The sequence below is a fragment of the Cupressus sempervirens genome, chromosome 4 (assembly GCF_028749045.1).
Source record: "Cupressus sempervirens isolate cs-2001-9-10 chromosome 4, ASM2874904v1, whole genome shotgun sequence".
Lineage (NCBI taxonomy): Eukaryota > Viridiplantae > Streptophyta > Pinopsida > Cupressales > Cupressaceae > Cupressus > Cupressus sempervirens.
The window spans coordinates 719,963,416-720,035,504 of NC_143121.1; the positions used below are offsets into that span (position 1 = coordinate 719,963,416).

A 72,089-nucleotide genomic window follows, 5' to 3' on the forward strand; every position below is an offset into this window, starting at 1 on the left:
AATTTATGCATGAACAAAGGGAATTATTCAAGGAAATCATCGTGGATAGATCTTTTAAGATAATCAATAAGACTAGAGAATTCTGTTCATGGAGGCATTTTGAAAATTCAACTTTACATAGCTCTAACTTCTTGATTTTCAATAGTTACAGACACTTACCTACTGAATTGTGCTTCATTTCTCCATAAATTGTTCTGTAATTCACTGAAAAATTTGTAGAATTTTGATGCCCTAGCTTTGGAAACCCTTGCACTTTGAGAATTCTTTGTGATTGTGTTGTTTGATAATGATAGATTTTCAAATTATACCAGGGCATTAAGATCACACGAAGGAGTTTTGAGCCGTATTAATTTTCTTTAGCCATTAACTTTATATCATGTTTCAAATTTGAATTTCATCCGTCAATCTCATAGTATCAGATGACTTTTAAAAAAAAGAAAAACTATTTGAAAGCTTTGAATATCTTAGCCATGTGTTAAGAAGGAACTTCCTTACTTTTCTTAAAGTTTGAGCATTTTGAAAATGAGGGTAAGCGCTAGTCGTTGATCCCCTCAAGATCGATGGTCATGAAGATTCACAGTATCACGAAAAATAAGCTTTTAATATTGCGACCCAACTGGCATTCCACTTCCATACCTTTTTCCAACCTAGCATAAATCAACAAATGTCCATCACAAATGGTCCCACCTTGCCACATGAAAAATTGGCACTTCTCCGCAGTACTAAAATGTCATGAAACTTCAAATTGTGGGTAAGTGCTAATCATCGATTACAAAAAATTGCACCTTTATAACATCTAGTTAGCTAAATTGACCAATAGAATATCTCCTTTCAAACCAACATGTTTTGACAATTTCCATGACAAAGACTTCATTATGGTGTGTGACAAGGGTGGGTCCATGACATCATCATCTACTATGTGTCCTGTTGGCACTTCCCCACTTTGTATAAATATCGATCACTTTCTCAAAGTGGTAAAGTTAAAGCCATTGATCTTGAAAAGATCAATGGTGGAAAAATCTATATCTTTTAAATAGCTTGAGACACCAATGATTATGTCATCATGGACATGTGTCATTGAGGTGCTTGCCCACATTGTTTATTTATCTTGCAACTTAGGATAGTGGGAAAGTGTTGTCCATTGATCTGCCAAAGATCAACGGTGGAACAAAGTTACACTTGGTAGTACTAAGTCAAATACTTTGGCTAGTGAATGTATTACACTTGTTGTACTAGTATATGACACCTATTAGTAGCAGTAATTCCTTTCAAAGAATGCTGTGCTGATATCACCATGTGCCAGATGTCAACAAGGCGCTTGCCGACTTTGTTTAAAAACCTTTCATCTTCATCTTGTAGTGTGCCAACTGTTGGTCATGAAAAGATCAATGGTGGAAAAGAAGCATACCTAAGAGCTATGTGTGACATCTCTCCTATCATCATTCTAGACAAGTTTCAACACAACACTTCCCCACTTTGGTTAAAGCTCGAGAAACTCCATCTTGCAGTAAAGTGCCCACTATTGATCTTGGAAAGATGAATGGTGCATCACAACTAAAAGTAGAACAACCCACTAGGAATGAGCCCAACAATAAGATCATAGGAAAATGGATCTTGTCAGAGTGTTATAGCACAAACAAGATCTGTCATTAGCAAATGCTATTTGGCTCAAGGGCGTTTCCCTGCTTTATCTAAAAACATTGCAACTTCTAATTGTGGGTAAGTGCCATCCATCAATCTTATTGAGATTGACAGCTGACCAAAATCACTCATCTAAAGCTTAAAAGTTTCACATTAATGCTTAGAAGACATGACCGTGGTTAAGGTAAGCTTGGAAATTAAGAGGTCTAATCATGCAAAATAAAGTAATCTTTACAAAATAAAACTTAGGGTAAAGTTGCCCCATGCTATTTTGAAATTAAATATCTCTTTGAAAGCTAGAGCACACAGTGAGGGTTTTGTTTTACCTTTCCAAGAATTTTGAACTAGGGTTTTGACTAAGAACTACCAAATTTTCAAATGTGACCCTAGGTTTCTTTTACTGTGTGGTACAACATATGGTAAGAGTAAAAAACTATGCCAACAAGAAGCATTACATTCCTACTACAAGATGTGAAAGGTGTCACCCTCTCTATCTCTCTTTGATTTTGTAGGCACATATGGAATTCTCCTCATAGGCTAAGGCATTGTAACGAATGACTGTTCAGTCAATCCTATTTTTAGATACATGTCTATTCAAAGATGCTCTATATCATAATCATGAAATGTAACTGGAAAGTTCCAAAGGGCCTATAAATGTAACGTCTAAAGTAAGTGAATAAAGATCGACAAATTTTGGTGTGAATAAACCCTTGTAGCTTTGACTACTGAGTGAGACTTTGCATTTGCACTATTATTTGTTGTTCATTGTGTTGCATGTTAGTGATAGATGAGTTGTGTAGTGCTTGGGAGTGATTTTTTTTGTGAATGGAAGCTATGGGGCTATGCATAAACTTTGTATTATTTCTTTCTTATAGTGGTTATATGATATATGACTGTCATTTATAGTTTGAGTTCATTTTCTATGTTCTATGCAAAGTAGTTTTCATATGCATTCTCATCTTTGTGTAAAGATCTTGAGTTTAGTTGAAGAAATTGAGTTGAAAGAAAGCTTTGTATTGTGAGATTATTGGTAACTTGGGCAATCTATATGTTGTCTAGTCATCTATATTTTCTTCTTTATGCAATGTGCATCTATAGTCTAGCACTGCATTATAGCATATTGTATTCAGTAGTTAGAAGAATTACCTCTTAGAAGTTAGAAACTTCAAATCTTCCTAGGTTACTTGTGGCTACTAGCCTCTTGGTTTACCTTTAGTGTTGTCTAGTAAAGAGCATAACCCTAGGAAAATAATTGATCTCTTAAAAACAAAATTCATTGCAAATCTTTGCACATAAGGGAACTGTACCTTTGAATTCAGGAGTGCTTGATAGAAGATCTATATTGATCCATAAGTACTAGTAATAACATTTGTTCCTATACATTGGGTAGTTAAAGAGTCAAGGTATTAGCCAAAACCAAAGGGAAAAATTGCTAACCAACAACTAGAGAATCATCCAAGCATATACGAACATATCAACCCTCTAAGAGAGACTGATGAGCATCATGCGATTGTGAAGAATCAACCAACCACTATAGATTTAGTGTACACAACAATTCGTTAGACATGTACATGTATATATGTATGAAAATTAAATTAATTTAAATTTCTAAATTTAAATTTCACCCAAGCACTAGTGGGTGTCACATCCATCATATGTGTACTCCCACCAGTAGTAGGTGTCATATCGACAATGTCTCTCCTCTCTCCATGATCACATCCCACACTAGAATAAGTAGGCTCTGCTACTTGTGCCTAGAAAAATATTATTCATTGACAAATATTAGTCCATGTATATGTACACTTCTGTATAGAATTGAACTATTGTACAAAAACAAAATAAAAAAAGAGGCAACTAGGTCTCATGAGCAAGAGAGTCATCCATGAGATGTGATGTAGTGTCATCAACAAAATGTCATCTCTAATCATGCCAATCCTCTATATTAATGAAGAGTTTAATGGGGCGATCAACTGAGATGGAAGTGGTGTAGAGTCACTAGTATTATGACCAAATATCATCTCTATATATGATCCCACCCTAGTGCCAACCTCAATTTGACTCAACTCTCATAGCTACTCGTTAAGAATGTCTAGTCCATTAGTAGTAATAGTAACATATGCAACTTGTATCCCCTCAACTAGATCTGTAGTAGACTGTTGTGCATTTGAGTGTTGTGATGGTTTCTGAGCTGACATATGTGTCAGGTGCTATGCTAAGTTTTGATCACCAAAGTCCTGTGCATCCTTCTGTGTATCTCTAATCCTATATGCAACCTCCTATAAAGATATCCTCTAAATATCAACAATGTATGAATATGAATGTAATAGATCAACTAAAAAAGATGTAATACCATATCCATATGTTTGTGCTCCCCACTAAGGCCGTGTATATCTCCTGGAGTAGGAAGATGTGTAACTCTGTAAATGTCATCACTCAACATGATAGTTGCCATACTAGATGATGCTTATAAAGATGATCTAGGTTGATTAGGCATTCTCATAATACATTTATCTAGAGTGTCGTATGTAATTCTACTAGAAACAATCACAATGTGTCCTGTCCTATCAATTGCTTCCCTCTAGGAAGCAATAATAGATCTATCTGTAGTAGAGGCCATCACTGGAGTCATAGTCGGAGTCCTCTGACTGACTAACTATTGAGGATCATGTCAAGGTTGACAAGCCAAATGAGACTCATTATGATTTGTAACTCTACCATGTCCCCGACCATAATATATTGGAAGATATAAATAATTGATGTTGTACCCTAAACGAAACTCCACATACAACTGTTGTACAAAATATAACGATATTTAGTCATTATTGGGATAACAACCATGTGCTGTGAGAAATTGAGGGTATATCATGCATGCGATCTATGGCACAATACATCTCATAACCTGATAGACCTTCACTTGGGCCCGACCCTCATAAAATGGGAAAAACTCTCATTTGATAATCTCCTTAGGGACTAAGGTCTAAACCTTGGCTAAGGAAATATCACCCAAGAGCTTTTCTCCGAGCTCTATAAAAATCCTATCAATAGATTGTGTTGTGAATGTAGTATATGATCTAAGTCTATGAGTAAGATCTTCGAAGACTTGTATATATTTGCTCACAAATACCTCTATATAAATGATCAACAGATCTATCAATTGACTATCTAAGTTGAACCATCTTTGTAGCTACAAAATGGAATATACTATCCATATTAGGAGTGCAAGGCTAAACACGTGGTCCCTATCCCTATCCCTACCCCTATCCTAGTCCCTAACCCTAAGGCTTCCCATGATCCTGAGGCTTCCCATGTCCTAGACCCTGATCCCGATGCTGTCCACAATCTAGTCCCTGACCCTCATCTCTAGCATGTGATGCCATCTACATGGGTAACATGAAAATTAAATGTTAAGTAGGTCATATTAAATGCTAATACCTATCCTACATTGCAAAACTCTGAAAGTGGACAATAGGTGTTAATAGGTTATATTAGACATGTTAATATGTTATTTAAATTAAGATGTCCTATTAGGCTCTAAGATGTCTATCCTATTAAGAGACAATAAATATATTACATCTTAAACTATGTCTTATTATAGGATAATAGGTCAAATTAGGTGCGAATGTGCATATAAAAATAAATTAAATGTCATCTACAAATGATGAGAGAGTGAGAGGAGGGAGAATGAGGAGAGTGAGTGAGATGATAGAGATAGGAGAGAGATAGCGAGAAGAGGGAAAGTGAGAGGAGAGAGTGAAAAGAGAGAGATAGTGAGGAGAGTGAAAGTCATAGGAGAGAGTGAGAGGAGAGAGAGTGAGAGAAGAGAGAGTGAGGAGAGTGAGTGAGAAGAGAGAGATAGCGAGGAGAGGGAAAGTGACAAGAGATAGAAACTCATAGGAGAGAGAGTGAGAGGAGAGAGATAATAGAGAGCGAGGGGAGAGAGAGTGAGAGTAGATAAAGTGAGGAGAGGGAAAGTGAGAGGAGAGAGAGTGAGGAGAGTGAGTGAGAAGAGAGAGATAGTGAGGAGAGGGAAAGTGAGAAGAGAGAGAAACTCAGGAGAGAGAGCGAGCAGAGAGAGATAATAGAGAGTGAGGGGAGAGAGAGTGAGAGTAGATAAAGTGATGAGAGAGTGAGGAGAGAGAAAGTGAGAGGAGAGAGAGTGAGAGGAGAGAGATAGTGAGGAGAGAAAGTGAGAGGAGAGAGTAGAGATATAACATGGAGAGCGATAGTGAGGAGAGAGAGAGTGAGAGGAGATAAGGTGAGGAGAGAGATAGTGAGGAGAGAGCGTGAGGAGAGGAGAGTGAGTGAGAAGAGAGATACTTAGTAGAGGGAAAGCAAGAGGAGAGATAGTGAGAGGAAAGCTTGATAGTGAGGAGAGAGAAAGTTAGATGAGAGATAGTGAAAGGAGAGAGATAGGAGAGGGTGAGAAGAGAGAGAGCATAGAGGAGAGAGAGAGAGCAGAGGAGAGATAAATTTAAGAGAAAGTGAGTGAGGAGAGGAGAGTGAGTGAGAAGAGAGAGATATGAGAGGGATACTTAGGAGAGGGAAAGAAAGAGGAAAGAGTAGGAGAGATAGGAGAGAGAGGATAGAAATTAAAGAGAAAGTGAGTGAGGAGAGAGAGTGAAAGTGAGAGGAGAGAGAGTATGTAGAGAGAAAGTGAGAGGAGAGAGAGCGAGGAGAGAGAAACTATTAAGAGAAAGAGAAAGAGATTCAAGTGAGGTGAGTGAGAAAAGAGGGAGTGAGGGGAGCTTAGAGAAAACTTAAGGAGAGAGAAACTGATGAGAGAGAAAGTGCTTAGAGAAAGAGAGAGGAGAGAGTGAGTTAATTTTAAAAAAAAAAATTCTATCCACGTAGTACTAGATTTTTGTTTTTTCATTTTCTATCTAGTCCTAAGGTTTTTCTTTTCTAAAACTATTATTTTTTCCAACCATAGTTTAAATAAATATGTTTTTTCAACTATAGTTTAAAAATAACTATTCAACTATAGTTTATATTTTTCTAATATTTTTTATCCACCTAGTACTAGATTTTTGTTTTTCGTTTTCTATTGACCTAGAATTTTTCATTTTTGTTTTCTATCTAGACCTGCAGTTTTTTCATTTTTCATTTTCTATCCAGACCTAGAAGTTTTCATTTTTTAAATCAATATCATTTTTTCTAACTATAGTTTTAGCTATGTTTTTCTAATATTTGCTAACTATTGTTATGTTTTAAACTATCTAACATGGTAAAAGAATGCTAATTTATTTACATAAAACATACAACTAATTAAGATATATTACAAAATAACTATTAAACTTTCATTAAAAAAACTAAACATTCATTAAAAATAACTAAGCATTCATTAAAAATAACTAAAAATTCATTAAAATTTTTAAATATTCTTAAAAAACACAAAAAACGAACAAAATACATGCCTGAATGCTCAAAAGAAGTAAAAAATGTAGATGGAGACACTACTACAACCTATGACGTCACCGACTTCTCTCTAAGCTCCTTGGTCTATTGATCTAGAAAACTAAAAATAATAAATAGATGGCGAAATCAAAATTTAAACCATAGACAGCTACATGGCTTTAATAGGCTTCGATCGAAGCCCACTGCCAACATGCCATGTGGGGCTTCATTCGAAGCCCAAGGGTTCGATCAGAAACCCAACTAGAGGGGCTTAGATCAAATCTCCAAGGGACCTTCACTTGAAGGCCTGACTTTATTCGAAGCCCATTAGAATTTTTGACCCCACTTTCCATACAATTTCTTGGTGATGGAAAGTGGGAAGCATTATTGTGGCTTGACCCAGTGATGATAGGGAATCCTAAGAGAACTTAGGTTAAGAATTTTTTTAATATTGTATTCATGAAATATGCAAATTCAAGAAAAGATTAATGCTTTGTTGCTTTTATTTTCAAATTGTGTACTTTGTAAGTTATTAAGGTAATTGATGTTGACTAGATGATGCAATTATAGCCAAAGAGCTCACATTAGCACTTAAAAAAATATTGAAATTCTTTTTGGGTTAGAATAATTTTTCCTCACAATCTCTATCTATATGCCTCTCATGATCTAAAAAGCATTAGTACAACTTATGTTGTCATAGTGGAAAGGAAAAAAGAACAATCTAGTCATATAGCTAGACTTAATCAATTCTACAATAACACAAGATCTATTGAAAACACAACTAGTTGTATAGGCTTCTAGGATTTTACTTGAGACTACACCCATGTATCATATTGTAATGGGTACTCTTACATCCTAGGACATAGCCAACTTAACTAAAAAATGGTTAATCTTGATTTGACATTGATAAATTCATTGCTTTAATTTGAATTTCATCATCTTGCCAAAGGGATTTAGTGTACAAAGGGTTATGGAAAAAGAGATAGAAGAATCCAATAATAGTAGGGAAGAGGACCCAATAGTTGAGCACCCTAACTTCGTGCTTCACAAAATCTTATATGAAAATTTCAAATCACTGCTAATTTTTTTCAGCACCTTGCTTTGCAAGTCTCATGCTTATAACTAGAGTTTCAAGGTTATAGAATCACATATGATGCCACATCAACATGCTTTTAGCCAAGGTGTCCAAAACAACTCCCAAAAATGTGAGACTAATCGTAGTACATTTGGGGCACCTATACTTGTGTAGTTGATGTGCAACATCGCACAATTAGTTGCTTTTAGAATAAAGAGAGACATTTTGTTCAATTATAGGTAGTCATGATTCAACAAAGATAAATTTAAAGTCATAATTATTGGTACACAAAAATATTAGATATTAAATCAACAAATATAGGTATTGAATTCACAACTGCTAGCACAACCATTAGAATGTGTTCAAATAGTACTAGATCTTCCATAAATCTAAATATGAAACTAAAACATGTCTTACTAAAGAGAACTTGTTTTTTGATTTCAATCTCTTTTCATATATTATATGGTCTACGGTTTAGTTGGTTGCATAGCCACTATCCCAAGTCCTATCCCACTAGGGGAATTGATCTAGTAGCTGCCTAGGTTAGCGCCATGCACCTACAGTTCCTAATCCGTATGTCAAAATTTGCCCAATTTTTCGATGAACTTCCGTAGGTGAGTGAAGAGCTTAAAACTTACCTTTGACTTTTCCACATTTATGGAGTTCTTTGTAGAACTCGTAGAGTGTCAGTGGTCTAAAAGTGCAATTTAAAAACATTCATTTGAAACCCATCACTATGATCCCGAAAAGCCGCTCATCCCAAAAATGGTACTTTTTGCACAAATGGACCAATCAACAACGAAGAAAACTAAAAAATGATCAACTATTAGTACATGTTTAATGGACTGTTAATACATGTATGAAATGTAATTTACAAGAAAAGGTAGCAATAAGCATAAGGATAATACAAACATAGACAACAACTAGCTCGTTTTTCCCTATAGTGGGTCCTCTCCTTACAGAATAATACTTCGGGAACATTAATATTACAGAAAACAACGATGTCTCTGAAAGGTAGCTAAAAGCAATTCTGTAGAACATTATCAGCAATTCTTTTACTAAAGCAGATTCTGAGTGACGTTCTTCCCAAGCGTCACAAGTCTCCATCATCTTGCCAACAAAAAGTGGTCGACATATCCCATCAGAGTGCAATGCAAGGTTAGAATAAACGCAACACTCTCAAGCAAGATTAGAATAAACACTCCTTTAATTTATCCCCAATACAAAAACGATGCTGAGCCTCAAACTGAAAATTAACACTTGGGAAGTCCAACGTATGAACATTCAGAGCTATGAACAGGAAACTATACAGAGCTGCTGCATCGGACGATGTGAAGGCACTTCAAGAATTGCTGAGTCTGGACGTGGATATATGGAGTGAAGTTAGTCGTGCTGGGAACACTGTTCTCCACATTGCTGCATTTTATGGCAGCAAAAAGATTGTAACAAAGTTGTTGCCTCCATCTGATTTGGAAGTGGGGATGAATAGTGGGTTGCTGAGAAGAGAGAACGTGCATGGAAACACAGCGTTGCATGAAGCCGCCAGTGGAGGGCACGCTGAGGTTATAGAGATTTTACTGCAACGTTCTCCTGATCTTGCCAGTGTCCTCAACAGAGCCGGTGAAACGGCTGTATTCAAAGCTGCCTTGGCCGGTCACACGGACATCATTGACAAATTTGAGGATTTCTTTGGTCCTGCCCCCATGGAGATTTACATCAGGGGATCCGATGGCCAAACATCATTGCACTGTGCCGTCTACAACAAACGGACGGGTATGCTAAGACTACAAACCCTAAAATGCCTTTACTTTGGTAAACAAATCATTGAAGGTATATTTTGATATCTGTGTCAATACAAAAGTAATATTTTTATTATTATTTGTTTTAATTGAGAAATAGAAAGTTTATGTATTTCATTTGTGTAAGTATCTGTTAAATGCAATGAAAGATAGGTTTTGTGAATCACTATTTATGAAAGATGGGTTTTGGAATCACTATTTATGAAACGCGGGTCAATGAATTTGACTTAAAAACTATATAGAATTTAAAGTCCTACAAGAATGCTTTTAAGAATCTTATGCGAATATTTAAATAAATTATTCTCCTTGTAGATCTTCGACTCATAAAAGTATTGTATTGTATAAGACCAGCATACATAATATAATGAATCGAAAGAGAGACTAATTTTACTTTACCATAGATCCACTATACTTTTATAAGATCTTGTAGTATCATTACTAAGAATCTAGCATTAAAAATTATGAAAATGAAGAGTTTCATGTAGATTGGAATGCACAATCTTCATATTAGAATACATTTGTGTTCCTATTTATCACTATCAAAGAAGACATATTTATTTTATTTAATTAACTAAGGAAGTGGCCCAACCTATTATAGATTTGACCAAACAATCTAAACTAGAACTAAAATATAATTAATTCCCAAAGCAACAAAACAAAACACCCAACTCATAATTAATAGAGTTAGGGCCAACTTCTAGAATTGATCTAAATGAACAAATATAGTTTTAGAAGTATTCAAAACCACAAATAAAAAAGCTAAAGAAGATCAAAGCTAAGGCCTAGGAACTTCTCTAATGAATCAATCTACAACTTCTATAAAGAAAAGAAATGAACTATTTTTTGTATGTGTCTATGAATGACATAGAGAGAAACGTCTGAATTTAGGGAAGCAATGGCTGAAATGCTACATGAGTCATTACAGGTAGTAGATGAGTTAGATAAGTGAGTTGTTGACCATAAAAGAGCAAACCTATACTTTAGAGAGAAGGATTCCTAGATCATAGATAAGATTATTCTTGTTCTTGAGTGATCACTATAAGGGTCTATAACATCATAGTCAACACAAAAATTCATGAGGGGAACTCTATATTCAAAGACCTCCTTAGTAGGAACAACAATCACCTAAGGAGAAAGGGTCTCTAGAGAAACAACTAGAGCTAAGCTATAATGACCCACCACAATAGAAGCAATGGTAGGGAAGAGGATATTAGAGTATTTTTCATTTATACTTATTAATTAAATCATATTGATTTAATTATATAAGTTTCTATTACTCTAGTTACTTAAGCTTCATTTAGGTGCATTATTAATTAATAATGTGCAACCTATCTTTTTCATTTAGGGTTTCTATCTCACCTTTAGAAGGTTGAGCCTTGTACCTTTTTCATTAGCTCTTATGCATTTTTCACATTTGAGAGCAATTTTTCTTTTGTCTCCATTATTCTTCTCTTGTGACAGGTTATTGGCTAATAGGTTCTTCTTACGTTATGTAGAATTAATATTGATCAATTCTTTCATGGTATCAAAGCCTTGATCTGTGGCTGCTTTTTCTTGATTTGAAGAATTTTCTGGAGCTTCAAGAGTTTGATCTTTCAGAAGTTTCTTTTGGTTGGATCTAGGGATACACTTTTGTTGTAGGCATCTTAAGCCTAAATAGACCTCACCAATGGATTCACAGGATCGATCTAGAGAATTTTGATATAAAATTTGACCTATTTTGGTTACTAGAGCAATCTGAAAAAAAATTTGACCATTGGTTTGCATTCCAAGGTAATTTTTTTGGAAAAATGTGCAAAGTTTTTTATTATTTAAAAAAAATGGCATAAAAAAATTTATTTTCAACTTTTTGAAAAGTTTGAAAAACAAGTTTTATTACAACAAAAAAAGAAGAAGTTGTTCATGTGTTTTAAAAAAAAGGTTGATCAACTTCAAATAAATTTAATTTGACATTTCCTACACAAGCGTACACTTGCACTTGCATCAGCATCAGGATATGTATGACCTATGTCAGCATCAAGGTATGTTTGACCTACATTAGCGTACGCATTTTTTTATGAAATCTACCAATTTTGGAGAGTTTTTCGGTGAGATCCATGATTTTTGCTTTTTTTTTTGGAGATCTGTCAAATTTGGCAAAATTTTGGGCACGCATTTTGAGGTGCCACATTAGTGCACAATCAGGCAGTCACATCAGTGACCAGTCAGCAGTGACATCAGCATCCAGTCAACCACCACATCAGTGTACTATTAGCAATGACATCATCAAAGTGTCATATGACGGGAAAATAGCTGTCAAATTTTTTCCTAGGTCTGTAATTTTCTAGAGAGCTCCCTTTTTGGACCTGCAGTTGGTTTTTTGGCCATAACTTGGCCATATGGAGGTCTTTTTCCAATCCAAAAGAAGTGCTAGAAAGCTAGTTCAGAGATGGAGATAATAGTGCTAGTTTTGTTTGATTTTGAGTTTGTTTGAGCTTTCAATTTTGGTGTTGAAGTAGAGACTTCCATTTCCCTCTTCTTTGCATCCAAAATCCAAGTTCTTTTCTCAGTTTTTATGCTTCCTATAGTTGTTTTCTTTGGTATTTGAGGGATATCATTATCTATTGTGGGGGTGGGGGGGGGGGGGGGGCATTTTCTTTTTTGTACTTTAATTCAGAATAAGACCCTTCTACTTCCATCCTCATCTCTCAATGGTAGACCCTTATGTTGCCTGCCTTACACCACACAACTACCATACTTGGAAAGGACAGATGACCAGATTGCTTATGGCAAAGGGATTATGGTCATGTCTCAATGCAGTTCAGCCAGTTCTACAGAGGCCTTATGAGCTTCTTATGTAGCACAATAAAATGGATGAGGCAATGGGCCTCATTACAATGAATATTTCAGATGGGTTACTGTTTCGCCTAAATGGTTTGAATACACCCAAGGTTATGTGGGATAAGTTTTTAACCTTATTTGGCACAATGAATCAGTTCAAGATTCTACAAATAGACGCGAAGTTTACCTCCTTGATTCTAAATCATTCACCAGCATTGAGGATTTGTTGATGAAATTCAAGTCTCTTTGATCTATGTTACAGGTTGCTGGAAAGAAAAAGTCTGATGATGAGTGTATCTTCCTGATACTGTCCAAGCTTCGAGGACTTTATCAAATTTTCACTTCTACCTTCTACTCCACTATGGATGCTCTAGGTGCACGACATGTTATGCCCTCTTTTGAGACCTTTTGTGACCGATTGACTCATGAGCAATCAAAGCTCACTCAGATGGATTCTCTTATAGGTTCATAGTCACAGGCATTGCTTACCAAGTCACCTTAGAGTACACAGAAGCTGAAGTAGATATCAGATTCCTCTTCTCAACACTCTACTGGCTCACCATCTTCTTTAAGAAGGAGAAATAGAAGACTGAGAGACATACATGTTCCTATTATTAGAAAGGAACACATGATGAGTCACTTTGCTATCAGAAGAAGTTTGATGGTTACGAGAAACAGATAGCAGATTTGCAAGCTCTTCTTCCGAAGAGAAATCTTTCCTCTCCATCCTCTTTTGGCTCACAGGGGTCTGCTTATTAGTCTTCCACTATCAATCCTATAGCTGGATAGGATCTTGGAAAGGGTCATGCATTACGGGCTTCTTTCACATCCCCTTCACAAGTCCCTTGGATACTAGATTTAGGTGCTTCTCACCATATGGCATCTTCTTGAGAGATCTTCTCTTCTTTTGAGGCTTCTCCTATTCCTCACATTATCATTGGGAATAACACTGTTATGATAGTCTGTGGGAAAGGCATTGTATCCATTCAGGATGGAACATTCAATGATGTGTTGTATGTTCCATCTTTGTCTACAAACCTTCTCTTGGTTTATCAGATTTCTCATAGTGGGTCTGGGAAGATAGTTGAGTTTACTCTAGATTCAGTTTTCATCCGGGATAGTATGACAGGAGGTATTGTTGCTACAGGGAGAATTGATCTTTCTACTTGTCTCTACTCCTTTTCACACTTTGGTCCACCTTTAACAGAGCATGACTCTCCTCCTTTGAGAGAGCATCATGTGGTATAGTTAGGTTTCTTGAACCTCTGTGTAATTCCTAAGACTATTGTTGTGACTACCTTCCCACATCCTCTTGAGCTCTCTTTTGTTCAACAGGGTTCTTCTTCAGCACTGCCTGATCCTCCTACTCCATTCATCGAGCCACCAGGTGTAGTTGTTGAAGATTCTACAAAGGACATTCATCTCCTCTTTGATGACAGTGTCTGCACACCTGTCATACCACTTACATTGGGGATTCCCTTTCAGGATCCTCATGTCTACTCCTTTGAGCATCAGCTTAGCCTTCCAATGACACCTCAGCTTTCGAGGTTCCCTCTACAGTGTCCACTACCTTTCACTCCTCTGCATTGGAGTCATAGTGCTTTGTTCATTGATCTAGGGGTTCTTTCATTTTGGGGGGTGCTTTGGAGCCTCGACCCTCTCTCATGAGGGGGTTGGCAGCATGCATTGTACTTATGATTTTGAGAGAGTCTATTGAAGTCATTATTTTTTGTCTTTTCTTGCTTTTACATCTCTTTTTGGAGAGGAATTTTTTTCCACTAGGTTTTCTCCTTTGCTCTGGTTTATAGAGATTTCATTGTACTAGGTACCTAATCAGGCCTTGTTGCTAGGACCCACTTGTTTTGCTTTCATAGCTTTTCTTTGCTAGGTAAGCTTACTCCTTGCTTTTAGCGTAAGGGGGAGTATTAGAGTATTTTTTCATTTATACTTATTAATTAAATCATATTGATTTAATTATATAAGTTTCTATTACTCTAGTTACTTAAGCTTCATTTCAGTGCATTATTAATTAATTATTAATTAATAATTTGCAACCTATCTTTTTTGTTTAGGGTTTCTATCTCACCTTTATAAGGTTGAGCCTTGTACTTTTTTTATTATCGCTTATGCATTTTTCACATTTGAGAGCAATTTTTCTTCTGTCTCCATTATTCTTCTCTTGTGACAGGTTATTGGCTAATAGGTTCTTCTTGGGTTATGTAGAATTGATATTGATCAATTCTTTCAGAGGAGACATAGTCTTCTTGAGAATCATAATTATATTTTAACTATCCAAAGAAGGGCATAAATGAAACTATTTAGTAATTCTCTATTAGCTAGGAGATGAGTGAACCATGAACCATAAGGACAAGATGAGGTCAAGTGTCTAGGTTCAAATCACCACCTACATCTGAAAGTGATGATTCTATAATTTAGGATCTATCTCCAATACAATTCTCTCACCTAAAGACAAATATCAATGGGAATTTATTTAGAGAGACCAAAATCTACTAGAATTCTCATAAATTAGGTGTTAGAGAAAAGGTTGTTATTAAGACCAAACATGATAAATTGGCCTATTTCGTAACATTAATAGACCAAAACACAAAAGTAAACACCAAAAGTGAAGAGGGATATGTGAGGGCTTGACTTGAGTGGGAAAAAAATTAGTAGGGTCGAAAAGTGGGATGAAGGAGGATGTCTACGGCAAAGGAACAATTCATGCAAATCACATCTCCAAACTCCAAGGGACTGACAACATTTCTAACATCTACAGAGTCATAATAGTTCACAAAGCAGTTGCAATCACATATATAATCCCAACTTACCAAATGACTAGATTTTAAATTCAATGATAAAATACTTTAATGCTATTAGATACGACCACAAGTAGTGAAATCTACCAACAAGAGAAAACTTCTTGAGATAAACACCTCCTTTCCACCACAAATTTTAGAATAGAGATCGTATAGGGGAGAAATTTTTCAAACTTAATAGAAGATTCCTTAGAGGGCTTATGAAGAATGTCAAAAATGAGATTTGACATAGGGAATTAATCAAAGCATTTTATGTAGAGGAAACTTGACAAGTCTTTTGCAGCGTAGGGAATGCTAAGTTAGAAATATCAGCCAAAATGTTATTCATTATAGTATATATCCAAGGGAACCTTCTTATAGGCTCTATTTCTTCCAATTTCTAAGAGTGGAAAATATGAATTTGAAATTTGGGAACAAGTGGGAATATGAGAGTCCATCACAAGAAAAACATATAAAAAGAAAAAGTATGTTATTAAGGTCCTTTAGATTTTATTTTATGAAAGTTGACATGTGATGACCTTATCAACATCAAGGGGGAGTGTTAAAAAATAATAATTAGGGGTCATAACCTTATAACATTCATATAATATTTCTATACAAGGTTATATATCACTATATGTTATATGCTTGTTTAAGCATATCCTATTTAAAATAATTATAATCTAATAAAAAAAATATTATTAATTATTTACAAATGGAGGTTATTGAAAAAGTGACACTAATGTTTTTATCTATTGTCCTATATTTATTGAGGGTTTCTCTCATTTTAAGGGTGTATGAACTTGAAGTTTTGTAATGAATTATAAATTACTATGTAGAGAAGGTATTAATGACCATGTAGAATAATGAGAGGTTAGCCAGGTTCAACCTAGATTTAATCAACTATATTTTTTTAATTAAAAAAAAAATTATGATAATTTTATGCAAAAGGAGTTTCCCCATCTATATTTTCCCCTAATATTTTTGATCTAGAGATTTCATGCTTCATATTTCACCAAATTTAAAATTTCTTTATAATGATTAGAATCCAAGATCCCAAATTCTAAAAATATTGGCTTGAAGTTTAAGTATCTAAGGTTAAAGGCTTTACAAAGACTTAATGTCTTAAAATGAACATGAAAAACTCCTAGACTAGATGCTTGACATTCAATGAAAATGTAAAAGATTTAAAGATTCTTAGGGTTGGGGTTCAAGGTTTCATTATATCATTTAATGTAAAAAAATGAAAGATATTTTTTTAAAATATTGAACTATGAAGTTTGATGATTTAACTATGGGGATTTTGAAAATGGTTTACTTTATTCTCTTGATTTATAGGTCAACCTTTTTAAAGATGATCCACGATTAACTTTGCATGTGGAAACTTAAGGCTTGATCGTTGACATTATCTTGAATTTTACTGTATGGGATTCTTGATCGAGGATCATCATGCCCTATTTCCTTATGAAAAATATAATTTTATTCCTAATCTCCAATATTTTATTTGAATATCTTATTCTTCTTTAAATAGCCGTTTAATGTTGATTAAGAATCATGGTTCAGGGTTTCTAATATGAAGTTTTATCATCTTATGGAAAGAGACTAGTTTCAACCTTGATCTACAAACATCAAACTTAGCTTTTTTTTATTTACTTTTTTACTCAATTGTTTTGTCAACAATTTTCTAGGGATTAGGGATTAATATTTCTCAGGTTATATTCCATTCATAAATTGAAAATTAACATTTTGATATTCAACTGTTAAAATTTAATGATTTAATAAACCTTGTTTAATTACTCTTAGTCCCAAGGTAATCATCACATGATATGTTAGGTAAAGTCACTCTATATATTATTTGATTAGCTTCCAAGTGACTTTATGTTTCTATGGTAACCCTAACTATGGGTTATTCAAGAAAGATCATATGGTGGGCTAAAAGTTAAAGCACAACCATGCACAAGAAGAACTCGAAATACCTATAGCTCAACCTTGATGAGTGACTCATTTAGACATAAGGTTTTTGGTGCATAATAATACAAAATAAAATACCTTGACCAAGGAAAATTTGAATGTGGAAAAGCCCATGGAATATACTCAAAACCTTACACAAATACTAGGATAAAAAATCTTATGATAAGAAGACAAAGGAATGTGAAGAATAGAAAAATTTATGTGATAAATTGGAATAATTTCTAAAATTAAAATATAACTAATATGTAAACACTTCAAATTTTTCCACCCTCAGCATGACACCAACTAAAAATTGAATTTCTAATAATGACATAAGAAGCTTTGATTTTGATTTTTAGAGCTTTGAATGATTCCTACAGGATTTTGTTTGAAGGGATCTTCTAGAACACCTAAAAGAGGGGTTTAAAGGGGAGATATCTATGTGTCATATTACCATTCATGCTTCACCAAGCCTTATAAGTATGTCACTTGCAACATGGATTATGAATTAGAGGAGATGAGTTGCATTTCTCTTGCAACTCATTTTCTATTATAAAAGTATAGAGATTCATTAATGAGAAAGTACCTTCTTGTCAACTAAATTTTATTTTATTCATCTTCTTTTATTTATTCTAAATGTAGAGACCAACTTTCATAAAAATGTAATAGTCTTCAATATTGCCTCTTTTTTACATTTATTTTAAAAAGAATGGAACATTAAAAGGGATTTGAATCCATCCCTTCAGGATACTTTTATGAAGTTTCTTAACATATCCTCCTTGCTCACCTATTAATAAGTAAGTTAACTAAATTGTTAGATCTAGTCATTGAATAACCCACTATAAACATTTGTACATGAGAGATTATGAAGTGTTCACAACCTCCATGCACAATAAGACACTTTTCCTCCAAAATTCCACATCTCCTTTAAATGTGTCTAAGGAAACCTCTAGTGACATAATGAGATGTTCATTGTTTGATATTCTGCACCTCCTCTAATTCTATTTAACACTCAAGTGATGTGGATATAATCCCTCCTATATTGTATAATTCACTAATGATTTTTTTTATGCGAGGCACCTTTCCTTAAAATTTTAACATCTCCTCCAAGTGATTATGATGTCTCCTTTTATTCTTAATGGGGCTTAAACTAAATATGCATCCAAAAGAATATGTTCCACCTTTCTTCTTGAAAGGAATAACATGATGCCATGCCCTCTCTTTTCTTCAAGGAGATTAATAGGGTGTGTATCATGCAATTAATTATCATTGAGTGTTGTTCACACATAATAGTTTACTTCTTTCTTCATGTAGGAAAAATGTACTTTCTTTAATCCCAATATTCATTACACCAGGAAACAAAATATAAAGCTAATATTTAAAAGGGCACATCTTCTACGTGGATCCTACAAACAACTCTGCCCAATTCATGAAGTGATCACAAAATTTCCTTTATAAATTGATCTGGAAATTTTCTATATGGCTCATATTTTGACACCCTTGAACTATTGCCCATTAGAATACAATCATACTATGTTGTACAAATCTCACATCGCCATTGGGAATTTGAAGAAATTTTTAGAGTTTTCACAACCAAATAACCAATCTCTAATTGCCTTTAAACTAATTACTTTGGAAACCCAAAACCTTTCTTTGAATTTCTTCAAGATAACTATTCCACCATCTTCACATAGACATAGATTGTTAAAGGCTCTCTTATACTAAATGAAGAAAAATTTGAAAAACAATACATTGATATTCGAAGGAAATTAACTAGATGGTTTTACATTTATTCACAAATTTCTTTATAAATATGTAATATAATTAAATTCTATAATAGGAAAGTATCTTCCTAGTAACTAACATTTATTTAATTTAATCAAATTTATTTATTCTAAAACTGGGACCTAACCTACATAAAATTCTAATATTCTCCAATAATATGTGGACAAAGAGAGAAAATGATATGTTAGGTTTATGAGTTGGGGTACAAGATTACTATAAATTAAAATTAATCTTGACACCCTTGATGTATGATACCTAAAAAGAACACAAAGAGACATTATAGACCATCACCGACTCAATGTTCAAAAGTTGACAAAAGAAAAAAAGAAGAAGATAGAAATAACATAACAAAAAAAGGCATATACTTAAAGGAAAAACCTTTAATCTAAATAAGAGAAGCACAAATGGAGGTCTCAATTCACACGAGTCTAGGTAACAAAAATATTATCATAGATGGAATGCACACCAAATTACATGACCAAACCTAACTAATGATCCTTATGGATAAAAATATAATTCTTGTATATTTTACCACATGGTTCGTACAACACACACTAATAGGTTAGAATTGTATAGGGAATATTACACCACTATATCTTTAAAAATCACAAGAATCAAAGATTAGTATATTCTTCACATTATTAACTCCCTTATGTATTTCACTAGTTACCCAAATTATATATAGCGGATAAACATGACATAATACATCACTGTACCATCTTAAATTGGAAGCACTCTAATTTAAGTAAGGTTTAGCACCTATTTAATGAAATATTATCAATCTCTTTCTCTCTTTCATTTCTTCTTCCCTTTCCTGTCCTTTCCCCTAGGTGGAATTGGGGTAAAAACTAATAGATCCTCCTTAAAAAGCTCCTATTTTAATTGTGTTAAGCTCAAGGATATATTTCTCCTAGGTCCCATCATTTTCATCCATCTATCCACTTGGAATCTACTTCTCACACCAAAATGAAATTTCCTTAAAATTTGGACTTGATCTCTAAATTTTGAGACCTATTTTGGAGTCTTAGGGGTTTGTGCACATGATCATCTAGGGATAAGTGTTCCTTTGGCCAATCAAGGGCCCAATCTTCCCCTGATGGGCCAATTAGGGACATAGTTTACTATTTTGGCCCCTTTATTTGGGTCCCATGTTCTGGGATGTTTGGGTGTTAACTTCTAGGTTTGTCGGCCTACATGAGTTAGTTAATTATGACCTCTATTTAAACCCTTCCATTTTCTCCATTTTTCATGGCCACTCATCACAAGCTTAAGTGTTCAAGCATCCAAGTTTTCATTAGTTCAAGTTCTTCTTCAAGCATTCAAGGTATTCAAGCTTTCTCCATTGGAGATCAAGTATTTATGCATTCAAGCCATTGAAGGAGTTCATGCTAGATCTTCTATTGTATTTTCAACATTTTAGATGTCCCTTCATATATTGAAGATCCTATTTTAAATCTTCTACATGATCTATCTACATGATCTACAAAGATAGGTTTCAAGCACATATATTCAAGAAGGTTTTGGCTTCACATTGATTTCCTTTCTAGGGTTTTTAAAGCTGAGTGAAAGATATTGCATCTACATACTTGATTACATTCCAAATTCAAGAGCATATTCATAGATATACATTGCTTCATGTTGGACATTTTAATACTAAGTACTCTTTCTAGCATTCCATTTCTATTATTTCAATTCAAGGTTAATTCCTAAACTAAGGTTTGACTAAAATAAACCCTTGCCCTCCCAATCCCACCCATCCTCCCCAAAAATGAAGAAAAAACTAAACCCTTTTGTTTTGAGGTTTTGGATCCCAAATTGAAGAATAGGCTACATATATGGAAACCATTTTTAGCTTTCTTTGAAACTATAAAATTAGAATTGATATCCCATACAGTCAACAAAGTATTATTGCACCCCTAATGCTCAAGTTCACCCTTGACAAATTGTCAAAAGATTTGGAGGAGTAAAAGTACAAAGTTGTGTCACCTTTCAGGCTAACTTATCAAAATGACTAAATTTGAGTATTTCTATCTAAAAATCAATTTTGGCCAAAGATATGATCTAGATAAATTTATTCTAGCTAAATTATATATGGTCTCACAATTTTCCGATTGGGAATGTCTATTAAATGCATGCTTTATACTAGTTTGTATCCAATTACTAAAGAAATACAATTATTTCATAAAAGTGACATTTCAATAAATATTACTATTTTTTATTATATATATAAAGACCATTTTATAGAGCTCAGAGTCAAGAATATTCTGATATAGAGTTTATAGTGTTTTAGTTAGATATAGTATATTGTAATTAAAAAATTCTACAATTATGTATTTTAACACTTGAAAAGATATCAATTTTGAGAAAGAAAAATATATTAAATCATATCAAAAAAATTTAAAAATTAGATGATGTTCTAGAGGAGAGAGTCCTCATTTAGCATGTATGTGTTTTCTCCTAGTTAGAATAGATTTGTATTGAAAAATGTGGTGGGAGATGAAAACTATTGATTTCAGGTGAGTTAAAATTTGGATAATTATAAAATAAAAAATATAGGTCTAAAGTTAATTTTTATTTTTGATTGTTCTAGCTATATATGTTATCTATAACATAATCTAACATCAAAGAGAAATACCTTTATTTCCATCTAGTTTTGTGGTGGGAACTAAACCCCTAATTTTCAGTATTTTTCAACAGCTAAAAAATTATCTATAAAAATTAGGAAAATATATCAATTATTATTCTAAATAATTATTAGAAATTATAATCCTAAACTTCATCCATTTCTACACATTTCATTAGTTTGCTTCATTTTCAAATTCAAAATAATAATACCAATTTTATGTCATTGAAGGTGAACAATTATACTTTTGTTAGCCTTTTCCTTCACAAAAGTGTGGCACAAGTTTGTGCTTTTACCTTGGGGTTTTGTTCGCCTCACAGATTTCTGCCTAGATGTCAGGTTACAACAACTTCTTTTACATCATTCGACAATAGATTTTGAGGTTTGTTTTCTATAAAGTGTTCTCTCCTCCTATTCATTTTCATACTTTTCATTTCAACATTTCTTTAATAACATATCTTTACCTAAATCCTCTTAAGGTGGGGTTGAGAGTGAAATAAATCCAAGTCATTCATTTTCTTGTCTATTAGGTTTCACATTGATACTTCTCCTTTTGTCTATTATACCTAATCCAAAGGGTTCATTCTTGGTATTCCCCCTTGCATTTCTATAGGGTCGGTCTGCTTCCATTTTCTTACCCTACATAAAATGGTGAACCTAACACATGTCTTATTTTCTTGGAGTTAGATCCTTCCATCCTTATTACTGCATTAGATTTAGATTCTCTTGGTTTGCACACATCTTGCATCATGAAGATATTTTGGTGTATGGTTATACTAGTTGCATGTGTAACAATATCTATTAAAACTACTACTATTGGGTCTACTATCAGGCCTAAATTTTCACTCATATGGAATATTCCCATACTTATAGAAATGACCTTCAAACAAATAGAACTTATTCACCTATTTGATTCTACACAAATTCATAGTATGACTACTCATTCCATAACTAAAACAAGTAGGTTTACTAGACCTCTAATCTGATTTGTTTATGGTTTCTTTCTAGCTTTTTTTTTTTGCTTCTTGGATTCAAATTTTGATGACTTGGATCGATCACGATTGTTCCTTGGTTTGTTTAGCCAAGACTAGTTGTATTATTGTGTATCCTTTAGTTCTTCAATTGATTGCCAAGTTTTTGCAAACTATCACTATGTTGATTCAACTTTGTATTTGCATTTTTCTTAGTTTCCAGTTCCTTCTTCATCTTCTTATTCTCTTCTTTTAACCTCTAATACTTAGTCAAAATCTATTGATTCTCCATAGTATTTGTATATATGTTCATGCACGATTGAGACTCTTGTGATATGCTAAAAAATTGTCCATTATTTTCTTTAATGAATTCCCAACAATTATCATTGCATCTTGAACTAATTTTCTATCTTCCTTAACTACCCATTTTCCTTCAAGGTATTCACACATTCTGATAGATTGGCTTTCAAGTTCTCTCTTCAATTTTTCTACATTTTCTTTGAGATTTTGATTATTTCTCATAAATTATGCAATTTCTTCCTTAGATTTCTTGGACATGACTACTTTTGATAGTTGATAAATGTAGTCATGACTCTCATTCATCTTGTTAGTGATGGAATTTCTCAATTTTTTTGCAACTCTCATACTATCTAATTTCAACTTCCAAGTTACTTCTTATACCAATAACTCTTTGTGATTATTAATATTTTCCGCAAGTTATTAATCTAATTATCAAGAGGATCAGATTTCTACTACCAATTGTTAGGATTCTTAGGTACTAAGGGTGCGGGGTGAATAAAAAAAAAATATAATTAAAAACTTCAACCAAAAATATGTTAAGATAAAATATTAAATTCCAAATAGTAAAGCATACAAATGATGATATAAAATAAAATGTAATAATAGTAAATCACCACACAATCATCACACATAACACAATTATTTTGGTATCATAAAACCCCTTGTTAGAAGGTAAAAACCATAATGGGGATGATACTTATGTAATGCAAGGTGGGGCATACCCCAGTCGGAGGTGATCTAGCCCCAACCAAATAACCACACAATATAAGATAAAAAATAACAGAGAGATCAAATCAAAGCAACACTTATTCTAATAATATCATCATAAGAATTTCATCCAACATCCTTGACTATAAGGCATTCTAAGTTACAACCATTATAAACAAAGAAAAAAATCAATCCTCATTTACGAAGATCCAACTCCAAGCTACCATTACTCAAGATGCTCATAGCTACTCCATGCTCCCTTCATATTAATGCCACTAGACATCAAAAGTACCTCTACTTACACTAAACCAAGCCACAAGTTAGCCTAACATATTACATTAAATAAACAATCACATTAAATAAACACTCCTGCCATATGTTAGCTTGATAAATTAAATAACACTTAGGATAGGAACCAAGTTTACAATCATAACTAACTCATAAGACAACATAAGACTATGTGGCCTTAGACATAGGCCCACATGCCATCCAACAATCCACATCTAAGATCACACAAGTTAACTCCCATGCATCGAAGCTCATAGAAAAAATCTCCAAAGTCTACCAAGGAAATAAAGAACATATTACCAACAACCAGCAAAAGACTCTAACTCTAATATGATCACTCCAATGATTATGCACACCTATGACAAGGTCCACCAATATGCCTCAAACATAACCCTAAACACGCAAAACATAGGGTCTAAAAATACTAAGCTTGATGTTCTTGCAATAGACTCCCAAGGTAAATAGAAGAGTGTGTCCCACACCTTGTTCTGAAAGAAATATCTACACCCAACCTCATATTCACCAAAGGCTTCCAATCCATCAAGGAAAAGAGAATAAATCTGCAAACCCAACATCTTTGCTCCATACCCTCAAACATGAAAATCAAATGAATCTGAACAACCTAATCAATATGCTCACTCCTAGGAACAAAATGAACATCATAATGCTTTATCAACAATATCTGCAATTGATCCCAACCAGTAACAATAACATCCTTAAACATGAAAACCATATCAGTAGCATCATGCAACTCCAAACCCAAATCAACAACATGTAAGCCCAAGTCCACAATAAGATGAACATATAAATCATCAACTATGCCAACCACAAGAAAATCTACATAAGAAACATGCGAGTCCAAATCAGTTGTAACATATTGATCTTTAACCATGTCAGCAACAACTGAATGCATATCAATATCATGTATATCCAACTACACATTAGTAGCAACATCTATATCATCAACAATATAATCTTCAACCATATAAGGAAGAACATGTGAATCCAAAGCCATATTCACATTAGCAACAATATGATAAACCATATCAAAAGTAACTCGTGCATCCCCAATCATCTCAATGACAACATGTAAATTCATATCAGCAACCATATTCAAATATTCATCCATATGTAAACCCTATTTACTAGAAATACAAATCTCATAATCAATATTCTCATTGCTCACAACAAGATGCTCTTTAATTTCCATGCTAGATCCATCTATCTGCTCATGAAAACCAATAAATACCTCATCATCTTTAGTGAAGTCAACCTTTACCTTTTCTTCATAAAAAAAACATCTTCTTCTATGAAAAATTCTCCTAGCCAACTAGAGAACTCTCCTTCTGATTAGTAGATGGCAAATCAAACAATATTCCTTTATCTGTTCAATCCTCAAATTGAATTTATCTCAAAACTGATCCAACACAGTCATTATGTTCCTCTCAAAGTGAAACTACCTCACATTGGCTATTTTATTGAATGACTGCATCTTTCTCATACTCAATGATCTTCTTTCCAGCGTCACAACCTGCCTCAATTTGGTGGTTTGTTCAATTAAGAAAAACTCCATCATCTCATCACATCAAGGTTTGACAACTAAAATAATACATTTGCAAGTCCTCTACAATGGGGAGCTAGAACCATAAATTTTCACTTCATAATAAAGATATCTAGGGCTCTATAGACAATAAATTCACCATACAACTATGACAAGATTGAATTCTTCTTGATACCATTTGATGTAGTGCAAGGTTGGGTTTACCCCACTTAGAGATGACTTAGCCCCCAATAAGTAATCACACAGTAAAAAACAAATAATAGCATAGAGATTCCGATCAATGGAACCCTTATTCTCATAATATCATCATAAGCTTTACATTGAACATGCTTGGCTATAAGGCCTTCTAGGTTACAACCATTATAAATAAAGAAATAACTCAATTCTCATATGCAAAGATCTAACTCCTAGCTATCATCCCTCAAGATTCCCCTAGATACTCCATGCTCCCTCCATAATAATGACTCTAGAAATTAGAAGAACCTCTACTTATACTAAACCAAGCCATAGGTCAACCTGATATATTACATTAAATAAACAGTCAAGCCACAAGTTGGCCTAACAGATTACATCACACATAGGACATGCCCCATGTTTACAATCACAAATTACTCCTAAGATAACATAAAACTATATACGACATTAGACATAGGCTGACACACCATCCAATGATCCACATCTAAGATCACACTAGCAAAGTCCCCATAAAACAAAGCTCACGAAAATGATCTCCAATGTCCACCCAAGAAATAAATAACACATTACCAATAGCCTCCAAAAGAGCTCTAATTCCACATGATCACTCCAATCATTATGCACACATATATTAAGGTCCACCAATATGCTTCAAACATATCACTAACTTCACAAAACATAGGTTCCACAAAAATCAAGATCAATGCTCCTACATTAGATACCCACAAGATCACTACTGTAATATGTGAGCTTCCCTATTAGGAGCATGCAATTACCCTTTTCAAGGGTTCACCTTGTTAGGAGTGATTTTTACTTTATTATAAGTACAAAAAAATACTAAGATCTACCTTGTTAAAGGATTTTAAATATTTTCTTAAGATCTTACAAAGTTAAGAGATTCACAACTAGAATATATTAGGGTTCACCTATTTGAGGGATTTTTCTATTGTAACTTTTAGGAAATAACTATGTCACTAATTTGAATATGACACTCCTTTCCTATTAGGTCTAATTAGTTTTTTTTTTTTCTAAAATTTTTCTCTTCTCTTCTTTTCTTTGTATATTGATCCCAACCTTCATACACTTCACATTACTTCCTTTCTCTTTTTACTATGAAACCTTCTTAAGAACTATTTTACTAGGCATAATATTTTCCTTTTAATATTGACCATTCATTCAAACCTTAAGCTTTCAACTTAATCTCCTTAAGCATCTCACATATCTTGATCTCTCAATATGATTTACTTTGACTACTTCGACCTCCAACACAATATTTTCTATTTATTACTAAAAAGAGTCAAAATGTATTAACTTTTCCAATAAACCACTTTAATATTGCCTTATATTGATCCAACAACCCATTGATGTCAAGTCAAAATCTCATAACCTTCACTCTTTATGATTACATCAACCAATAGGATTTCTCATGCTATACCTTTCAATGATTTCAAATCTTTTAGCTTTCCTTGAGTGGTCTTCCTTTGCTTGAAATTTATGATAACAAATCTCTTTACACCAGTCAACCAATTAGATTATAGTTGTAGTTATTTAATGGGATAATCACCTGGATTCTGTACACATGATTGTGTCTCTTGTTTTCTCTTTTACCTTGAGAATTATGAATATTCTCTTTATATAGTCACTTACCCTATTGGATTCTTTGACCATGGACTTATTCACCGATTATATCTTGAATGTTTTCTACCTTCACCAATCATGTTCTTTCCTTCATTTAACATGTGCTTCTTTTGAGTTGGTTATGATAGTTTCCATCAATGACCACTAAGAATATTGATCATGTGATTTCCATGAGATCATATCATAAGCTCAATACCTCTCTATTCCCTTTTTCTCTCTCTTCCTCTCTTTACCCTATTCTCGTCCTACCCGTTAGTCTCTCTTTTTCTCCCCCTCCCCCTCCCTCTACCCCCTCTCTCCTCTATTCTCCCCATATCTCTATTTCTCTCTCCCTATCATATTCTCTCTATCCCCCCCACCTCTCTCTTTGTGTTGAACATGTAATTTATCATTATGCATGTGTAATGAGGAAACTATTAGGATAGTCAAGAGATAATTATTTTTTATTTGAAAAATACCATCATGTTTTTAAAAATGTGATCACATTTTTATAAAATTATGTGTTTTTAATTATTTTTTGTGGCTTGGAAAAGGCTCAATTTTTCCAAACTTATTTAAAAAAAAAAAAACTTGAATAACACAAGTGCTATGAAATTTTTTCCAAGTTACTTTTTTGCACTCCATCTTGGTGCATTTATGTCTAAAATATGTGTTGCAATGAATTTATATAAGAACCTTTGTAAAGAAATATAATTTAAGATGGATAATTTAAATTTAAGGCAACCTATTGATTAAGTACATTTTTTCTTACAACTAGGGAGATTTTATTTAAGGGAATACCTCCATCACCAAAAAAAGGATTTAGGGAATCTAACATTTGGCCTCAACATTACATCCTTCCTCCCAATTCCCCTTAAGATTCAAATGAGTTTCATGGTCTTTTAAATTGTAATAAGGCTTTTCCCCTCCTTCACCTAGGGATTATCCTTTTAATTCATTTTTTATCTCCCTCAAGAATGGTTATTTGGTGGACTCCTAGATCTTGTAGAATTCCTCCATGCTATAAGATTTTATTCTAGTGAGCTATTCTAAGATATTAGCCGATTTAAATGAATAGTGGTTTAAGTAGTTCATATTTTGATATTTTTCATCCAAAATGCCAAGGATGGATAAAATTAAAGTTAAGGAAATAAAATTCTTAGAATCAAATCACTTCAAGGTTCTTAAAGAAAGAGAAAAAATGGAAACAAATCAATTTTTAGTTGCAAATCAGTTATAAGGCATATTTTTATGGTGGGAATTTTTTTCTCTTGCCTATAGCTTAACAAGGTTTTGTTTTTGTAAGTGGCAATAAAAACCATCTATACTAGTCTATAAATGATCCATTTTCATGACTATCCCCATCTAAAGATCTTGATGAAATACCCCTATCAATGAGTTCATGTGATACTTGCTTTTCTTAAATTATTTTATATAGGGAAGTGGACCTATGTTCACATCTTCTTACAAACCAAGAAAAACATTAGTTTGTCAATTAACTTATACATTATAACACTACTAGGTCAATACAACAATATCAAAGAATTCCAACACCATTTTGATTGATAATTTTTTTAAAATATAGTTTTTAGATATATTACTTTAATATTTAAATCTAAAAACATGCATTATAACGCAATTACACTATTATAATATCTTCTAGGAGACCTATCAATAACATCCACTCAAATTTATATTCCCATACATGAATTCAATTTTCACCAAAATAAAATATCTTCATAGGTTTGCCACACATTTGAAATTTTATTAAAACTAATATTTAGCTAGAGATATATAACTTAAACTTATTCTAAAAATACATGTACACATAATAATGAGTATTTGATGTTTAATTAACAGTAGAAATAGAGTAGAAGAATTTATTCAATACCAATCTAATAATATTTTGATGTACAATTTCCTTTGTTACTAATCAAAATATATAAGATTTCAAAAAATAACGTTGAGATAAATTTAGGTTTTATCCTAGTCTATTACCAAATAGACCACTTAGAGAGGATATCTTCCCATATAAACTATCATGGCCACACCAAGGGGCCTTAGTCTTAAGTCAAACACATAACATTTTATAAATCTATGAATATGGTTGCATAATAAAGGTCATCTAATTGTGATAATTACTTGTAGCCCAATAAAAACACCATGGGATCCTACTCTTTTGCCACTTCAAATTCTCTTATGAGTGCATACACATATCTCTATACAAAAAAATCTCTTCTTTCCCCTTGGTAAATTTTTCTTTGTCTGCTAACTCTAAACCTTGTCAACAAATTCCTATGGTAAGTGCAGTGGTTGTATATTTGAATGTTGTGGTTTCCTCTAAAGGCCTTACATTTGTTTCTTCTATTAGTGATGGAGGTGCCAAGATTGGGCCCTCTTATGCTCAATATTTGTGTAATGGAGGGGGTTGGCATGCTACTATGAAGGTAGAGAATAAAGTGTTCCCTACTTGTAGATCTGTTAGGTTGAACCTAGATGAAGATAAAAAGGTAGATATTGAGCAACAATACAAGACTCTCTCTGAAGATGTAATTATTTATTGCTTTAGGGGTTTTTGGACCACCCTCTTGGGGCTCCATGTTTGGATATTAAGCACTAGGAACCCCATATTGCAAATTTTATTTAGATCTTCCCTCTAGCAAAGGGTTTTTTATTTCTAGATTTGATAACCCAGAGGATAGGTGAGCCATTCTTTGTGATCATTTCTTTACAAGGAAAAAATGATTCCCCCCGATAAAACCTACCATCAGGAGTTTGAATCAACTTCTGAATCTTTTTGCAAGATGCCCATTTGGGCACGTCTTCCTAATCTCCCTCTCCATATCTGGTTGGACTTTATTCTTGAGGAGATAGGTGGTGCTCTAGGTGATTTTTCTAAAGGTCGACTTAGAGTCTTTTCATATGTTTCATTCAACCTATGTTGTAATTCTTGTAGACATAGATGCATCTAGAGGCCTTCTAGTTGAGTTTAAATTTTGTACACCAAAGGCCATCTCTTCTTGGATTTAGACATTCAATTATGAAGGTTTTCCTTTTAGATGGTAGAAAATTATTTAAAATTAGGCATGTTGTATCTAAGTGCAATATGGAGAGAATCAAACCTAAGAGGCCTTCATTTTGGTTGAAGGGTTCTTCATCATAAAATCACATGGTGGTCAAAAATTCCTCTTAAGAGGAAGAGATTCATGAGTCTCATTTATATTTGGGATAATGTAATTTGAAAGAGGGAGAGGTCCCTCCTTCTAGTTCTACATATGATTTTACTTATCCTTTTGGCTTGTATTAGTTGGATATGAAAATAGTGGATCCTACTAGTTATGATTAGTGTAGGATTTCTTGACCTATGAGTGATAGGGCTCTACAATATTGGTGTTGGTTCTATCCTCAATGCTACTTTTGAGTCTAATAGGATTTCTTCAGAAAATGGTGCTAGTCCAACCTAGATTTCTTCCACTAGATCCATGGCTATTGATGAGGGCCAGGGTTGAGTACCTAGTCCTACTATCCATGAAGCCTCTATTTTAGTTTCTTGAGGATGGCAAGGTAAGGCTACTTTGTTGGAGGAAGGTTGGGTCCTAGTAATTGGAAAATATCTAAAAAGTCTCCTCCATTTGACACAACTCTTCATTCTTAGAAGAGGGGAGGTAAAGGAAAATCTTAGCTTTTCCTTTTCACTGGCAAGTTGTGGGGTCCTATTTGTAAAACCTGTTTGGTCATTTTTGGCTCAGAGTAGTGTGACCCTTTGCACTTTTTATTGGTTTTTTTTGGGATGCTTGACTTAAAGCTCTTATTTTATGGAAGCATTGCGCTTGTTTGTGGGATTTTTTCTCCTCTTTTGTAATGGGTTTTAGATCCCTTCAAAACCTATTTTCCCCATGATGGAAAACAACCCAATGGAAACACATATACTGTATAAACATTAGCCCATGATTGAAGGCACAAGTCCGATGAGGATATCAACCTAGTAGAGCATTGAACCTTAGTGGCCACCTTAGAAATGAAATAAATTTACAACAATACTATGCCACAAGCACCCACTTCAATTAATATTATTCTTACCATTAAATAATAATGTATATTAATCTAATGCACATGACCTAGAAATGACCCTTTTATTTTCATTATCATGAAAGAACTCATCTAGGATTCATTATTAAGCTAAGAATAATGCAACTATTTTTGTTTTTAATTTTTTTTTCTCTTGGGAGGGTTGGGGATGTGCAATATATCATAATTCATTAATTGAATTTCATGAATGCAAAAGTTTTCTTTAATTGTCAATGCCAAATAAAGCATAATGAGATTTGGCAAGGACTTTTGTTCATTCCAAGAAGAAAATTTATCAAAACTTAATCTTCCCTAACTGATATAAAAGAAAGAAATGTGATGGAGTGAGAAATCAAGGAAAATGTGGTTAAGAGATGATCGAAACCAATAATTTTCTCATGATTCAACTAAAAGGAAAATAAATGATTGTCATTTCTTCTATGGATGGTATCTCTCTCTCTTTGGAAAATGATAAATTATAATGGAACTTGAAGTTAATCAATCTTCATTAGCTTGCTTGAAAGCTTAGAAACCCTACATCCTCCATTCAAGATGGTATTTTTTTTATGTACCCCAAATTAATGAATGCAAATGCTAGTGTCAAAAATCTAAGTGAATTAAAATAGGTTGCCTTATTCATGGCTTTGAGAAATGATCTAGTTCTAGATAGTTTCACACTCTCTTATTTCACGATTGTTGGTACTTTAAAAGTAAACACATCATATATACTTTAAAAGAATCTAGTAAACACCATAATGTATATTTAAAATGAATACAACATTTCATAGCCCTTATTTCAAAGGAACCAAATACTACATTTTAGATCAATTTATTTGATTTCCCTTTTGATAAGAATATTTGAACTATTAAAATATTTAATCTAATTATCTTAATTAATATACCTTATATATAATAATAATAATTTTTTAAATTAACACTTTAAATCATTATGTTAATGAACATAACAAATGTGTAAACCTCAATAAACATATATTAAAATAAAATATATTTGATTATAATCCATTAATTTGACTATCTCTAACATATGACAACATGAAAATTCTATGACAATTTTTTTAAAAAAGAGAGGAGTAATTAGATCTTATTCTCACAAAACCTATAATAAGTTCTTATTGTGAGTTATCTGTTTTTGCAGATGTAGTTCAGAAACTTTTATCTCGTAAGCATCAACTCATTTCAGCAGTTGATGATTTGAGGAGGACGCCTCTACATGTTGCTGCAGCAGTCCCTCCATACAAGGAGACTGTGCCACCGTTTCATTCTTGGTTGAAAAGTAGACATATTAAAGAAAATGTGAAAATTGCAAACATGCTTCTAGATGAAGACGAATCCTTATGTGATCAACTGGATAGTGACAACCAAAATCCCCTTCACACTGCAGTAAAGGAGGGAAATGAAAAAGTAATGCAGTTAATATTGGAAAGAGGTGGAGATTGCATAGAGCGAGTAGATGATGAGGGGAGAAATGCTTTGCATCTAGCTGTTATAAATGCAGAATTGATATATGAGAGGAATTCGCAAAATATGATGAGTATGCTAGAGTCTCTAGCATTTTCTACAAAAATGTTGATCAATGATTGTGACAACCAAGGGAAATCAGCATTAGATATAGCTATTGAAAGCATGGATAAAGATGAATTACTGTTCTCCGGGGTAAGTAATCCTTTTTCTTGCATTTTAAATAAGAGACCATACACGTATCCCTTTAAATCAATCTTTAACAGTATTATATAATTAATACATTTATAAAAGAAATTATTAAATTTGAAGACTTTTAAATTCGTTAGATTAATGTCAATATTTCATATATTCCAAGATTATTGTGAAAATCAATTGAATGTAAATATACAAATTCAATTTAATAATTAATTAAGAGAGTATATATATGTAAGATTTTAATTTTAGTTTATTTAATAAACAATTGCATTCTTTGAAGTAATATCTATGTGTTAAAAGAGAAATAGAAATATAAAATGATATAAAGTTTATGAAAAGAAACACTATTGATCAACTTAAATGCCTACCTTCCTTCAATTGCCTATCATACATAGTCAAGAGCTAAAAATGACTTACAAAAAGAGCCATTGTGCGAACATAGACAACTATAACTACTACTACATACTACTAGCTATACATATATCATTTACGTATAGCTATACAAAGACTTCGTAACACCCACTTACCCATCCTCATCCTTCGACTCCACTGGATTACTCTCCTCTTTAGTAAGACTACTCACCCATTTTCTATTACTAGCCTCAACCCCTTCCATATAGCTTTTAAAGCAGCCACCAAGACTTTTCTTGTCCTTTCTACAACGTACATGCCACTTCCCCATACCACAATCAGCTGCAAAGGATATCATCATGATCTTCTCTGAATTTTGGCCTCATTTGTCATTGGGCATTAGTCCTATTTCTAGGATGGTGCACTGCAAACACCCCTCATTTATGGTGCAACTAAAATACACCACCATTGCATAAATAAAATAGTCTTAATAAAAAAAAACTATATACGAATGCATTCTAGTTGCCCTATAGCCAGGGTTCATTGTGACCACACAAGTTTGGCTATAAGAGTCTCCACCTTATTCTTTGTTTTCTGAAATGCCGAACAACATTGTGAGAAACACCAAAGAAATATCAGATTTCAATCAATACTAATTGTTCCCACTTAGATATTCCTCTCATAAGACCAGTCATAATGCATAAAGAACCACTCTCACTCTACTTTTAATAAATTCCACGAGTCTCCTCTCAGAGGCTGTAGAACATTACCTATTCCTTCTTCAACCTAATGAAAATGCTATTCTTCATGCTTATCATTGCTTGTTACACTACTATATATCTCATTTGTATGTTGTGAAAATAGGAAAGACATTACTATGCATAAACTTGTTGAAATATTTAATGTAGTAGGTTTGTTGCTCCTGAAGCCAAATGCCCACCTACTACCTTGATGACCTGCACAACCATCAAAAAAATTGAATGCACGATAGATGAATTCAAATTTGAAATGAGAGGGAAAACATTTTTTCCAAGAGACAAAAAGGAATGTATTTTAATTCATTTGATAAGTTGCAAAAGAGCAGAAGAGTTGGATCTATTGCAGAGCAAAGCACAGAGAGAGAGAATGAAGTTGATTAGCAAATCAAGTAAGTGTTCAGAAGATAGAAGAGTTTCAATTTCGTGGTTGCAGTTACACATGTTGGATCTTTGTGTCATTCTATAAGTTATTATTGATTTGACCTATGAAGCAATGATTGCTCCAAGCATCATTGTATGTAGCCATTAGAGCTGTAAATTTAAAGTTTAAAGTTTTATCAGTTTGAAGATTTTAGGATTTTTTCTGGTTGAAGCAGAATGCTCCCAGATTTTTTGCAATAGTTTTATCTTATTTGAATAGAAAGCAAGCAAGTAGGCATACAAATCTTTGTTGTTGCATTCTTCTATTCATCATTGCATGATATTTTTTATTTGAGAAGTTCATAGTTGAAAGCTTCATCCTTTGGCTCTCTGCATTTTAATGGTGGAGATATCCAAGTTATAAGTTTAGTCTATAGCTCACTTGGTTCAGTCTTTGACTGAGTTCTCTCTTTGTTGTTACTACTGAGCTCACTTGGCATCCTCTTATGCCGAGCATCACCTTGCAATAGTGATCGAGCTTACTTGGCATCCCTTGCTATCGAGAACACTCAATACACACTATGCCAAGTTGCCCTAAGTGCTGAGTCACTTGGCTCCTTCATGTGTTGAGCTTATTTGACACTATCCTCCTGTCACTTGGCACCCTCTTGTGCCAAGAAAGTCTATCACTCAGCATTGGTTCTCTCCGAGTGAAATTATTAAAGTCTGTGATTAATTTTTTTCACATGGTATCAGAGCTTTGAGGCCCCACATCCATAGTGAGTTAGGAAATTTATCTTCTAAGATATTTGACATGACAAGAGATACATGAAAGATATAGAAACAACCACCATCATTTAATGGACATAATTATGATACATGGGCAAAGAAGATGAAAATCATAATGGTAGCTAATGATTTGTGGGAGTTTGTGATCAATGGATTTAATGATGTTGCAATCCTAGCACTATATGCTTCCCTCACAAACCCACAAAAGACTCAATTGAAAGTGTCAAGGAGAAAGGATGCAAAGCATTAAGTTTGATTGAGGTAGCAATGATAGAGATAGTTTTTTCCAAGATTGTAGCAACAAATTATGTGAATGAAGCATGGAATATCCTTGAGATGAATTTCAAGGCTGGGACTGGTAAGGTCAGAGTAGTAAAGCTACAAATGATCAAAAGAGAGTTTGAGATCCTTCAGATGAGGGATAATGAACCTATTGCATAGTTCAACTCACAAATATACACTTTGATAAACCAGCTCAAATCAAATGGAGAAGATTATGTAGAGTAGAGGATTGTGGAAAATATACTGAGGAGTTTACATTAGAAATATGACAATCTTGTGATAACCATAGAGGAAGCAAAGGACCTCACCACATTGACTATGGATGAGTTGATGAGAACTCTTCAAACCCATGAGCACTGGATAAATAGATCAGCAACAACTTTCCAAGAGTAGTCTTTCAAGGCTCAAGAGAATTCAAGAGGTAGGGGGAGAGGAAGAAATGGCTTCGGTAGATACTCAAGAAGTAGAGGTTGTGGAAGGAATGGTCAAATGAATGATGGTGCAAAAAGCTTAGGATGAGAAAACAACCAAGAGGGAGCAAGCATCTCTCAAAATAGCTCTAGAGGAGGTAAGAAGAATTACAACTCTAATAAGAGAAATGTTGAATGCTACTACTCTCATGAGTATGGGCATAACGCTAGTGAATGTTGGAAGAAGCAAGGTGATTAGTCAAAGCATAATGCAAATGTGGCTGATGTGAACATGAAAAATGAAAACAATCTCACAAACTTCATCATGTGTAACATTGGTAAAGAAGGCAGCCCTAGGATATGGTATATAGACACCGATTATGTAAGGAAACTTAGGTGCAAAAATAGCTTCCTACACTAATCTCAAAAGGAAAGTATGATGCAAATCCTATTAAAAACTTCTACACTTACAGATTCAATATCATGTAAACAACAATATTGCAACCAACCATGCATACAGAAAATAGACAGAGAAAGGAACACATAACACAAGGATTTGCCGGTGGGGAAAAACCTTTCGAGAAAACAACTCCACCCCTTCAGAACCTGCACAATGTATTATCTTCAACACGAGGTTACAATACACTTGCAATACAAGTTCAACATCAACAAAAGAAGACTCCAGTAGCTACTCGCAGTACCAACAACACACCTATTTCACATCGTATCTCTTCGCAACCCTAAAAAATGCTTCACTTGTCATTGAAGCTTCCTAACATAGCTCTTACGTGTCATAGGAATCCATCATAACCATTTTAGTCATGATCTCCTTACACACAATTCAAGATGTTGACACATCAACATTATTTGCAAGAAATACATTTTACAAAACAAATAATAAGAATAGGTATTATACAAGGTTGAGACACCTTATTCCTAATAGGTTGTAGCAACCACATGAGTGGTAATGAAAGTTTATTCTCTTTCATTGAAAAGACTTTTAAGTTTGAAATTAAGAATGTAAATAATAGAACCATTCCCATAGTGGGCAAAGGATCTATCATGGACAACTCATTCAAAATAGATACAAAATGCTGATGGAAAATGACAAATGTGTCATTCATGAGAATGATGGAAGTAATAGATTACTTGCAGCAGTCCAAATGACAAAGAACCGGATGTTTCCCTTGAGGATAGAGACATGTTTCTCTTTTCAAGTCAGTGTTGCACCTCCCAAGTATGCATGTACAATAGTACATCAACAATCGGCTCATACTAGCATGATTGAAGACCCCTCTAAGCTTTGGCATCTTAGGTATGGACATCTTGTCTTTGGTGCTTTAAATTTGTTGTCTAAGAAAAGAATGGTAGATGGTTTTCCAAGCATATTAGATTCCTATGACAAGTGTGAGGCTTGTATTTTGGGCAAGCAACATAGGCTTCCCTTTAATTCTAGAAATTCTAGAAGGGCTAGAGCACCATTCAAATTGGTGCATTTTGATTTGGTAGGTCCTATACAAACTATTATTTAGGGGGGGGGGGGGGCGGGGGGGGGGTACTTATTTTATGACATTCATGGATGATTTCAGTCATAGGACATGAGTGTATTTTTTGAAAAAAAAATCTAAAGCATTTGATAAATTTGTTGAATTTAAAGCCATGGCTCAAAAAAAATGTGGACACTATGTTAAGGTCCTTAGATCAGATAGAGGAGGGGAGTATACCTCCAATATGTTTGTAAAATTTTGGAGGGAAAATGGTATAAAGAAAGAGCTTACATCCAGTTATACTCTGTAGCAAAATCGAGTGGCTGAGAGAAAGAATAGGATTGCTATTGAAATGACCAGAAGCATGATGAAAGCAAAAGGGCTCCCAACTAAATATTGGGGAGAAGCTGTAGCAACAACAATATATTTGATTAATAGGTGTCCTACAAAATTAGTTCGTGACAAGATGCCTCTTGAGGCTTGGTCAAGGAACAGATGGATAGTTGAACACTTGAGAGTGTTCAGATGTGTAGCATACGCACAAGTGCCAAAAAAACAAAGCAAAACGTTGGATGAAAAAGGCATGAAGTGCATCTCCATAGGGTATAGCTTAGAATCAAAGGACTATAGTCTATATGATCTAATCACCAAGAAGATCATAATTTCAAGAGATGTGAAACTTCTTGAAAATCAGTCATGGGATGGCTTGTTAGATGAATCCTCAAGCACTTCAAGTAAAGTGCCTACTATTGAAGAGGAAGAAGATGACATTGGTGATCAACAAGAAGATGGAGCAACTAACATGGATTGCAAACAAAGGCAAAAAGGGAAGCAACCCTTAATATGACAAGCAATATCAAGATGAAATGTATGAGGAAAATTATGATGAGAGTGTAAATTTTGCATTATTTTCTCATAGTGATCCAATTTATTTTGAGGAAGTTGTGAATGAAGAGAAATAGTGTAATGCCATGGATGAGGAAATAGATGCTATTGAAAGAAATGAGACATGGGAGTTAACTACTTTGCCTCCCAAGAAACAAGTAATTGGAGTGAAATAGGTTTATAAGACCAAATGCAATGCTAAAGGGAAAATAGATAGGCATAAGGTATGATTAGTGGTCAAGGGGTACAAGTAGTAGTATGGTAGAGATTATGATGAGACATATGCCCCAGTTGCAAGAATGGAAATTGTGCATGCTGTCATAGCAGTTGCAGCCCAACACAAATGGAAGGTATATCAAATGGATGTGAAGTCCACCTTCTTGAATGGTGTATTGAAGGAAGAAGTTTATGCGAAGAAGCCACTTAGTTATGAAGTTGTAGGTGAAGAACACAAAGTGTATAGATTGAAGAGAGCTCTATATGGGATCAATCAAGCTCCATGGGTATGGTACAACATGACTAACTCATATTTGAAGAGCAATGGCTTTAACAAAAGAAATGGTGAGCCCATACTATACATCAAGGCAGCAAGTGGTAATGAGTTGATTTTTTTCTTGTATGTAGATGACTTAATATTCACAAGAAATGATAATTTTCTAATTGGTGAGTTCAAAGAGTCCATGAAGAATGAATTTGAAATGATAGACCTAAGTCTCTTGAAGTACTTTCTGTTAGGAATAAGGTGTCTAACCTTGGATAATTCCTATTCTTATCATTTATTTTGTAAAAGTATTTTTTGCAAATAATATAATTAAGTGTGAGTATAAATGTCTAGTTGGCATGTTGATGTGTCACTCCACTTGCATGTGTTGGCATCTTGAATTGTGTGTAAGGAGATCATGACTAAAATAGTTATGACAGATTACTATGATGCATAAGAGCTATCTTTGGAAGATATGATGATGGGTGAAGATGTGAAGACATCTGGCAATCAATCATTAAGCATTGTACACTCGAGTCTCCATCTAGCATGTTGGGTTTTTTATGGGTTCCTACTTTTCCAGAGAATGGTAAAACCCTAATACAGTTCTTTTTTGGAAGTTGCCCTAAAATGAAAAGCACATGATATAAGTGACTTTAGGGTTGCGGATAGGTGAGTGTGAAAGTATATTGTTGGTAGTATTTTTTTGTGCTTGGATTTGTCTTCTATGTCCTGAAAAACTTGCATTGCAAGTGTGTTGTAACTTTTGTGTTGAAGCTAATACATTGTGCAGGTTTTGGAGGGGTGAGGTTGTTTTATTGAAGGGTTTTTTTCCCATCGACATATCTTTGTGTTTGTGTTTTCTTTCTCTATCTATTTTTTATATTCATGGTTGGCTACAATATTGTTATTTACATAATATAAAATCTAAAATTCTAAGGATTTAAATAGAGTTTGCACAATACTTTCCTTAAGGGATTAGTGTAGGAAGTTGTTTCTGCACCTAAGTTTCCTTACACTTTCTAGGGATAGAAGTAAAAAAAATGCATGATAGAATCTTCATCTCTCAAGAAAAATATGCAAGGAAGATCTTGGAGGGATTCAAAATACAGAATAGTAAGGAAGCCCCAACACCAACAACAATAGATTTGAAGTTGAGCAAAGAAGATTGTAGCAAAAGTGTGAATCCAACAGTATAAAAGAGTATGGTTGGAAGCTTGATGTATTTGACTACAATTCGGCCAGACATAATTCATGTGACAAGTTTTATTTCTAGATTTATGGAAACACCAAAGGATTCCCATTGGCAATCGGGAAAGAGGATCCTAAGGTATGTAAATGGTACCAAGAGATTTGAGATTTTGTATAATGCAAATAATCATTTCAAGTTGGTTGGTTACATGGATAGTGATTGGGCTAGAAGTTTAGATGATAGGAAGAGCACTTCTATGTACATGTTCCATATAGGATCAGGTGCAATTTCATGGGCATCCAAGAAGTAACCTATTGTTGCTCAATCTATAGTAGAGGCCAAATACATAGTACCAAATGCAACAACATACCAAGCTATTTGGTTAAGGAGGATCTTGACATATTTGAATGAAAGGCAAGATGATGGAACCACAATATTTTGTGACAACATCTCCTCGATTGCACTATCTAGGAATCTAGTCTTCCATGGGAGAAGCAAGCATATAGAGATCAAATATCACTTCATCAGAGAGTTGGTGGAGAATGGAGATATCAAGATAGAATTTTGCAAGTCTGGGCAACAACTAGCAAACATACTTATTAAGCCTTTAAGCATTGGAACTTTTGTACACCTAAGAAAATGTCTTGGTGTAGTTGATTTGGATCAGGAGTGATTCTTGTTTTTTTTGGCTTAGGACAAAGAGGGAGTGTTGAAATATTTAATGTAGTAGGTTGGTTGTTCCTAGAGCCAAACACCCACCTACCACCCTAACAGATTGCACAAGCATCAGAAACATTGAATGCACAGTAGGTGAGTTCAAATTTGAAATTTTTTTTGCCAAGAGACAAAAAGCAATGTATTTTGATTTATTCGATAAGTTGTAGAAGAGAAAAAGTGTTGGATTTTTTGTAGAGCAGAGCACAAAGAAAGAAGGAAGTTGATCAACAAATCAAGTAAGAGTTCAGAAGACAGTTTAAGGGTTTTAGTTTTGTGGTTGTAGTTGTAGATGTTGGATCTTTTTGTCATTGTGTAAGTTTTTATTGATTTGACCTATGAAGCAGTGAATTTTGGAGGCATCATTGTATGTAGCCATTAGAGCTATAAGTTTAAAGTTTAAGATTTTATCAGTTTGAAGATTTAGGGGTTTTTCTGGTTGAAATCGAATACTCCCAGATTTTTTGTAATAGTTTTATCTTATTTGAATAGAAAGAAAGTAAGCAAGCAGGCATACAATTTTTTTTTTTCCCCTTCTTCTATTCATCATTGTTTGATATTTTTCATTTGAGAAGTTCATAGTTGAAAGCTCCATCCTTTGGATCTTTGCATTCTAATGGTGGAGATATCCAAGTTATAAGTTTGGTCTATAGCTCACTCAGTTCAGTCTTTGACCAAGTTCTCTCTCTGTTGTTACTACCAAGCTCACTTGACATCCTCTTCTGTTGAGCATCACCTTGCAATAGTGACAAAGCTCACTCAACATCCCTTGCTACCGAGCACACTCAGCATACACTGTGCCAAGTTATCCTAAGTGCCAAGTCACTCAGTTCCTTCATGTGCTGAGCTTACTTGACACCATCCTCCTATCACTCAACACCCTCTTAATGGGGTTGGATGGATTGGATCCACAATAATAATTAAACACATAATACATACTACAAGCGCTTATAGAAATTATAAAATCGTTTCATTGCCTAATTCAAAAATCATTACACTATGCCTCTTTTATAGAGGTCTTTGATTATTTTAAAAAAAATTTAAATTAGCCAACATAATTCAAATAGATTTTTCTAGAATTATCTACACATAAATGCCTTCTAGAACCTAACTCTATTTAGTAATCCAACAATTTCTAGAATCCTATATTATGCCTTTACATTTCATTTGAGGGAAAATTACATTCCAACACTTCTCCCTAATTTCAACCTCAAATGTTGTTACATACATATGCCAAAAGATAATTTCCAATAATCTTCATATCCATTAATGCCTTCATGAATATTGTCTTCCAAGGCTAGGGCCTTTAATTTCTACAAACATTTTTTAAGGAATTGGTTGCCAATGATTTCCTCTTTTTATAGGATCCACTGATAATCTTGCCTCATTTTTCACAAATATCAATGATAGGGTTCACTAATAACCTTTTATCTCTTTGATGCCTCACCCTAATATGTTTCCCCATGCTATTGCATTCTTTCGTACACTTGAACATTTGTACTTGAATAAACCTTTAATCATTCTTACAATTTTTTGCCAATTCGATCTATAGCTCCATCCACAATCTATTTTTATTCAACTTGCCATAGAATCCTTTTTGCAATCTCTATTCCAACATGTCTTATCACAATGATTTTTTAAGTCACAAATATTACAAGGATGTATATCCCAACATCTATCCTTTGTATGCCCTTTCCTGTTACTGTGTGAACATTGCACAATCTTTATGCTTTCAATTGATTCTCTTGAACCGTCATTCATCTTTCCACTGCTTGCATCATATCCAAGACATTCATATTTTGGCCTGACTGTAGTCTCAACTAGATTCCTCAATCCTTGTTCATCCTTTCCTAAACCTTTAACTTTAAAACCAATTTTTTCCATAATCTTCAAACCAATATTGTCATTATAATAGCTAAAAGTTTCATCAATACAATTTTCATGTTCATCATTACATTCCTTTTTGCAAGAAACTTCAGCAAAATCACATTTCTCAATTGCATAATCACTCAAATTATTTGTGTCACAAGATACATCACATACAAATGGTTTCACATTCAAACATTCTTTATCTTGTTTCGGAGTAGACAATTCCTTCTTTAACATATTATTTTCCTCTTCCAATTTCTTCACATTATCTTCTAAAACTTTGTTCTTTTTCTTAGCATCATCAAAAAAATCTAACTTTTCTTCTAATTCTTCTCCCATTTCATTTCTTACCTTTGTCAATTCCTTTTGCAAAATATCTTTTTCACACAATAATTTTGCATTTTCTTTCTTTGCCATCACTAATTCTTCTTCTAACTTATTTGTCTTCACTTTCTCAATTCTACTAGCTTTTCCCATTGAAATCAACAATTTAACATACCTTACTCTTTCTTTTAGAATATTCTAAATGCCTTTTTACTTCCATATTTTTTTAATTAAATCTTCAAACGACTTGAAACAATCCCTTTAGATAGCTAGAATTGTCACAATATTCTTCTCAGTTAACACCTTTTTCTAACTATGATCTTCATTTCTTTTAAAGACAATAGGATAATTTCTCAAATGCCATTAAACAATTATTAAAATTCACACCATACCTTTTGTTCTTTCCTCTATCCTTTCTTCCGTTAACAAGTCTTTCCACTAATTCTGTTGTTCTCAAGAATGTGCTTTCTTGCCGACTTGCCCTCTTTTCTACTCAACACTTCCTGTGCAGTCTTCTTCAAAACAACTATCTTTCTCATAACACAAATAATCCTCCACAATTTAGTAGCACTAACACACCACTTGCTCTTTTATCACAATCTAAAATTTTGTCCAACCTTCTATCCAACCTGGCTCTGATACCAATCTAATGGGGGTGGATGGATTGGATCCACAATAATAATTAAACACAGAATACACACTACATATACTTATAGAAATTATAAAATCATTTCATTGCCTGATTCAAAAAACATTACATTGTGCCTTTTTTATAGAAGTCTTTGATTGTTTCTGGAAACATCTAAATTAGCCAACATAAGAGAAATATACTTTTCTAGAATTATCTAAACATAAATGCCTTCTAGAATCTAACCCTATTTAGTAATCCAACAATTTCTAGAATCCTCTCTTATGCCTTTACATTTCATTTGAGGGGAAATTACATTCCAACACCTCTTGTGCCAAGTCTGTCACTTGGCATTGGTTCTTGCTGAGTGAAATTATTAAGGTCTGTAATTTTTTTTTCACAAAACCAACCACATTATCAAATATGATTCTAAAGCAGTATGCTTTTTGTTAAGGTGTCCAAAATATCAATTCAAAAAGTGAAACAAATCATAGTGCATTAGGGACATCCATACTTGTGCAGCTAATATGACATTGCACGTTTGATTACTTTTTAAAATAAATGATAGTCATCATTGACAAAAAGAACTATAAAGTCACCATTATTTTTAGAATGTTGACAAAAAAATACTGATTAAATCAGCAAATATAAATATTAAATTAGCAAGTACTATTACAACTATTAGAATGTATTCAGATATTAAATTCTGTCCAGCCCACTAATAGTAAAGATACTCAAGCCTTTCCATATTTATTTAGTTTTTCATGCCACACTAAAACTTTCTGTATCCTAAACTTTTATTTCTTATTGCATTTTTTGATTGTTTCTTTTGTAAGGCTCGCTTCTAATTTCCTCAAAAATATCTTTCTCTTGAAATTCCTTTCCTTGGAAAATCCTTCTATTTCGTTCTTTTCACACTTCTAAACAACGATGGGCATAGAGCGCACACATATACTCTTAAATACTGATTCCTTGTTGAGAATGGTCCACATACTAAAAAGTTGTTCTCACATTGTTGGATAGTGGGCTTTGGCACGTTAGTATTCTTATGATTCTTTTCAAGAATAACTATACAATTTCACACCGTAAAATCAAGTGATCAATGGTCCATTCGTTTAGTTTGCAGAAACTACACCTTCTCGGACCAACAAACTCAATCCCTCCTCAAAATCCTATTTTGTAAGGCAACCTAGATGAAGACCCTAGCCTTATGACGATATTTATTATTCCACGTTGGATGGATTGGCCAATTGTCTTTTTGGATGACAGCTTCTTGCATTCTATAACGCAATTTAACTACCCCTACAAGGCACAATCCCATGTTCTTCCTCCAAAATCTATATTGGTTCGCTCCACATGATCTGTTCCAAACAATGCTTTTGCTCTTATAATTTGTAATGAGTTCTAATTCCACCTATACTATCCCTCTTGCACCACACACTCTACATTATCCAACGGAGCATGCTTCACCACCTCCATGTTCTCAAGGCTGACCAACGTTTCATCTCAATTCAACTTTTTTAACCATTCTTGATGATTTAAGATACATGATTATTAATCATAGTTCTGCATGACACAATAAAGTTCGAGATTGATGATCTCTTTTGGGGATCCTTCAGCTTGTTGGCTATCACTTTTGATATCACTTTACAATTTTGTTGGAAAGAGAGATTGGTATAAAGTTTCATTATTCTTGTCTTCAACTTTTTCTGGAATCAAAACTAAAAAGTATGTAGTTAAGATTGTTATTGCCTTCAACTTTTTCTGGAATCAAAACTAAAAAATATGTAGTTAAGATTGTTAGAACAATTGTAGCTTGAACTGTAGTTTTGATTTGTTACAAGAGGTAAAATAGAATTTTTACAATTGCTTTAAAAAAATACATAAATCTTCTTATCCTCAAAAAAGGCCTTCTTGATCAACTGAGTAACAATGGATTTGATTACAATCTGCTTCTTATGGAGAAGTCTTAGACAAAGCAATAGACAACTGATTCTCCTTATTACATTTACCGCCCTTCTTTCTTTTTCTAGTCTTGAATTTTTCAATTGAGAAAATGATTGGCCGTCAGTCTTTCCTCCAAGACTATTCTTCAACCTTTTCTACATTCACATCCTCCTCCTAATTCTTTATCTAGCATTTATCCATCTTCCTCTTCCATGTTTTGAAAGGTTCTCTCTCTTCTAAGTTCAATTGTTGTTTTTCTAACTCCATAAGCGTTTCCCCAAATGCTGGATTTTTAATCTTCTCTTTCCCCCACTTTCTATCAATGCTCCTCTTTTTGTCTCTCTTTTGAACTCCATCTTTGATAGATCTAGATTTGAAGTCCTCTTTCCACATTTATTTTTGGGCTACAACCACCACTTCATTGTGACTTCTATTTCCTTTGGGGTATAGCGTATTGTTATGGTCTTAATACACAACCTGGAATACATCTCATATGTCCCATCCTTTGGTTATCATCTACCTTCACAAAATTTCTCAATTGATGACCAATATGTTGCAAAGTCTCAATATCCCAATATTCTAAGGACAGATTGTAAAGCTGATCCATATAGATAGCTCGTCAATAATCAATAATTTGTTTGTGGTGATCAAAGTTTGGTTCCAAATATTTGATGAACAACCCAGTCCCCCAGTCATGACGGGCCTTATATTGAAAATCTTTCCTCTTTAACTAACCTTCTAGACATTCAACAAGGTAAAAGCCATTTGGAAGCGACTCAAGACTTGCCATGTTTCCCCAGTTCTTCTCACAACATTCCATTAATCTTCTCATAGTCAGACATTGATATCAAAAATTTCATTAAATATGTTTTTTTCAACATATTAGTTTTCTTATTGAGAAGTTTGTATAAGTAACAAGAATATATTTCATATATATTTTGTTGTAGGTTAAAAAGCTTCTTGAAAAGCATGGGGCAACCCGGAATGCCAAGGTGGTAAGAGAGGTACATCGACGAAATACTGAAACGTCCAAATCAAAGTGGAAAACTGAAATAATTTCGTGGAATGCAGTGTTAATCGGGGCAGCTGCTTTTGCAGCTCCCTTCTCTCTACTTGGAAATTCAAATCCACTCAAAGAAAAACACTTCATGTCACAGAGCGAACACAATCTGTTTACAATTCTCTTTTATGCGTTCTTCTTAGCTAATACAGTGGCCTTGGGCACTTCTCTTGGAGCAACAGTTCTACTCTTGTTTGCTGTTTTTGGAGACAAGGAAGACAAACCCATGGTGGAGATCAGTTTCATGTCTGTTATGAAGGCCTTACTGGCAATACTTCTAGCATATGGTTGTGCTGTAGGCCTCCTTTTGGGACCAGAATATCTATGGCTCACAGTAACCGTTTGGTTTATGTTGGTTGTCACACCACTCACAATTAGGGTTACAACTTTTCGCTCCAAGCTATATATCTTCACAGAAGCTCAATATTTTTTCTGGTTTGTAGTGGAGGATACTCTTGGGCTCATAATAACCTTGATTTCTCATGTCCTTGATATAGTTGTCCTTTTGTTATACGAAGGCTTTATATCTTCATGGATATATAAAAAGTGTAGAAAGAGTAAGTAGGGATTGATCCTACAATTTTTTTTATAGACACAATCAATTAAGTAATTGCCCACTTTGATGATCTATTGTAATTGCAATTGATTTTGTGAAGATCGATAAGGTTTAAATATTTTTTAAGTTCTGGTATGTGATAAGAAATCACAATATTTTCTATATATGTTAATGATGTGATATAATTATGTCTAATCTACTTAGCGTCATTAAGATAAATAACTATATGATTAAATTTGGGAACTCAAGTTGGTAGAAATCATTGCTTAACTTGTCAATTGTTGGGGATTCAAGTAGTTAAAATGTCCAAATGAATAAATTTCAGAACAATTCCCCTCTCAAAAATTGTGTTTCTTTTCCCTTGTCCATTGAAGGATGATTACAAGATGACCTTTTGGACCATTCCCTTTCCCATGTCTAGATTGAAAAATCATTTGATACACAAGGGAAGCATGATCTCTCAAGGTATAAACCTACTAAGTAGGAAAAATAGATCTCAAGAAGTTTTGAAGTATAGGAGATGTGTGATTCACTCTTTATCCCTAGAGGATATTCAAGATTGTGCTACTTTAGGCCATCCTTCCTGTAAGCCTCTAATGGAGACCCATCAAGATCATTTGATGCTTGTGGAAAGCATGATTCTACCCTCCTCTCCCAAAGATATTTGTAATAATGCACTTGTTAATCACCATTCTCTTATGCCTCAAATGGAAATTTACATTTCTTCAAAAGCTCCATTGCTAGACGGTTCATGTTCTCCCAACTTGCAAATAGAAGATCATTTTGACACACTCCATAAGCCAGAAGTAGCAAGAGATATGATGTGATTTCTCCAAATGAACATATTATAAAGTTTGTACAAGAAATTGAATTTTTAAAAATATCTTTCCCTTTCTATTAGATAGACCAAGTTCTTGATTTGAAGCAAATAAAGATCTCAATTTTCTACATGCCCTTATTTCAAAAAATTATGTTTCCCATTAATCTCCACTTTTAACAACTCCCCCTAAATAGGGTAGAAAATTAAAATAAAATAAAACATCATTGGAGATTTATGTCGAGATCCAATCCACCATTATTAAATCCCTTTCTCCAAAAAAAGAGGCAATATTGTTCTCCCACCATAAGGGCCTCACTCACAAAAACAAATTGAAGTGTGATTTTTTGGTTGACTTTACTCTAAATAAAGCTAATAGAAAGAGAGGAGTGAGTGTCTTCCCTTAAGGCCAATGAAGATCCTATTTTTTTAATTTTAGACACTTTAACACTCTTAATAAAAGATGGCATGTGGTGACTGATCGAGAAAGTATTGTATATTTGTCATGTATCCTCTTCAAGTTTTAGGACTAGGACAAGCCTTGAGGAGTGGTTTAGGGGTGGTAGCCCATGAGGAAATATATTTTTAGGGGTAGGTTTTTGTTTATTATTATTTTTTAATATCATGTAAATTGCCTTAAAAAGGGTTGATAAATAAATGGTTGTGTGATATGAAATCTTCATATTGTAATTTTCTCTTCACTAGATAATTAATTCTCTGCTAGATGTAGCCAATATTAGATGAACCATGTTAAATATTTGTATCATTGTATCTATTTATTTCTTATTTCTACATTATTTCCACTATCTCAATATTGTTTATTTCTCATATATGTCAAAATCCTAATACAAGACTCTTAATTAACCATTAAGTTAACAACATTGACCCCATATTATCTTACTATGAGAAACATAGGTATAAGTATTTGTTTCTTCATCTCTTTTTTATTCTTAGAAATAGTTGAAAAATTTCTCCCTTTTTGATAGAGAATCCTTGTTTGGGTTAGCTATTCTTTAGGGAACTCTCCAAGCTAGGTTGAAATCCATCTCATTATCCTTTGTTACTAGAAAAGCCTCAAGATTAAAATATTGGTAATTCAATATTTATAGACCAACCAACACCTTGGGAAAGAAAATTCTTTGGATTCAATTGGAATTAGTGTTAAAACCCTTTATCCAATGCCCTCATTATCCTAGTAGGGGACTTAATGCTTCCCCAAATAACTTTGAGAAAACTATTGGCATTTTACAATTGAAGATATTTAATGGATTTTATTCCTAAAAAAGGTCTTCAAACATAGAATAATAGAAGAAAATACTATTTTCAAATTATAGAAAGACTTGGTAGATTCATTTTGTTTAAGAGTTGATTATCCCATAACAAAGACTTCTCATATTCCAATCTCTCTGACTCAAAACTAAATCACTTTCTTATTCTATATATACTCAAAGAAAATTTCAAAAGATTCCTTTATGATTTGAGCCAATGTCATTAAGAGAGACTCTTTCATTCCAATGGTTAATTTCTAGTGGCACAATCTAACCAACATTAAAGAATATTTCTATAGGTGAATAAACATTGTTTGAACATCTAATCAAGATTAAAGAATGGAATCTTTATCAATTAAATGTGTATTTTTACAAAAAAAAAATCTTTAAGAAGAAATCATACACTTTACTAGACACATAAAGATGCTAAGGGTGGGGGTGAATGAGTATCCCACCTAAAAGAACACGTATCTTGATCCAAAACCTTAACTTAATTTCATAACAAATTAAACTCATTATATATGTGTTACCCTTGATTTGGCACATTAAATTTCCCATTTTGAAAAAATAGGTTATATTAATTATATCTTGGCCGATCTATTTCTAGGAAAGATCTTCAGTATTGATTGAGCCAACTCAGCTAGTCAACTTGGGTATGACAAAAAATCTAATTCTTTAACATATTTCTGAGTCACTTAGAGAAGAAGAAAATAAACATTTCAAAAAAATATTTCTAGAAAATAACATCAAATTTTCTTGGTCTTATTTTGATATGCTAGGATTAGATACAGATCTCACAATACATCATTTATCTATTACTCCAGTAGTAAGACAATTCAAACAAAAACTAAGGAAGATGCATCCTCATGTGGAATTAGTAGTAAAGGTAGAACTTGAAACACTCCTAAAAGAAACATTTATAAGAGTAATAGATTATAAAACATGGATTTCTAATATTGTACTAGTTTTTAAAGCTAAAAAATCTGTAAGAGTATGCATAGACTTCAGAGATCTAAACAAATCATGTCCAAAAGATGTCTTTTTGTTACCAAACATTGAAATGATAGTAGAAATGACATGAGATTATGAAATGTACTCACTTAGGGATGGTTTCTCTAAGTACAATAAAATAAAATAATTCCTGAAGATTAAGAGAAAACTGTATTCACATGTGCATGGGACATTTTGTGTTTGAATGTTATGCCATTTGGGCTTAAAAATGTAGGGTCCATATATCAAAGATCAATGACAACAATTTTCCATGACATGATGCATAAGTACATGGAGGACTATGCATCTGATACCTTGGTCAAATGAAAAGAAATAAATACACATATAGAAGATTAGAGAAAGATTCTTGATAGAATTGAACAATTTAACCTTAGGTTAAATACCAAGGAATGCACATTTGGGGTATCCTCTAGTAAATTATTGGGATTCATTGTCTCATCAAAAGGGATTGGGGTAGATCCAGAAAGGATAAAAGAAATACTAGAAATAGAGCCACCAAGAACTATAAGTCAGATGAGAAATTTACAAGGGAAGCTACAATCAATAATAATATTTATTTCTCAACTAGAAGGTAAAGATCAACCTTTTACAAAGATGCTACATAAAAGAGAAAAGCTTTCGTGGACCAAGGATTGTGAGAAATCTTTTAACCAAATCAAATAATATCTATCACATCCTCTGGTATTAGTGCCTCATTTTCAAGGGAAACCACTAATCCTCTACATATAAAAAATGAATACATTCTTGGGTTTCCTACTTGCTTAAGAAGATGAAACAAATGAAGAAAGAATAATCTATTACATCAATAGGAAGCTCATATCTTATGAACTTAATTACTCAACAATAGAAAAACATCCTTAGAAGTTGTCTTCACATCACATAAGTTGAGACATTATATGCTAGAACCCAAGGTAAATTTGGTTGCTAAAATTGACCCACTCAAATACTTGTCAAGAACAAAGAAACACTAACTAGAAGATTGGAAAGGTGGGTTCTCATCCTAAGTGAGTTTGATATTGAATATGTTGAAAAAAAAAGCAATAAAAGGACAAGTAATAGAAGATCAATTGGCTGAGTCCCCACTGATTGATAATGAATCTATACAAATGGAATTTCCATATTCAACTATAATTCATCTTACTAGTCATCCATAGAAAATGTCTTTTGATGGTTCCTTTACTCAACAAGGATCAGGAGCAGGTTCTCTCTTCATCACTCCATAAGGGTACAATATACCAAAGTCATACAAAAATGATATTTCCCTATACAAATAATATTGCAAAATATGAAGCATTGGTAAATGGCCTCAAGCTTTCTATTGAATGGAAAACAGAGGAACTACACATCTATGGATATTTTCAATTGGTAATCAATCAAATAACTGATGAGAAGATCATGCTTTACAAGAGAATGGTTGATGAGCTAAAGAAATAATTTGTCTATATAAATTTTCATCAAGTGCCAAGATCAGAAAACAAGGTGACATATGCAATAAATACCTTAGCATCCATGTTACAACTTGAAGAACATCAATTTCACTATGAATTCTTGGTGGAAGAATTACCTTTCCATGCTTATGATTCACCTAATTCCCAAATATTTTATGCAATTTCTGACAAAAATTCCCAATATGCACACATTATTAACTATCTCAAAAACCAATTCTTTCCTAAAAATTATTTCAAACCTAATTCCCAAACATTTTATGCAATTTCTGACAAAAATTCCCAATATGGACACATTATTAACTATCTCAAAAATCAATCCTTTCTTGAAAATTATTTCAAAAATGAAAAATGTTGTCTTATTCAAATTGAATTGTGATATGCCAATATTACTAACAATTTTTATAGATGATCTCTTGATGGTACATCACTTAGATGTCTGGAGTGGGATGAATCAAAATGTGCATTAGAAGAAGTTCACGAGGGCGTGTGTATGTGGATCTCATTCAAACGGTTTCTCATTAGCAAAGAAGTTATTGAGAGTAGGATACTATTGGTCCACTATGGATAAAGATGCTATAAACTATGCCAAAAATTGTACCAAAAATTGTATTAAATTCTAAACAGATGGAAATCAAATTCATGCTCTAGGTAGAGAACTTATTTCTTTTATAATAGAATGACCATTTCAGCAATGGGCATTTGAATTGGCTAGACAAATTTTCCTTAACTCATCCAATAGACACAAGTTCATTAGAAATTCTAGAAATTACTTCGCAAAATGGGTAGAAGTAGTACCTTTATCCAATGCAATGGGTAAATAGGTAGCTATATTCATTCTTAACTACATCATCTATTGATATGTGTACCCTCCTAAATTATGACTGACAACAGGGGAAGTTCAAGAACAATGACATGAAAGAACTTTGTAAACAATTTAAAATCAAATAAAATTGGTCCTTAATCTATTATCCTCAAGGTAATGGCTAGGCATGGGCTTCTAACAAAACATTACCAAAAATACTACATAGAACTGTGAACAAGTTTAGATGACTTTGACATCTCCAAATAAAAGCAACACTTTGGGGTTTTAGGACAAACATCAGAACACCTACAATAGCTACACTTTTTAAACTAGTTTATGGGTTAGAGGTCATTTTTCCTATTGAAGTAGAGATTCCTTCACTATGAATATAGTTTAACAATCTAGTCACTAATGAGGACTATAAAATCTAAAGATTACAAGGACTAGAATTTCTTGACAAACACAAACAATGAGTGGTTGAACATTTGAAGTTTGTGATATTGCAATTGGGATTAAACTATGCAATTTTTGAGTCAAACTCATTGAACTGTGCTGCATAGTTAAATCATGATAACAATATCACAATTTGAATTGCTATGGAAAATATCTCCTACTTATTATTTGAAAGTCTACCCAAAAAAAAGTCTAAAGGGTATAACAAGAAAATTGTTGGTGTAATTAAATATTCACTAATTACACTTACTTAAGCTTACTTAGGATAATGCATTGCGTAGTAGTTTGTGATTGAGACACTTAGGATTTTGCACCTCAATTAAACACATGGTGTAGGAGAATTCCACTTTAGGTGGTCATAGTTGTTTTCTCATTCCACCTTTAGTGTACTTATCACATTATCATCCTCATCATCGCACATACTTCATTGCATAATGGAGGATAATCCACCTTTGGTGGACATGTGATTCCACCTTGTGTGGGTGATAGCTTATCTTCTCCTTATCATTGTCTATTATCTCCTCTCCTATATAAGGAGGCCTATTATGTAAATTTCAAATCAATCCATTAGATGTCAATCAAGTCCATTATCAATAATAAAATTCTTGCATCTTCATGCAATTGTTTTGCCAATCTCTTATGGAAGTTATCTTGGTCTTTCATTTGATCTTGGGGGTGTTGTAGAGTCACCTAAAACTCTAACAAAAGTAAAACCAAGAGTATTTGAATTAGGAGATGTAGTCCTATGAGAAAATCCATAGAATCAATCACATAGAGAACAAAAGGGAAAATGTGAACCCAACAGGTTGGTTCCCTTTGTTATCACAACAATATTTATGTCAAGTGCCTATCAATTGACAATACCTAAAGGATATATTCTCCCAAATCCTATCAAAACTCTATATCTCAATCAACTATACACTTGTCACTTTGGGGGTAAAGACCTTCTACACAAAAAAATGCCAGATCTTGAAGAAAAACAAAAAAAAAGGAAAAAGTTTTGGAAACACATCTTGGTGAAAATAGGGAAAACAACCACCTTGATATGCCAAACAAAAAAAATTGAAAAAGAAAAAAAATAAAGAAAAAATGAAAAAGTGAGAAAATATTTTTTCTTTTTGAAAAAAGTTCCATCCTGGAAACCTGGTAAATAGACATCTTGGTAGAAAGAATAGAATCTCTATTAGGTGGTGAAAACTTGGTAAACATCTGTCACTTGTGATTAACACTCCATTTATCAATATAATGCTTGACCACTTACCTTTTTTCTTTCTTAGCTTGTATATACCCTTCAAACACTTTAATGACAATGTAGAACTTCACAAGAACTTGGCAATGCTAAACAACATAAGTCTGAAATTAGTACATACTTGAACCCTAGGATGATGTATCTCACTATACACCTCTCTTATAGTCAATCTAGCTGTCAAGATTATTTTATCACTTGGGTCTAATCCACCAAACTTGGTGATGCCTAGGTTGTGGTCTAGGGGAGTTTCCCATTAACAACAAAAAAAGTGGTTCTTAACACTCCAAAATGAACAAAACTATCACAAACACCACCAATAAAAAGAAAGAAAGGTGTTTCTTGACACCACACTCCTATAATAGATATCAAAACTAGTGTTTCTGAACACTTTAACCCATAGTATTTCTCAACACTCCAATCAGATCACACTAAAAATTGAACATAACACACAAACCATTTCTCAACATTGTGTTCAAAGAAACACTCAGATATAGAAAAAACAAGTTTTAAAACAAAGCTAAAATCATGACAATTTTTTTTATTTTTATATTTATGTGTTTGTCTTGACGATGTTTCAATAACTAGAGAATGTGCTTAAATTTTAAATTTTCTTTACATCATTGATAATTTCATACTTATCATGAAACCTAAGCAACTCAAGGATTTCTAAAAGAATAGAGTTGCAAGGACAAGGGGCATGATGTTTTCTTTGTTTCCTGTCTATGGGGATTGTTTGAATCATCCCTAGGATCTATATGATCTAGGTGTCCACTATAAGTGCCTCCATCATGATTGGATGGCCTCGTGTACCTTGACTCATTTTATATGGAAACTTTGGCGAGGTTGGTTCATTATCCTTGTCTATTTTTTAGATAGAAAATATCAACTTCCTGGTAAACATGTGCACAGGATCATGTACCCAAGGATATGAACAAAAATAAGGGTCATTGTAGGCCACTGATTGTATTTTTCACATGAATAGAATAAGATTATCTAATCAAAAGGAAGAAACCAACCAATCATTCTGTCTTACATGCCTTGATGCTTAGGTTCTCTTTTGATATTACATCTAATTAAGGTAGTATTCATATATTCATGATTGATAAATCTATTAATGAAGGTTGTACTTACCTATGATGTTTTTTATAAAACAATGACTGATGCTAAAAATATCCTTCTTTGAATAATCAATGACAAGTTTAGGTTGCATTCATTATAACTTAGATGCATTCATTTTAATGTAGCACGGGTTATTTGAACTTCAATTTATTTTTATTTTCAATGGAGAGTTAAAGAAGAATAAGATTATTATATATTGAAAATCCAAGTTTGATCATCTAATCACATTTTAAATCAAGCTATACATAATGGGTGAATACTAAAACAACTATATAGCTTGCATACAAAGGTGTCAATGATGTCATAATTATTCTCATGAAATAAATTCTACATCCATATCATTACATTACATTTTGTACATGAGATAAAATTGAAAAATGACAAATCCATACATTTAATGTTAAATCAATACATTTATAACCATATGAAAAATATAAAAAGCTTCCTACATATACATTATCAAATGGAAACATCCATGCACATACATTTGCATATGAGTAAAACCATAAGTATCATGATGCCATTATAATCAATTACTATGAAAATAAAAAACCATAACACATAACCAAGATATATCATAAAGAGTGGAGAGATGTCACATACAAACAACCATCAAATGAGGATACATAAGTGGATACATAGTATATATCAAGTGATCAATGCAATGATCATGGAACTAAGACAAAATGCTCATGATATAAGGTTGTTCTTGTACATATTAGAAAGAATAATAGTATCGGTAAACATCAGTGGTATATCAAGAAGAAAAATATCCATGAGGAAAGTGAAAAAATATTCATGATATTAGAATCTACTAGAAGTATAATTGCCTCAAGTTTGGCTCCATCGCTCATTAGGATGAGGAGGAGGAAGAGGAGCATTAGATCTACTAGGTGCCTATAGTATCATAGATCCATCTAAGTGTTGAGCCACAGTAGAATACTTCACTACCTTCTAGCACCTTGAGGTAGTAAGTATGATACAAAGATAAGTAATATATAGCATAATGACCATGAAGAGTGGCCAAACCCAAATGATGATCTCACTTGGTCCTCAAATCTGAAATCTCATCAGCATGCTCTACTCTTACTGTGGTCATTGTTCTCTCTATCTCTATCTTTCTCTATCCTCTAGTAAAGTATCCAAAGATCTAATATGATATAACATTTTCTCATGATCCCTACTAGAATCTAATTTTCTAGACTCACCACAATTCAATTGAAACACTCTTTGCTCAAACCTATGTATAAACTTTCTCTACTCAAACCTAAGTATTTGACTCTACTCTGATCTCCCACTTGTAGGTCTCACCAACCATGGCCTCTATCATTGTATAGTTGATCTAGAAGTATCTCTCTATTATTTCTAAGACCAATCCCTCTAAACAAGACCCATTGGTATCTATGGAGTAACTTGACGAGGAGTTAAGAATCACAACCACATTTGATATCCCCCATTATCACTACCATACCCACCTACTTCTTTGGGACCCACATCATGTTCATCTCCACCACCATCATCATCCCCCCTATATCTAGAGTCATACTATCATCCTCCTCCTCCTCCTCAACATCTGTATCTCCCTCATCCTCCTCAATTCTAGATCTACCTCCTTGACTCCATATGCATCTACCAAAAAGAGGACCATCATTGTTCATCATCCTCCCTCTCTCAAGCATAGGCTCATCAGGGGTAGTAAATCTGAAAAATAGATTTTGTATGAAATATTTTTGTAAGAATGAGAAACTCTGCCATTCTCTACCTCTGCATGGGGATCCCAATTTTTTAGAGTCATCTCCTTAATACCCTTCACTACAGCTATATAATCCAGTTATCAACCCCATAGGGGCTCGCCATCATAAAAAGGGTATAGATAGTAGTCTCCCCAAGAAAATCCTATGCATGACAAAACCATCTCAAGACTTGAGTGGGAATAAACTTCTCAACCACATATATAATGAGTCCATTCAAGAAGAAATTTTGAAAGAAGGGAACCTTATGAGTATCACCATCCAAATCCTCACAATCCAAATATGGTCTCCATACAACCGTCATAAGGTCATCTAGTGATCATCTCCAATACTCTAAATATCAAACATGAGACTATTGTACTAATCCAACATTAGCATAAAAATATTGAAAATTAGGCTGGTTATGATCTTATATAACTTGTCTTGTAACTGGTATATGATTCCATGCCCAAATCTAAAAAATCAACACCCAATGGTCATAGTGCAAATCCTATTGTAGACTATGTTATGTAAGGATCTATAGATATGAGCTAAGATACATGCCCCCTATGAATATCAACAAAGATACCTAATCATATCTCCTATAATATGTGCCCATCCATAGTGAAATCCCATGGAGTCCTTGATTTAGAAACATGGTGATACTAGTTGAGCTTGCTTGCACTACAAGAAGTCTCTCATAAATGCTAACAAAGTACTACCATCCGATGTGCTTATCTAAATTTTTTAGATCCTTGAAGACTTTGATAGCATCTACAATAGCTTGAGCACCAAATGACTAAAACCCTACTAGTTTAACCATCACAAGAATGTAGGTAGTATACCATATATCTTTAGGGGTATTGGTAATCTCTTTGGTTGACCGATGGAAATTTTTATGCTCTGAGTGCCACCTCTTAGCTAAAGCAGTCAAAATTCTTCGATAAACACATATATCAGGAGAATCTAAGAGGTACTCTAATCCTAACCAAGCAATGTGATGCAAATCATCATTAGATAAATCTCATACAAGCCCCAACACACAGAGAGGGAAGAACATCCTAAACAATATCACTAGAAACTTAGTCTGCATGAAATAATGATACATAGTTAATGAGAGGTCCTTCAGAATAGTATACACCTTGATGATGCTTAACAAGAAAAAGAAAAAGAAATATCCTATCTACCATACATTTTGGGTCTCCAACGACATAGAAAAGAGGAAAATTATTCCCATAAGTGACCCTCTTCCTAGAGGAAACCTTCTAGCATCCCCAGAAGTGATCTGGATCTAATCCCAAAAGCTACTTGGCTCCCAAAATTGACCTAGGACTACTAGAAGTGACTTGGGACTACCAAAAACAACTTAGATATCAGAGAAGTGACTTGACATCCCCAAAATTGACTCCCTACCTCACAAAAGTGAATTGAAGCTTCTAGAAGCAACCCATCAACCTATGGGCCTTAAAAACATGCTAGAAATGAACAAAAATGTACAAAAATGAATAATAAGAAGCAAAAAAAGAAAGGTATGGAGTAATCATAGGTTGAGGATAGTCATCAGACTGATAATACCTCTAAACAAGGTTAAATCTAGCCTTCTCCACTAGAAACTATTAGATTATGGTGACTGATTAGGAAAGTACTATACATACTTCATACGATTTTTTTTTTGGGCCATGGCCGACATTGTAGCCGACATATGGCCAACATATGGCCAACATGTTATAAACCTAAAGTGGTTTAATACTTGTATAAAAGGGCTTAGGGTTAGGGATTGTTTCATAGCGTAATGCAAAATTTTTTCTTGCGGTGGTATTGAGCTGTAAGGGATTACGAATTGTAATTAGGTTGTAATCACTGGATTGTAATAAGATCAGACTTTATGTTTGGTGGACGTAGAGCAAGGATTGGGTGAACCACGTTAAATCTTGGTGCCTTATGTTCATTTCTGTGTGATCTATTATTTTCTATTATTGGTTATATTTGCATGTAGTTTTTATTTCTATCCGTGGTTTTATCCTAACAAGTGGTATCAGAGCTAGGTTGTCTTTCAGTTATCCTCTGCAAGAAAGTCTCATAGTTAACTGGGAGTCTCATGGTTGAGTGGGAGCCATGGCAGATGAGGGTAAGCTGAGGGTTGATAGGTTTAATAGGAAAAACTTCCAGTTATGGAAGATGCAAATGGAAGACTATCTTTATCAGAAGGATTTATGGAAGCCATTGGAAGGTAAATTCAAGAATTAGGGATCTATGTCAAATGATGAATGGGATCTTTTGGACAGAAAGGCACTTGGAAGCATTCAGTTATGCCTAGCACCATTAGTGGCATTTAATATTACAAAAGAAAAGATGACATAAGAGTTGATGAAAACTCTAGCGACACTATATGAAAAGTCCTCCACTTTAAACAAGGTATTTATCATGAAGCATTTATTTAATATGAAAATGGAAAAAGGTGGATCTATTACAGATCATTTAAATGAGTTTAATACTATTACTAGTCAATTATCTTCTGTGGGTATCAATTTTGATGAAGAAATTAGGGCTCTCTTGATTTTATGTTCTTTTCCTGAAAGTTGGAATGGCTTGGTAATGATTGTGAGTAATTCTGTTCCTGGATCTAGTACCCTAAAATGTGAAGATGTGATCAGTGTTGTTTTGAGTGAGGAAAATCGTAGGAAATCCTTAGGTGGATCTACATCAGGAAGTGCTTTGAATGCACAAAGTAGGGGTAGTACAACTGAGAGAGGAAATAACTTTGGAAATCATGGAAAATCAAGAGGAAAGTCAAAGGGGAAGAAGTCTCAATCAAGAGGACCAAATGACTGTTGGTACTGTGGCAAACCAAGTCATAAAAAGAAAGATTCCTAGAATCAAAAGAAAAATGAAGGAGATAAATTAGATGGAGACAAGGAGGCAAATGTGGTAAGTAATAAATCCGAAGAGGATGCTTTGTTTCTGTCTTTAGAAAGTGTTGATGATTCATGGGTTTTAGATTCTGGTGCTTTATTTAATGCTACACCACATAGAGGTTATTTCATTGATTATGTCCAAGGGGATTTTGGGCTTGTTTATTTGGGGGATAATGAACCCTACCAGATTGTTGGAAAGGGAAAAATTAAGATTAAGTTGCAGAATGGGAATCATTGGCTACTACATGAGGTAAGACATGTTTCAAGTTTGAGTAGAAATTTAATTTCAGCAGGGCAACTTGGTGATGAGGGTTGTGTAGTTACTTTTAATGATAAAAATTGGAAGGTTTCAAAAGGTTCCCTTGTAGTAGCAAAAGGTGTGAAAGGAGGCACCTTATATCTTTGTACAGGTCATATTGTTCCTTCTACTTTGATTGTTTCAGAGAAAAATGAATGTTTAGGAAAAATTGCTGCAGTTGAGCAAGGAGAACAAATAGTTGTTGTAGATTCTGATACAGCATTGTGGCACAACAGACTTGGGCACATGAGTGAGAAAGGTATGAAAGTACTTCATTCGAAGAAAGTTTTACCACGTCAGAAATGTGGTAATATAGATTTTTGTGAAAGTTGTGTTTATGGAAAACAAAAGAGAGTGAGTTTTGTAAAGACTGGGAAGGAAAACAAAAAGGAGAAATTAGAGCTTGTGCATACAAATGTATGGGGACTAGCTCAGGTATCTTCCCTTGGTGGCTCCCATTATTATGTTACATTTATTGATGACACAACTAGAAAAGTATGGGTTTATTTCTTTAGACAAAAATCTAATGTATTTCAAACTTTTAAGAAATGAAAATGCTTGGTTGAAAATGGGAATGGTAAGAAATTAAAATGTCTTAGATCTGATAATGGTGGTGAGTATTGAAGTCATGAATTTGAATATTATTGCTCCACTAATGGTATTCGTAGATAGAAAACTATTCCAAGAACTCTACAGGAAAATGGAGTGGATGAACACATGAACAGGACTATAATGGAGTGCGTAAGGAGCATGAGGTTGCATGCTGGATTGCCCTTAGACATGTGGGCGAAGGCTATCAATACTATAGTATATTTGATTAATAGAGGTCCCTCTACTCCTTTGGGTTGTGGTATTCTAGAGGATGCATGGACTAGTAAGAAGGTGAGTTATTCTTTTCTCAAGACCTTCGGTTGTGAAGCTTTTTCTCATATAGACTCTGAAAATAGAACCAAGCTAGAAGCTAAATCAAAGAAATGTGTTTTTGTTGGATATGGCATTAATAAATTTGGTTTTAGGCTTTGGGATTTTGAAAATCATAAAATTGTTAGAAGCCGGAATGTCATATTCAATGAGAAACTGTTGTACAAAGATCTATTGCAGCAACATAAGAAGAAAGAAGATGATTATGTAGTGCTGGATGATACTCCAAAAGCTGATGTTCCAGCCATTCCTCATGATGTACAACAACCACAACAAAAAATACCACACACACTAGTGAATGTTAGACATTCAATGAGGCAAATTAGACCTCCACAAATATTTTCTCCCTCTTTGTATTCTATTTTACTTACTGATGCTGGTGAACTTGAAAGTTATGATGAAGCTATGCATGTGGATACTAAGATTCAGTGGGAGTCTGCAATGAAAGATGAAATGGACTTTTTGCTGAAGAATAAGACATGGGATTTGTGCAAGTTTCCTACAGGTAAAAAGGCTTTATAGAATAAGTGGGTGTATAGGTTTAAAGAAGAGGAAGGAGGTAAGAAAAGATTTAAGGCCAGGTTAGTTGTAAAAGGATTTGCATAGAAAAAGGGAATTAATTTTGATGACATATTTTCTCTTGTTGTTAAAATGACTTCTATACATACTATTTTAAGTCTTGTGGCTACTGAAGATTTGCATTTAGAGTAGCTAGATGTTTAAAAACCTTCCTTCATGGTGATTTGGATGAAGAAATATATATGGCTCAGCCATGGGGATTTGAGGTCAAAGGTAAGGAGAACTTAGTGTGCAAATTGAAGAAAAGTTTATATGGCTTGAAGCAAGCACCTCGACAATGGTATCTAAAATTTGACAGGTTTATGCATGAGCATGGCTATACTGGGTGTCATTCAGATTATTGTGTTTATTTTAAGAGGTTGGATGATGATAGCTACATTATTTTATGTTTATATGTTGATGATATGCTTGTAGCTGGGTCTAACATGGATCATATTAAGGGGCTGAAATGCCAGTTAGCACATGCATTTGCTATGAAGGATTTGGGGGCAACAAAAAAAATCCTTGGTATGAAGATTTGTAGAGATAGGAAGAATAGAACATCGATGCTATCTCAGGCTGATTATATTGAGAAGGTGATGCAATGTTTTTCTATGGAGAATGCTAAAGCTGTTAGCACACCTTTACCTAGTCATTTGAAATTGACTAAGGAGATGTGTCCTAAGACATAGGAAGAGGAGGATAAGATGTACAAGGTACCCTATGCTTTAGTTGAAGGAAGTTTGATGTATGCTATGGTATGCACTAGTCCAGATATTGCCCATGTAGTGGGAGTCGTTAGCAGGTATATGAATCATCCAGGATTTGAGAATTGGAATGCTATCAAGTGGATTCTTAGATATTTGAGAGGAACATCCAATAAGTGTTTATACTTTGGGGGCTCTACTACTAATTTATAGGGCTATGATGAATTAGATTTGGTAGGGGATATCGATATGAGTTAGAGTACTACAGGTTATGTCTTTACTATTGGTGGGGTAGCCATGAGCTGGGTTTCTAGGTTACAGAAGATTAATGCTCTATCTAGTACAGAGGAAGAGTATGTTGCTACTACAGAGGCAACCAAGGAGATGATATGGCTTCAGTTCTTCTTGGAAGAATTGGGACATCCTCAGAAGGATAATTATTTGTTCATAGATAGTCAGAGTGCCATGTATCTTGCAAAGAATTCAGCTCTACATTCTAAGACCAAACACATATAGTTGCGGTACCATTTCATTTAGTTAGTTTTGGAGGATGGATAGTTAAAGTTGAAAAAGATAAATACCAATAACAATCTACCAAATATGTTGACAAAGGTTGTAAGAAGGGAGAAGCTAAACTCCTCTTCAGCTTCGGTTGGTCTTTTAGACAGAACATGAATAAAGAAACAATAGATTCCAGGGTGGTTTGATCCAGTGGGAGCCCCATGTGGTAGTGGTATTGCTACAAGATTAGTCTCCAAGTGGGAGATTCTTGTTTTGTGTGGAGCCTAATCAATCCCCAAGTGGGAGATTGTTAGATTATGGTGACTGATTTGGAAAGTACTGTACATACTTCATAATTAGTGGGGTTCAGGGTCATGGCCAACGTTGTAACCGACATATGGCCGACATATGGCCGACATGTTATAACCCTAAAGCGGTTTAATACTCATATAAAAGGGCTTAGGGTTAGCAATTTTTTCATAGTGTGATGCGAAATTGCTTCTTGCGACAGTATTGAGCTGTAAGGGATTATGAATTGTAATCAGGTTGTAATCACTGGATTGTAATAAGATCAGACTTGCTATTTGGTGGACGTAGCCCAGGGATTGGGTGAACCACATTAAATCTTGGTGCCTTGTTTTCATTTCTATGTGATCTATTATTTTCTGTTATTGGTTATATTTGCATGTAGTTTTTATTTCTATCTGTGGTTTTATCCTAATAGAAACATCATCTTCACAAGCTCTGGAATGCACAAGACAACATGTTCAAATGACATTGATTAGTAACTAAGGACTTCTATATGAGGACTACGATTGAAAAACCCTAAAACTCAAAATTGTAGAATTTAGCTTGAAATGATTAATCAAGACCAAAATAAAAAATGAAAAATGTCAAAAATGGAAAAACATGGAAAATTTTAAAACCCTAATTGCAATAGTCAACAAAAGTCAACAAGAAGTTGAGGAAGGGCAAATGAAGGGGTAAAAACTTAGTTTTCATTCAAAATCATTTAAGATTGACTTAGAATCTTAGGAGAAGGTTACCAAAGGTAAGAGGGAACATAATATTTGGTCAAACCATTCTCAAACTTTTGTCAAGGTTGGTCAAATAGAGTCAAAAAGGTGTTAAAATGATTAAGAAAGATACCAAAATTTATAAAAGAATATGTCTAATGACATGACTCTAGTCAACTCAGTAATATATTGGCCATCCATGCTAAAAGCTGGTCAACATTGGTCAAAATATACTTTTCAAGTGGTTGAAATTGGTCAAATAATGTTTTATCAACACTTCATCAACTCAAATAAGATTCTATAGATTCAAAACATCAATAATGGATTCCAAACATCTTTTGATGATTCAAAACAAATTCTCAATGATTCTTATCATCTCTTAATTGATCATAAGAATATTTCTACCAATCAAATATCATCACATAATAATGAAAATTGGTAATTCATTAGGGTTAATTTTGATTTTTCTCGTCTAGGGGCATGATCATATCTAAATTGATTTATTAATCAATTAAATCAAGTCTACAAAGGCTAGGGGCATGATAGTTCTCTTCAATCAAGTTGAGACTATTGGGTAATTAAATTAATCATATCATATCAAGTTGATTATTTGTTCCTAAAAAAAACCAATCTCACAACTAATTAGTCACATCAAATCATATCAAACTCATTAATATGTCAATGAAACACCAAGTCTTCTAATATCTTTTTGCTTTGATTAATTCTAACTCTATGACTTGAATTGGTTATTTATGAACAAATCATGATCTCATATTCAGTTTAGGCCATGTTACTTAAAATGAAGATTCATCTTGAGCTCTTATTGATCTTTGCTACATAAAGTTCAAAGTTAGTATGGCCGATTCTTGTTTGGATCAAGTTCAAAATTGATGGATTAAAAGTTTTCAATAAATTTCAAATGATCAAATCTAGAATTATCAATCTTTAAGTTAGGAATAGTTTCACCAGTTCATATCAAACTATGCTCTGAGTGAGCATCATCATCTTCTTGGAATCAATGTACTTCTCGCACATCAATTCAAAGAGGGGAAAATGTAATAACCCTAAAATGGTTCTATATACTAGAGACCCTATTTTCTCTTAATCAATATATACACCTAATTATGTCAACTCAATCACTAACATAATTCATCAAATCTTCAATCAAAGGATAAGCTCCAATCAATTGATTCATAAATCAAACATTAATTGAACTAGTCTATTTAACCAAATAAAAATAATAAATACACTTAGATAATTTAAATTTTATTAAAAATAAATTAATAAATCCCACTAAAAGACATTTCATCTTAAATGGAACAAATGGACAAGAAGTGATTACATGGACCAATGAGAGCACATCACATGGGTCACTTGACTTTGAATCCTAACCATCCATCAAGTTTGAATCTAAACCCCCCATTCAAGTCTCAATTCCTTTGAATAAGATGGATTTGAAGCTCAAGTGGCCCTCATTATCAATTGCATTGCCACTATAGTTAATTGATAGCTCATTCTAGATTGCATTTGTGAATTCATTTCAATTTTTAGTAATTATATCATAATTGATTTCAATTTGGTATTTTCATTTATTTCTATTGAATTTATTGAATCTCTAATTCTAGTTTAGTATTGTCACTTATTTAGAACTCAATTACGAGGGAAATTAAGTAGTATATCACAATGTTTTCTAGATAGAGAGCAATAAGATTGTTTCACTAGAGTTTCTATTTGCTTTCTATTGATGTCTTTCATGTACTAACTCATAACCTTGTAATGTCTTATTGAAGTGTGGTATTTGTAGGTACACAATTCATACACACTCTCACTAACTATAAAAATGGTTTTATCTTAACCAAAATGTCTAGCCAACCCTCCACTATACTTCTCCTTGATGAGATTCCCCATCATAAAACTCCTTTGAATGCACAATAAAATTCTTCTGAATAGTACAAAATCCTAGATAATAAAATCCAACCACATGATTTTTTCTAGAGTAACTGTTTCTATATCATCTTTCAAAGCTTTACCAAATCGAGATCCTCTAGATACAAACTCTAGAGTTTCTTGATCTCAACTACCTCAATTTTCATATTTATTAGCAAAATATGTCTCCTACTAAGACTATCTAAAACCCTATTAGACTTCCCACTGCAATCTTTAAAAAAATGTACAGCTCTATAGAAATTCAACCCATTTTAAATGTCTCTTATTCAACTTTCCTTGACTATTTAATTACTAGAAATCTTGATGATTAGTATATAAAAAAAACTTGTTAGGTAGAAGGTAATGTTTCCACTTCGTCAATGCCTAAAGTGTAGCATAAAATTTCTAATCATACTTAATATTTTCTCTTGGCATCATTTAACTTCTCACTAAAGTAAGAAATAGGTCTACCTTCTTAGCTCAAAATAGTTTCTTCTGTAGTACCACTAGAATCATAGTATACTTGAAGCACCTTATTAAAATCTAGAAGTGCTAAAATAGGTTGATCTCTAAATTTTTTTTCAATAATTGAAAGCTCTTAGCTACTCCTATAGTCCACTTAAACTCCTTCCTATCCTCTCTCATTGTTTCAGTCAAGTGTCCACATACACTCCATCCTTTGTTAGGGAGTAGGTAATTGCATGACCATAATGTAAAATGTGCCTATTAAATTTACACAACCTTCCTGAAAACATATGCTAGCATGCATGGACATGATGTCACGTAGTAACTCATCATTATAGATCCTAATCTTAAACACTACCTAATTTTGTTCATTGACCAAAACCTTGTAGTCATTTGACACATAGATAATCTAGTATGCATGTGGATGTATCTCTCTTGAGCTTTAACTTGGTGACTATCTCCTCAAAATATTTTTGTGTGTGCTCCCACTATTGATAATCACATCATGACACTTATCCTCATACTTTCACTTGGTGAAAAAGAAGCTCCTCTCTTTTTTAGGTTCATTCTCATTACTTAACAATACTCTTCTATTACCTAGGATTTCTCCTCTTTCAACATCTTCATAATATGACAACTTGGCATATTCATTTACTATTACAATTCTTTCCTATCCTTCATCTCTTCTATGTGTCCTTCCTTGGCATCAAGGACTGTCATAAGTTATATGAACTTCTCTATAGTGAAAACATGTTCTATGAAAGACTCCTCTTCCTAGTCTTTGTAATCTTCCTCTTCTCTTTGATCCCTATTATTTATACCATGGAAATAATTAAAATTATTTCCCCTCTACTTTTGATTTTTTTGGCCTCATCCATCTTTTTTTGATCTTCACTCCAACCTCCATAAGACTGTGTACTAGATCTTCCACCATGGTCTCTTCCAGTTCATCTAATCTCAAACGTCTTGTTCAACTTTTCTACTCTTAAGGAAAAGGGTTATGCCTCTTCAATGTGGGTCATTCTAACTAGACTCAACTCCTTCTAAATACTTGGCCTCAACCCGTTAAAGGTAATGAGAAACTTTCTCATTGACATCTTTTGCATGGTCTATTATGATGAGGACTCAATATAACTCTTTTGTATACTCCTAAATAGATCTTCCTACTTGCTTCAACTTTTACATTTTCTTTAGCAAGTCAAGATCATAATCAACATGAATGACTTGTCTATTTAATTTCTCCACCATTTAACCCTATATTGTAAATTTCTCCATTCCTCTTCTATTTCTCTCCACCTAAATCTCCTACCACCAAATTTTTGTATGCCCCTTCAACTTAGCCTTCACAAACTTTACCTTCTAAGGATATTCAATTTCTTCATACTGAAAACATTCTTCTAGATTGTTGATCTAATTAATAAGTGCCTCTAGGTTAAGATTTCTTAAAATTTTGGTAGCTTTAATCTTGGGTCTTTCTCCAATCTTGGAAATGGATTTGAAAATCCTATCCTTCATAGGATCCATAAATGCTTCTACTCCATGTTCAATATTCCCTTCTCCTTCAAATTCATCCTCCCTTTCATGTTTTATCACAATTCTCATTCCTTTTGTCTATTCAATAAACTAATGTGTCATAAGATGTTCTTGTAGACACCTAAAAACCTTTAGAAAATAAAGTATTTTTATTTTCTAAAAAAGTCCTGATGACATCATCATTTATTAATTAATTAATTAATTAATTTTTATGCCATTAAATCCCTTCATCTTAATTAAAAATATTTAATTAAAGAATCCCTCCCAAAAATGTTTAAATTTTATTTAAACATTATTTCCTTATTTATTAATTATTTAATTAATAAATTGACCAAAAAACCCAAAATAAATAAAAAAATTATTTTTTGCCCAAAACTTGGCCAATTTCCTTAAGACCACTAACCTCTTCCAAAATCTTATAATCCTTCTTTAATTTTAATTAAAGGCTAATCCCATCATTTCCTACCCCTAATCCCAACTCAAAATATTTAATTAAGATTAAATATTAATCCTCATGTTTATTAAAAAAGTTTTAATAAATATCTCCTCAACCCAAACCCTTGAAATAAATAAAACTTTATTTATTTCCTAAAATCTAATTTATCCTCATCCTAAGAAGTTCTAGACTCTTCTAGAAAGTCTTCATCCTCATCCTAGGAAATTCTAGACTATTCTAGAAAGTCTTTATCATCATCCAAAGTCTAGACTCTTCTACAAGATGTCTTTAAACCTAATCCTAATCCCCTCCTAACCTTGTCACATTCCCTAAACATGGGTTAAGAAATACTAACCCAAGCCAAAGTTAACAAATATCTCCTCCTTCACCCACCCTCACTAAATGCCATCCACTTGCCTATCCCTAAGCTAATCCTAAACCATCCTAATCCATCCTCTAATCATTTGCACAAGCCTAAGCAAGCTTAAAACCCTCCTAATCAAGTCCAAGTCAAAATTGCTCTCATCACCCTCAAAATATCTCAACCATAAAATTTTATGAAGCCCACTAGGTCATAAATGACTCTTCCAAGCCCTTTTATTGCTCTTACAAGCCATTATGAGGGTCTTTATGAAGATTTTATCCCTTGAGCCTCCTTTGTTGACTCATCCTTCCCCTTTCCTCCATCCTCTCACCATGTGACATGTGTCACTCCTTGATTGGCTATAAGGAAGCACAATCTATGTGCTCTCCTCTCATGCAATCTGAGCCCTCCATAAGCTTTTTCCCATCCTTGCATCTTAGCCTTCAATCCCTCAAGCCTCTAAATTGGATCCTTCCCCTTTGCAAAACAACACAATCCATGAAGTAAAGTCATAATGCCATTTTGAGAAGCCATTTTACATCAAAACCATACATTCACACCCAAATTCCAACTCCATTTGAAGCCCTTTTTGAAGCATAAAGCTTGAGCATACATCCTATCTATTTAGACAAAGCTACTCGACAAGAGAGCTTCTCAATGAAAGAGTCCATTAATGGCTCATATTCTCAATTGAGAGCTCATCTTAGTCTATCTTGAAGTTTATGAGTTTTGTTTAGTTTGTAGAAGCTTTATTTAAATTTGGTTTCTATTAGCATACTAACATTGCTCATATACATTTTGGCATGCCTGGTGGGACCCCGCATGGGTCATCTTCATTAGCTTTTTTAGTCAAGTTTTGTATGTCATTTGCTGATTTTGGCTAATTTTACTTGTTTTTGTGATTGGTAGGATTGTATAAATTGGTTTTGTAGGTCCACATGAGCATGAAGAAGACAAAGGAACTCATAATCTATCTCATAGTGTTTGCAGATTTTTCAAGCTTATAGGTGGACAAAGAACTTGAAATTCTTCTTCCTCTTCTTGTCTATATTCTTCTTATTCCATCTACTTCTTCTTCTTCTTCTTGTGGGAGATCTTGGCCATATTTTTTTTAAGGAAGCAAAATCATACACACTTCTTTTTAGTGCTTAAAATGAACCCCCAAATCATACTTAAATCCATTAAAAGATTAAAAATTTGCAAAAAAGAAAAAATCTTTTAACAAATGAAACTAAACCAATCCAATCATTTGCATCCTTGCAACATCAAGGTTTTAGATGCATTCATGCAAAGTTAGGAACACTTTATTTTTGATAATTTAAAAAGAACTTCAAATTTCTATTTCAAAAGGTTCAAAATCAACACTAAGTGCACACTAAAATCTAAATCAAACTCAAAGCATCAATCAAGGATAAAATGAACCTCATTTGCAAATATTTTAAAGTTCTTTTAAAAATCTCATGAAAACTAAGAGTCCTAAATGGTTGCCAAAAATTGTCCTAAAAGCTTTGTTATTTGTTCCAAACAAATGTCTTGTTGCAAAATCTTGAATGTTTCTTATGTTTTTCATGCATCAAAACAATCTAGGAATATCATTTTTGGGCTTAAAATATGCAAACTAGAACACAAAATCTTGAATGAAAACCAAAGTCCAAAGAGTTATTTTCACTTTTGAGTCCAAAAAAATCTTGAATGATCTAAGGTTAAAACAAAGCACTTCAAAGTTCTTAAAAAAACACACAAAATCTCAATCTTGAATGCTCAAAGGAAAAAACTTGAATGTTTAATCACTTGTCTTTGAATGCATGTTACTAAACACACTCTTGAATGCCATGGATTAAAATCAAATTTTCCTTGAATGCATGATTAAAACAACAAATCCAATCTTGAATGCCAAGGATCAATTAACCATTGCAATATCAAACACTTCATTTGGAGCTTCTAAAAATTGAACAAAACAAATCTCTTTTCCACATGCAATCTAGGTAAAGTTTGATTTTTGGACATTTAAGAAACTTTGTTAAGTTAAAATACAAATTTTCAAAAATCAATTTGAATAGTTCCTTGGACTCACCTCTTTTCTAATCACCCATCAAATATTAACCATTGGTTGCAATCTCAGTGCCATTTATGGGGATGGGTCTACTTGAAAAAGGTGTTAAATGTTCCACAATCGAACTCACTCACTTGGTCTTTGAATGTTTGCTTTAACTTTATCAAAATTCTTAAATGATCAAAACTCTAGATTAAATTGATCACACTTCAAGTTTGGGCACTAAAATTGAACAACAACTGACATGGAGAGCCTCTGGGTGTGTGCTTGAAATCGAATCTCACACACTTTTGTTTTGGGCTTAAAACAAACTCACACTCAATCTTGAATGCCTTAAAGAAAATTAATCAATACTTGACGTGGAGGGCCTCTGGGCGCACGAGTTTTCTTTTGTTGACCCTAACTCTTCTTATTGTTTGCATTCTTTGATCGATTTACTTTTGTTGGCGCTTCAAGTTGGAATTGAACATTGTCTCTTAAACATGAGTGCTTGCAAAGTCTAGATTAGCACACATAAGAGTCAGTTGGTAAAAGAACAAGCATGTTTTTTAGCCCAAGGTCATCCAAGTCTTCTCTCCCCTTGTCATCTTTCGAGGCTATCTTGGATGCATAAGATTAGGATCCAAAACCTTGTTTCTTTTTAGGAGGCCTGCTTGGGGATTTCATCACCCCTTGGACGACCTCAACTCCAACGTTCTGGCGGAGTATAAGAATCGAGAGGTGAATCGAAAGACACCTCTCTTGGGATCAAGATTTTGTCACTCGGGCTAAGCCTCAAGGAACTTTATACCCTTGAGAAGTGAAAGAGGAGAAGTGGGTTACCGCTCCTCTCGGCTGTGTGACATCTTTTTGGTCTCATCTACGGATTTGGGCCTCACGTACCTTGGGTATATCGAGGACTCCTTAGCTAAACCAACTGTCAACCTTGTAGACAACCATCTAGGATGTTAATGTGTTTGAGGTGACTGATCAAAACATTTGTAGAACATACACACTCCTTGGCACAAGTATCACTTTCTAAGAATCAAAAACTTCTATCTCGTTGTTTCTATCTATTGCTTGATCTTTTATTTGTTGAATGAATGTTTGCCAAACTTGGTCAATCCTAGCTTAGGGCATACTTAGTGTAGTCACTGCCT

The 72,089-nt window shown here is 33.6% G+C and overlaps 1 protein-coding gene across 1 annotated transcript; it reads left to right on the plus strand.

The window, feature by feature from the left end:
* The first annotated feature begins 9,053 nt into the window (after nucleotides 1-9,053).
* Nucleotides 9,054-47,432, plus strand: LOC149563298 (uncharacterized). The gene is made up of 3 exons (XM_089823995.1): nucleotides 9,054-9,883; nucleotides 32,747-33,264; nucleotides 46,692-47,432. The coding sequence occupies exons 1-3, from the start codon at nucleotides 9,403-9,405 to the stop codon at nucleotides 47,367-47,369; spliced, it is 1,677 nt and encodes a 558-aa protein (XP_089680121.1). The 5' UTR covers nucleotides 9,054-9,402; the 3' UTR covers nucleotides 47,370-47,432.
* The last annotated feature ends 24,657 nt before the right edge of the window (nucleotides 47,433-72,089 follow it).

What these genes read in the sequence shown, in the direction of transcription:
- LOC149563298 (XM_089823995.1), top strand. Translation starts at nt 9,403, where the DNA reads ATGAACAGGAAACTATACAGAGCTGCTGCATCGGACGATGTGAAGGCA. An exon ending in CGTCTACAACAAACGGACGG is followed by an intron (nt 9,884 to 32,746) that starts GTATGCTAAGAC and finishes CTGTTTTTGCAG; the next exon opens with ATGTAGTTCAGAAACTTTTA. An exon ending in ATGAATTACTGTTCTCCGGG is followed by an intron (nt 33,265 to 46,691) that starts GTAAGTAATCCT and finishes ATTTTGTTGTAG; the next exon opens with GTTAAAAAGCTTCTTGAAAA.